Source organism: Hyperolius riggenbachi, chromosome 8 (assembly GCF_040937935.1).
Source record: "Hyperolius riggenbachi isolate aHypRig1 chromosome 8, aHypRig1.pri, whole genome shotgun sequence".
NCBI classification, from domain to species: Eukaryota; Metazoa; Chordata; class Amphibia; order Anura; family Hyperoliidae; genus Hyperolius; species Hyperolius riggenbachi.
The window spans coordinates 53,608,628-53,680,716 of NC_090653.1; the positions used below are offsets into that span (position 1 = coordinate 53,608,628).

Consider the following 72,089-nt stretch of genomic DNA (forward strand, 5'->3'; position numbering starts at 1 on the left):
AGTGGCGGGTCCACTGAACAGAACAGGTATACAGTGGCGGGTTCACTGAACAGGTATACAGTGGCGGGTCCACTGAACAGAACAGGTATACAGTGGCGGGTTCACTGAACAGGTATACAGTGGCGGGTCCACTGAACAGAACAGGTATACAGTGGCGGGTTCACTGAACAGGTATACAGTGGCGGGTCCACTGAACAGAACAGGTATGCAGTGGCGGGTTCACTGAACAGGTATACAGTGGCGGGTCCACTGAACAGAACAGGTATACAGTGGCGGGTCCACTGAACAGAACAGGTATACAGTGGCGGGTCCACTGAACAGAACAGGTATACAGTGGCGGGTCCACTAAACAGAACAGGTATACAGTGGCGGGTTCACAGAACAGGTATACAGTGGTGGGTCCACTGAACAGAACAGGTATACAGTGGCGGGTTCACAGAACAGGTATGCAGTGGCAGGATCACTGAACAGGTATGCAGTGGTAGGATCACTGAACAGGTATGGAGTGGCAGGATCACAGTACAGGTATGCAGTGGGCTGAGGGCTCACTGAACAGAACAGGTATGCAGTGGCAGGATCACTGAACAGGTATGGAGTGGCAGGATCACAGTACAGGTATGCAGTGGGCTGAGGGCTCACTGAACAGAACAGGTATGCAGCCAGGAAGAAGTTAAGCCTAACTAATCTTTCCCTATATGAGAGACTGCAGCAGCTCGCCCTACTCTCACTAATGCAGGCACACGAGTGGCCGTAATGGCCGCCGCTGCCTGCCTTATATAAGGGGGGGTGGGGCTCCAGGGGCTAGTGTAGCCTAATTGGCTACACTGGGCCTGCTGACTGTGATGTAGAGGGTCAAAGTTGACCCTCAGTGCATTATGGGGCGAACCGAACTTCTTCCGCAAAAGGTTCGCGTGCGGTACCCGCACGCGAACCACCTACGTTCGCGCGAACCACGTTCGCCGGCGAACCGTTCGGCCCAACTCTATACACCTAGTACCGGATTTATGCCAAAAACACAAAAGAAGTAACAATACAGAGTAGCCCCAAGTTTGGACTTGGCTGCAAGGGACAGAGACTAATTGGGTATTGACCTGCTCTGCATGCTCAGTTCCTTGGCAGATTTATTATAGTCATTTGTAGAAGTTATGAGAAGTAATCCTATTTCACTAGGTGCAAGTACAAGTGGATAAACTGGAAATAGGTGGTGATGTTTAATAGGATGTTACCATTACTAATTTATTTTGATTCACAGGAAAGAAGAATGTATAGTTGATAATGAAACTGTATTAACCTTTTTACTCCCACAGCAGTGCTTGAGAGCGACTGTAAGAGAGCAGAAGAAAACTCAGAAGAGTGTAATTTATTTATTTAATTCTTTTGTATTATTGAATTCAGTTATTACTTTCACATCAATGTATTGGGTTCTAATGAAATTATATTGAACTAAATCAGGTTGGTCAGTGTCTGGTAGACTCCTGCTGGTTAGCTGAAAGTAGAAACCTGTTATAACTGCTCTGTCTGAGTTATCTCATTTTACATAACTTTGATCAGGATTGCCTCAGCAGGACCCTCTTCTGACAAAATGAACAGGTTTACTTGCAGAGCATGTAACACAGATTTTGGCGTTTATAGGTTCTGTGTTATATTCACATCTTTTTATCTTTGTGCAGTATATAAGCTCACATGCCCTCGGGCTGAGGACATTCCTCGTTTCTCTGACTTGTTTACATATGTCCTTGACTAACCCAGGGGAGGTGGCATGGATGAAAGTATTCGAGGGTTCGCACTGGCCATTTACAACATGGATTGGGTTAATCATTGCTATGTCACAGTCGAAGTTAGAGCTTTTGTTTGGGGTGATATGTTTCTCCTGGAATCTCTCCCAGCTGTTCATGCCATGGCAGGAATGGAGTACACCTAGGAGAATCCCGAAGATCAGCAGCCATCTTGTTACTTGGAACGTCATGTCAGAATATGGTCTGCAAAGACATTGTCAACATAATTTACAGTGTGCCCCAATGCAGATTTTACAAAACAGGAATGCCCTTTCCCCACGTCTGCAACCCACTTTGGTATAAGTAACACCCCTTCCCCTTCTCTGTGCCCCACTCTGGTGTTAAGAATGCCCCTTTCCAGGCGCGTCGCTAGCGTCACATATCGGTGGCACGTGCCACAGATATGGCTTTGGGGTGCCCCTAATGACTGCTCTGGGGTGCCCAACGGGAGTGCCACGAATGTTTTTACTTTGTGCAGCCGCCGTTTACACAATACGGTGGCCGCCATGTTGTGGGCGGTGCTCGCCGCTCAGAAGCACTAGTGTTTTCCGGATCATGAACGATTCGGATCTTTGATCTGAATCTATTTTGTGAGTCGAATCATCCGAATCATCAAAATGAGTGATTCGGATCGTAAAAGGGGCGGGACCAGGAGCGACACGCCCCCTCTCAGCGGGCAGCGGGGTCCTGAAAGCAGAGCAGAGATGGATCGCTCTGTGGGAGGGGAGCCAGGAACAGGTAGATGAGAGAGAGGGGACATGGGTGCCACTGCCAGATATGTGTAGAGCACACATACTGGCTAAAATGTGCTGCTCATCATAGGCTGTCTGTTCCGTAGTTGTGCACAGTGATCACATTGGACACTTTTGGCTCAGCTCAGCACAGCTCAGTAACTTTGCAGGCACTGTGATTGCAGCGCAATATGATCCTCCTGCACTGCTCTATACAGCTGCACTTCACTTCTGGGAATGCTTTGGGGAATGGCAGTTGGGAGTATACAGATGAACATATAGGTGAAATATATGTAAAGCATATGATTGCAGCATGTGGGTATTGTGTGCAAACAAACATTTCTGCTCTCTGCTCGTCCCTCCTCCCTTCTCTGTCCACTCCCTGCCCTCTGTCCATCTTCTCCCCTTCTCTGTGTGTCCACCCCCCTCCCCTTCTCCTGTCCTGCTAGTCATTTCACCCCCGAATGCTTCCCTTGTAAAATGATCCGAGATTCGGATCAAAGATACGGATCTTTTCACTGATCCGATTCAAATCATCCGGATCATTGAAAAGATCCGAACTTCGCATCTCTAAGAAGCACTGCTGGTCCCCTTGTCCATCCGCCCCCTGCCCAATCAGGAGCACCAGGCAGGGGGCGCGAGTTTGAATGAATAGGCAGGGGGCTGGAGAGAGCGTGAGTAGCTCCGCCCCCTGCACGTGTAGTGGAGACATCTCGGAGGAGCCAGTTTTAAATTGCCCGCCCGGTGCCCGCTGACCCTCGCTGCTCCTCCGGATGCCACCGAGAGGGACTGAGAAGAAGCCTCTGCTGCAGAGAGTTAGGGGGAGAACTGTCAGAGCCAGCCTGGAGGTCGGACTCCGGACACAGGCAGGATGCAGCCGCGGCAGCTAGTTAACCCCGTGCGTGGCAGACTGCAGACTCCAGACCAGGGAGGAGGTAGTAATGTACTGTTTGCTCTGCCAGGCTTGTTCTCTGTGTAATGTGTGTGGAGTGTGTGTGTGTGTGTGTGTGTGTGTGTGTGTGTGTGTGTGTGTGTGTGTGTGTGTGTGTGTGGAGTGTGTGTGTGTGTGTGCGTGTGTGTGTGTGTGTGTGTGTGTGTGTGTCTAGTTTGTCTGTCTGTCTGTCAGTGCCCCAGCGTGTGTGTGTGTGTGTGTGTGTGTCTGTCTGTCAGTGCCCCAGCGTGTGTGTCTGTGTCTGTGTGTCTGTGTGTGTGTGTGTCTGTGTGTGTGTCTGTGTTAGAGTGACCATATTTTTGTGGGTCCAACCTGGGACGGGGGAGGGGGGGCGGGGGGGGGGGGGCGGCGCGCGCAGCGCGCCGCGGCGAAAAGTGGGAAGGAGTGAGGAGCACGCAGCGGCGAAGACTGGGGGAGGGGGGCGCCGAAAAAATGGGCGTGGTCATGACATTGTATGGGCGGAGCTAACGTAATGATGTAACAGCGAGGCATAAGAAAGCAGTGTTTACGCCATGATGTGGACAAACGAGACTTTGTATCATGGGTGTGCAGAAACTGTGTGATGCTAATAGTATACCGTAACCACAAAGCAGCAAACATAGCCATCTATGACCATTAAATAATAAATGCAGTAACAGTTACCCCGGACACCAGAAAATAAACGCAATAGGCAACATGTCAGTATAAAATAAATGCAATGCGGGCAAACATGTCAGTACAAAATAAACGCAATGCGGGCAACATGTCAGTACAAAATAAACGCACTGCGGGCAAACATTTCACCAGAAAAGAAACGCACTGCGGCCAAACATTTCACCAGAAAAGAAACGCACTGCGGCCAAACATTTCACCAGAAAAGAAACGCACTGCGGGCAAACATTTCACCAGAAAAGAAACGCACTGCGGCCAAACATTTCACCAGAAAAGAAACGCAATGCGGGCAAACATTTCGCCAGAAAAGAAACGCACTGCGGGCAAACATTTCACCAGAAAAGAAACAATGCGGGCAAACATTTCACCTGGAAAAGAAACAATGCGGGCAAACATTTCACCTGGAAAAGAAACAATGCGGGCAAACATTTCACCAGAAAAGAAACAATGCGGGCAAACATTTCACCTGGAAAAGAAACAATGCGGGCAAACATTTCACCTGGAAAAGAAACAATGCGGGCAAACATTTCACCTGGAAAAGAAACAATGCGGGCAAACATTTCACCTGGAAAAGAAACAATGCGGGCAAACATTTCACCTGGAAAAGAAAGCATTTACTCACCTGGCAGAAGTGTCCGGCCTCTGGCGCGCTGCTCCGTCCCGGGACCGTCTTCCTCCTCCTGCTCTTCTCTCCCGCGCTGACAGGGCTACGGCAAGATGGCGCCCGAAGCCCTGTACTAGTGACACAAATAGGTCTCCAGTACAGGGCTTCGGCAGCCATCTTGCCGTAGCCCTGCTCGCCTGCCGGTGTCGGAAACAGACACCGGAAGACGAGGCTGGAGCGGGGCTGCGGGCAATGAACTGGCACGGCGTCTATAGACGCCGCTGCCAGTTCATTGAGGAGAGAGTGGCCAGAGTCCCGAGGCCGGGACGTCCCGCTGCTGAAAGCGGGACGTTTCCCGGGACCTCATTAAGCCTGGGACAGCGGACCCCGAATCCGGGACGTGTCCCGGGCAATCCGGGACGTCTGGTCACTCTAGCTCTGACTGAAGTCAGACTGGATTAGCTGCATGCTTGTTTCAGGTGTGTCATTCAGCCACTTCTGCAGCCATAGAGAGCAACAAGGCTGCCAGGCAACTGGTATTGTTTAAAAGAAAAATCCATACCCCTCTCAGTTTAGGTTCCCTTTAAACAGCGGGGGGCGGGGCAGACTGCGACAGGAATCCAGTTGTTAGCCAATTCAATGCAGGCAGAAGACAGGGAGGGAGGGGAGCAGTAGCAGCAGGGCAGAGCAGGGCGGCGGTGGGCCGAGGACGGAACACTGATGTCACATACTCCCGCAGCTGGGACGTCCTGCATCTAAAAGTGGGACTTTTCCTGGGACCCAAGCCAGCCTGGGACAGGGGACCCCGAATCTGGGACCCGTCCCAGGTAATCTGGGACGTATGGTCACTCTAGTCTGTGTGTGTGTCTGTGTGTGTGTGTGTGTGTGTCTGTGTGTCTGTGTCTGTATGTCTGTGTCTGTGTGTCTGTATGTGTGTGTGTGTGTGTGTGTGTGTGTGTGTGTGTGTGTGTGTGTGTGTGTGTGTGTGTGTGTGTGTGTGTGTGTATGTCTGTGTGTGTGTGTGTGTGTGTGTGTGTGTGTGTGTGTGTGTGTGTATGTCTGTGTGTGTGTGTGTGTGTGTGTGTGTCTGTATGTCTGTGTCTGTATGTGTCTGTGTGTGTCTGTATGTCTGTGTCTGTGTGTGTGTGTGTGTGTGTCTGTATGTCTGTGTGTGTGTGTGTGTGTTTCTGTATGTCTGTGTCTGTGTGTCTGTGTGTGTGTGTGTCTGTGTGTGTGTCTGTGTGTGTCTCTGTGTGTGTCTCTGTGTCTCTGTGTCTCTGTGTGTCTGTGTGTGTGTGCCTGTGTGTGTCTCTGTGTGTCTGTGTGTGTCTGTGTCTGTTTCTGTCTGTGTCTGTGTGTGAGTGTGCGTGCGTGAGTGCGTGTGTGCCCGCGCTTCATCCTCTATTCCTTATTGTGTGTGTCTGTGCCCCATTGTGTGTGTCTGTGCCTTAGCCCCATCCTCCATGTCCCATTACAGTCTAGGCTGTTACTATGCACCTGTACTGATAGCTGCAGTGTGTGCTGATCTCTGCTACCTCCAGTATGTACAGTATAAGCTGTTACTCTGTGCCTGTACTGATGGTAAACTAACTGCAGTGTGTGGTGATCTCTGCTACCTCCAGTATGTACAGTATAAGCCGTTACTCTGTACCTGTACTGATAGTAAACTAGCTGCAGTGTGTGGTGATCTCTGTTACCTCCAGTATGTACAGTATAAGCTGTTACTCTGTGCCTGTACTGATAGTAAACTAGCTGCAGTGAGTGCTGATCTCTGTTACCTCCAGTGTGTACAGCATAAGCTGTTACTCTGTACCTGTACTGATAGTAAACTAGCTGCAGTGTGTGCTGATCTCTGTTACCTCCAGTATGTACAGTATAAGCTGTTACTCTGTGCCTGTACTGATACTAAACTAGCTGCAGTATGTGCTGATCTGTTACCTCCAGTATGTACAGTATAAGCCGTTACTCTGTGCCTGTACTGATAGTAAACTAGCTGCAGTGTGTGCTGATCTCTGTTACCTCCAGTGTGTACAGTATAAGCCGTTACTCTGTACCTGTACTGATAGTAAACTAGCTGCAGTGTGTGCGGATCTCTGCTACCTCCAGTATGTATAGTATAAGCTGTTACTCTGTGCCTGTACTGATACTAAACTAGCTGCAGTGTGTGCTGATCTGGTACCTCCAGTATGTACAGTATAAGCCGTTACTCTGTGCCTGTATTGATAGTAAACTAGCTGCAGTGTGTGCTGATCTCTGCTGCCTCCAGTATGTACAGTATAAGCTGTTACTCTGTGCTGCCTCCAGTATGTACAGTATAAGCTGTTACTGTGTCCCTGTATTGATAGTAAACTAGCTGGAGTATGTGCTGATCTTTGCTACCTCCAGTATGTACAGTATAAGCTGTTACTGTGTCCCTGTATTGATAGTAAGCTAGCTGCAGTATGTGCTGATCTTTGCTACCTCCAGTATGTACTGTTTAAGCTGTTACTCTGTTCCTGTACTGGTAGTAAACTAGCTGCAGTGTGTGCTGATCTCTGCTGTCTCCAGTATGTATAGTATAAGCTGTTACTGTGTCCCTGTATTGATAGTAAACTAGCTGCAGAGTCTGCTGATCTCTGCCAGCTCCAGTATGTACAGTATAAGCTGTTACTCTGTGCCTGTACTGATAGTAAACTAGTTGCAGTGTGCTTATCCCTGCTACTTTCAGTATGTACAGTATTAGCTGTAAAGCCTGGTACACACATACACTTTTGATTAGCCAATTTTAGCTCTGTTCATCAAATTAATTGTCTGTTGGCCCACTTACTGCATGGGGGTGGTAAAATTGGTCAGTGATTGACCATTCAAAATTGTATGTGCGTATACATCTTTGATCTATGCCTATACTTATTGTCAATTATTTAAATAAAGGACATGAAGCTCCATCCAATATTTTGATGGGCGGGCCCGTTATCTGTAGCTTACACCGCTGCTAAGTTCTTGTAAATTTGGCCCCACCCATGGCCATGCCCACTCATTGTATGGCCACGCCCAACCCCCTCACCTTGTGCCCCCGATCTCCAGGGACCCTAGGAACGCCCCTGCCCCTTTCCCATCTCTGCACCCCACTGTGGTGTTAAGCATGTCCCTTCTCCATCTCTGTGCCCCACTCTGGTGTTAGGAATGCATATTTCCCACCTCTGTTCCCCACTCTGGAATTAGAAATGCCCCTTCCCCATCTCTGCGCCCCACTCCAGCATTAGAAACATCTCTTCCCCGTCTCTGTGCCGAACTCCGGCTTTAGGAATGCCCCTTCCCCATCTCTGAGCCCCATTCCGACTTTAGGAATGCCCCTTCTCCGTCTCTGAGCCCCACTCCAGCGTTAGGAACATCCCTTCCCCGTCTCTGTGCCCAACTCCGGCTTTAGGAATATCCCTTCCCCGTCTCTGTGCCCAACTCCGGCTATAGGAATGCCCCTCCCTGTCTCTGAGCCCCATTCCAACTTTAGGAACGCCCCTTCTCCATCTCTGAGCCCCACTCTGGCGTTAGGAATGCCCTTTCCCCTCCTCTCTGTTCTTCCTCCTGAAGCTCTCAGAAGCAGAGAGCTAGGAACGGGAGGAGGAACTGAGTGGTGTAGCACGGTGAGAAGCAGATCTTTTTGACTCAGGGAGAAGATTTGGTTCAGGTAGTATTTTTTTTTCTTTTTACATTTAAGTTCCTTTTAGGGTTCTCTTTAAAATAAATCTGTAACAAAAATAACCCCTGGCACATACTTACCTCAGGAGGGGGAGGCCTCAGGATACCAATAAAGTCTCCCCATTCTCTTTAGCCTGGGGATCCAGCACTCGCTCACCTGAAAATTCCCCCGACAAGCACTGTGCAGCCATGGCAATATTTACCTACCGCGATCCAGCGCAGGTGCAGTAGCGGCTTTCCGTTAGGGCTCAGGCAGAAATAACCAAGCGCGATCGGAACCGCTCTACTGCACAGGCAACTCGCATCTGCGCAGTAAAGCCGACCCAATTGTGCTCGGCTATTTCCACCTGAGCCCGAACGGAAAGCCGCTATTGTGCCTGCGCTGGAGCGCGGTAGGTAAATATTTTCCTCACCCCTGTTCAGGGGTTCCCATTACTGAATCGCCAGGATGGAGGACGGGGATAGCCTTGTTAGGATCTAGAAACTTCCCCTTCCTACGGTGAGTATCCCCCAGAGAGGTGTTTTTATCTTACAGATTTGCTTTAATATTTCATACTTAAAACACAGTTAGGGCCCTTTTCCACTAGCGGCGATTGCAATGCTGAATCGCTAGTGATTTTAAAATTGCTACAGTTTGTATTTTAACATAGGAATCGTGGTAGGTAATTTCCACTACCGCGATTAGTTTTTTACTGAAACGCGATCGCGCCACAGAGCAATTTTTGCCGCAAATTTTGCTATGCAGTCCAGTGCATAGCAACATCGAGATCGCAAACATCAGGGAAATTTGTTACTTTGCTGAATCGCAATCGCTAGCGTTCAGCGCGAACGCTAGCGATTGCTAGTGGAAAAGGGCCCTCAAGCACATTTGTGTTGGCATTTTGTCATGTGAGCCCCAATAAAAATCCTCCACAACAATTTTGCATATTAAGTCTACATTATCACCATTATCATTAACAGTTTTCCCCCCAAAAGTGGGAATAATGGATCAGTCAGTGGCAGAGGTGTACATAGAAAAATGTTGAAAGAACGGGCACAAAGCCAGCAATAAAAATCCTGCTGGCTACATAGCTACAATTTCTGGGGAGGGAGATGGCGCGGAGTCAAGTACAGCACAGAGAGAGAACCAGTCTCACTGCAAAACTCGGGGTAAGTGACTCCCCCTTGTCTCCTGCATCGTATGCCTATGATCAGCGCTGAAGGCGAAGCTGGGGTGATTTTAACCATTTCACACCTGAGGATTTTCTACATCCGGATCAGTCATTTTGATTTTTTCTCTATGTATTCAGTCAGCAATAACTTTATGACAATATATATATATATATATATATATATATATATATATATATATATACACACACAGTGGGATGCAAATTTTGGGCAACCTTGTTAATCGTCATCATTTTCTTGTATAAATTGTTGGTTGTTAGGATAAAATATGTCAGTTAAATATATCATACTAGCCGACCCGCGGCGTAGCATACGCCGCATAAGAGGGTAGAGGGCAGGAAGGGGTTATTGGGCACAGCGGTGGGGAGGGGGGTTGGACCCCCCTCAACTGGGTCCCCCATGTGTGTTCTACCTCCAGCTTAAGCTCAGCAGGAACCCCCCCTCACCTGGGTCCCCCATGTGCACTCCCCCTCCTGCTTAGGCCTTGTTTCCATCTGTCCGCTTCTATCCGCTTTTTTTCAGCACATCAATGTTACAGATTGATACATGTTGCTGAAAAGCGGACAGAAGCAGACAGAAGCGCATAGATGGAAACGAGGCCTTAAGCACAGTGGAAGCCGCCACTATTAGTAAGAGGCAGCGGGCGGGGTTGACTCACCTCCAGAGCAGGGACAAGGTCCTCCAGCACCCAAGGCTGAGACACCAAAGTGCGCCCCTCCATCCCTGCCACCCCAGCCGTCACACACTGATTGCTATTAGACTAAGAGGCGCCACAGGGCCCACAACCTCCCCAACACCTTAATATCTAGTTATCTGTCTTGCAGTCACCGCCATGCATCCCCTTTTCTTATTTCTTTCTGCTTCATACACAATTAGGAATGACAGCTGAATGAATTGTGCGCCCCCTCCTACACTGCACCCTGAGGCTGGAGCCTCTCCAGCCTATGCCTCGGCCCGGCCCTGCTCACCTCTACTGTATTCCATCGTGCGTTCCACTTTCGCCACTTCCTGCAATGCCGCACACTGTATTGGTGTAATTTGCCTTTTTAAAACAGAAGGAAATCTGCAATAATGCAGCTATAAGTGAATATTTGTGGTTACCCACAATGCACTGCTACTAAATATGAAAATTACCCCTTTTCCCCCTTGGTAAGCCAAATAAGCATCCAGAGCCGCTGGTGTATAGCAAGCATATAGCTTTAAATTTTACACAGTCATATCAAACCCACATGTGACAGCCTGTTTCAGACTTTTCATCCTCATCAGTACATGGCAGGAATTGATACAGCTGTATGAGATAGGGCTTGGACCAGTACAACAGAATAACCAAGCAGCTCAGGGTGACCCAAACCACTCGTAATGTATAGGGGGATAAAAGGGACCAAAAAGACCGCCTACTAAAAAAAGCAAAACTTGGTGTAATTTGCCTTCCTAAAACAGAAAGAAATATGTAATTATTCAGCTATAAGTGAACATTTGTGGTTACCCACAACGCACTGCTACTAAATATGCAAATAATTCCTTTTTCCCCTAAGTAAGCCAAGCAAGCATCCAGAACCACTGGTGTAGCCTATAGCTTTAAATTATACACAGCCATATCAAACCCACATGTGACAGCTCAGGGTGACCCAAACCACTCGGAATGTATAGGTGGATAAAAGGGACCAAAAAGACCTCCTACTAAAAAAATCAAAGCTTGGTGTAATTTGCCTTCTTAAAGGACTTCCGAGGCCAAAATCTGCCCCCAAAACGTAAAAAAAGTGAACTACCTGCATGACTTTGTAAGGCAAGGAGGACGCCGTCCGCGCCCTCCATGCCGTTCCGCCTGGTCCCCTCTGCTCAATAGCCCCCTGAAAGGCTGTGACCCCACGGTCCGGGTCGGTATCTGCAGCCTGCATAAAGATGGGCGCCGGAGCTGGCCACAGCTGCGCAGTCCGCATAGCCGCTACTGCGGCTGCGCAGCTCTAGGGCCAACCCCCGGTCCACGTAACAGGCACCGGTGGCCATCATTATGCAGGCTGCAGATACCGACCCAGACCGTAGGGTCGCAGTCTTTCGGGGGGCTATTGAGCAGAGGGGACCAGGCAGAACGGCATGGAGGGCGCGGACGGCGTCCTCTGTGCCTTACAAAGTCATGCAGGTAACTAACTTTTTTTTACGTTTTGGGGGCAGATTTTGGCCTCGGAAGTCCTTTAAAACAGAAGAAAATCTGCAATAATTCAGCTATAAGTGAACATTTGTGATTACCCACAACGCACCACTACTAAATATGCAAATTATTCCTTTTTACCCTTAGTAAGCCAAGCAAGCTTATAGCTTTAAGTGTTACACAGTCATATCAAACCTACATGTGACAGCCTATTCCAGCCCTTTGGTTCTCATCAGTACATAACAGGAATTGATATGGCAGTATGATATTGGCCTTGGACCAGTACAACAGAGTAACCAAGCAGCTCAGGGTGACCCAAACTACTAAGAATGTATAGGGGGATAAAATAGACCAAACATCCCTCCTACTAAAAAAAAAGCAAAGCTTAGTGTAATTTTCCTTCTTAAAACAGAAGCAAATCTGCAATAATTCCGCTATAAGTGAACATTTGTGGTTACCCACAATGCACTGCTCTGCTACTGAATATGCAAATTATCCCTCTTTGCCCTTGTTTGATATGACACTACTTCTTCTTCTTGCTTGGACCGGCCCTGGGGGCAGGGCGCTACTTCTTCTTCTTGTTTGAAGGTTGAGGCACTTACTCTATTATATATATAGAAGATAGGAGACACACACATGAAATTTGAGAAGTGAAATTAATTTTATTGGATTTATAGAAAGTGTGCAATAATGGTTTAAACAAGATTAGGCAGGTGCATACATTTGGACACCACAAAAAAAATGAAATCAATATTTAGTAGATCCTCCTTTTGCAGAAATTACAGCCTCTAAACGCATCCTGTAGGTTCCAATGAGAGTCTGGATTCTGGTCGATGGTATTTTGGACCATCCCTCTTTACAAAACATCTCTAATTCATTCAGGTTTGATGGCTTCCTAACGTGAACTACTCTCTTTAACTCACACCACAGATTTTCAATTCTATTCAGGTCTGGGGACTGAGATGGCCATTCCAGAACATTGTACTTGTTCCTCTGCATGAATGCCTAAGTGGATTTTGAGCAGTGTTCAGGGTCGTTGTCTTGTTGAAAGGGCCAGTTCCGGCGCAGCTTCAGCTTTTTCACTGATTCCTGGACATAGGTCTCCAGAATCTGCTGATACTGAGTGGAATCCATGCGTCCCTCAACTTTGACAATATTCCCAGTCCCTGCACTGGCTACACAGCCCCACAGCTTGATGGAACCACCACCATATTTTACTGTAGGTAGCAGGTGTTTTTCTTGGAATGCTGTGTTGTTTTTCCTCATGCATAACGCCCCTTGTTATGCCAAAATAACTCAATTTTAGTTTCATCAGTGCACAGCACATAATTCCAAAATGAAGCTGGCTTGTCCAAATGTGCTTTAGCATACCTCGAGCGGCTCTGCTTGTGCTGTGGGCGGAGAAAAGGCTTCCTCCGCATACAGCACCTCCTTGTGTAAAGTGTGCCGAATGGTTGACTGATGCACAGTGACTCCATCTGCAGCAATTTGATGTTGTAGGTCCTTGGTGCTGGTCTGTGGGTTGACTCTGACTGTTCTCAGCATTCGTCGCTTCTGTTTATCCGAGATTTTTCTTGGTCTGCCACTTCGAGCCTTAACTTGAACTGAGCCAGTGGTCTTCCATTTCCTCAATATGTTCCAAACTGTGGAAACAGACAGCTGAAATCTCTGAGAAAGATTTCTGTATCCTTCCCCTAAACCATGATGGTGAACAATCTTTGTCTTCAGGCCATTTGAGAGTTGTTTTGAGACCCCCATGTTGCTACTTTTCAGAGAAATTTAAAAGAGGAGGGAAACTTACAATTGACCCCCTTAAATACTCTTTCTCATAATTAGATTTACCAGTGTATATAGATCAGTGGTCACTGAGCTCACCAAGCCAATTTGCGTTCAAATATTAGTTCTAAAGGTTTTGGAATCGATAAAATGACAACAGTGCCCAAATATATGCACTTGCCCAATTTTTTTTAAACAATTATTGTGCACTTTCTGTAAATCCAATAAACTTACAGGGTTGCTCGTAAACTATGCTAGCGCGAATCTACGCGTCGTAGTTCGCAACTACGCATCGTAGTTCATAGGCGAAGTTTAAAAACTTTGCATACGTATTTCCGCGTAGTCATAGTCCCGCTATGCGAAGTCAACTACGCGTGCGGTAACTGCGTCTACACGGGTCATTGCGCATGCGCAGAAATATTATTGCCCTTCTACACGTATACAATTCCGCATTGGAAGGTGATATGTACGCATATATTAGTTCAACCAGGCGCATAGTTAGCGGATTATTGCGGACATTTTTCTGCATAAGGGGATAAGCGTCCGCATCAACTACGCTTCGCACTGTGCCAAGCTTCTGTATTTTAACACGTAGTCTACGAAATGCAAACATAGCGAAGTTACTGGTTTCTTAGCCGTAGTTTGCAAAGCGTATTCACAGAAGACTACGCGTAGTTCCAGCGTAGCGAAGTTGCCTGACTATGACCATCCCTGAAACTTAATTTCACTTCTCAAATATCACTGTGTATGTCTCCTATATGATATATTTAACTGACATTTTATATCGTAACAACAAACTATTTATACAGGAAAATCATGACGCTTTACAAGGTTGCCCAAACGTTCGCATCCCACTACATATATATACTGTATACATGAAATTAAATCACAATTTTTAAATTTTTAGAGTATATACAGGATCTTCTCAAAAAATTAGCATATTGTGATAAAGTTCATTATTTTTTGTAATGTACTGATAAACATTAGACTTTCATATATTTTAGATTCAAATACACACAACTGAAGTAGTTCAAGCCTTTTATTGTTTTAATATTGATGATTTTGGCATACAGCTCATGAAAACCCAAAATTCCTATCTCAAAAAATTAGCATATTTCATCCGACAAATAAAAGAAAAGTGTTTTTAAAACAAAGAAAGTCAACCTTCAAATAATTATGTTTAGTTATGCACTCAATACTTGGTGGGTAATCCTTTTGCAGAAATGACTGCTTCAATGCGGCGTGGCATGGAGGCAATCAGCCTGTGGCACTGCTCAGGTGTTACCGAGACCTGGCTAAACGACAACATCCCGGACAACTCCCTCAACCTACCTGGCTTCAATCTTTTCCGAGCAGACCGTGACCCCTCTCTCACGGGGAAAAGTAAGGGTGGCGGAATCTGCTTTTACATTAACGGTGCTTGGTGCTCAAACATAACCATCTTGCACAAAAGTTGCTCTCCTGATGCTGAGCTTCTACTTATCAACTGCAGGCCTCAGTACTCGCCAAGGGAGTTCACCTCCTATGTCCTAGCAGGTGCCTACATCCCCCCAGATGCAGACACCAAGAACGCCCTGCGCACTATCAGCGACACCATAACATTGTGGGAGACCTCCCTCCCGGACTCCCTCTTCATCATCTTAGGGGACTTTAATAGGGCGAACCTCCGCCAGGAGCTGCCTCGATACAAGCAACACGTCACCTGCCCGACCAGGAACCAAAATACTCTAGACCATTGCTACACGGTCCTCAAAGATGCGTACAAGGCTACCCGCCGAGCTGCCCTAGGCAACTCCGACCACTGCCTAATACACCTGGTCCCAACCTACAGAAGGCTCCTTCAAACCTCAAAGCCGACTGTCAGGACGGTTAAAAAGTGGACTGAGGAAGCCAAGGGTCACCTACAAGCCTGCTTCGACAGCACTGACTGGTCGGTCCTGGAAGCCCCCTGCCTAGACGAATGGACGGAGAATGTCACCTCCTATATCCGCTTCTGTGAGGAGACCTGCATCCCAACGTCGAACGTCAAAGTCTTCCCAAACAATAAACCCTGGTTTAATGGCAGGTTACGCCACCTACGGAAAATCAAAGAGGAAGCTCACAAATCCGGCACCCCAGAGGAGTTCAGGGAAGCCAGGAACTCCCTGAATCGAGAGCTGAAAGTAGCAAAGCGGGACTACGCAAACAAACTAAGACAGGACCTGCAGTCCAACAATACACGAGACGTCTGGAAAGGCCTTAGGGCAGCCACTAATTTCAAGCCCCCTTACCAACACACACTTCCTAGCATCGCACTAGCAGACGAGCTCAACAAATTCTATTGCAGGTTCGAGCACCAACCCACCCACTCCGGGGACCCAGTGCTCCTATCCTCACCCAGGGAGCCTCTCGCCACATCTCCCCAAGCTGCTACTGTCCCCCAGACACCGGTAATCGTCCGGGAGGCTGACGTTCTACTGCACCTCCAGAAGCTCAACCCCAGGAAGGCTCCAGGCCCAGACGGCATATCCCCGACCTGCCTGAAAACCTGTGCAAGCCAGCTAGCCCCGATCCTCACTTCAATCTTCAGCAAATCCCTGACAATGAGCAAGGTCCCTTCCTGCTTCAAGAAAGCTAACATCATACCGGTCCCCAAGAAGCCAGGTGCCTCAGATCTAAACAACTACAGACCGGTTGCCCTAACGCCAATTATCATGAAAACCTTCGAAAGACTGGTTCTCTCCTATCTAAAGGGGCACACCACCACCAAAACGGACCCCCTGCAATTCGCATATAGGGCTAACCGGTCCGTCGAGGATGCTATTAACATCAGTCTAGCTCACATCATGGAACATCTGGATAAACCCAACTCCTACGCCAGGATCCTGCTTCTGGACTTCAGCTCCGCTTTCAACACCATCTGTCCGACCATCCTGTACGACGACCTGGTAGGACTTGGTGTTGACCCGAATCTGTGCACCTGGATCAAAGATTTCCTTACTGACAGGTCGCAGGTAGTCAGGATTGGCAGCTGCTATTCCAGTCCTAGAATCACCAACACTGGTTCCCCGCAAGGGTGTGTGCTGTCCCCGATCCTCTTCTCATTGTACACGAACAGCTGCACCTCATCCGCGGACTCTGTCAAGGTCATCAAGTTCGCGGATGACACCACCATACTAGGCCTCATAGGCGGAAATGGTGAACAGGAATATCGCAAGGAGATTGAGCGGATCCTCGGGTGGTGCAAGGAAAATAAACTCGTTTCGGTTTCGGCAAAAACTGTAGAACTAATCGTGGACTTCAGAAGAAACACTCCGTCCCCCAGTCCTGTCTCCATTGACGGTACCGAGGTCTCCAGGGTACACAGCGCTCGGTTCCTTGGTACCACCATCACAGACAACCTGAAGTGGGAAATGAACACCTCCGTAACTCAAAAGAAAGCCCAGCAGAGGCTGTTCTTTCTCAGGCAGCTGAGGAAGTTCGGAATGTCGCAGGAGCTAATGATCAGCTTCTACTCTGCCACCATTGAGTCTGTCCTTTGCTCCTCCATCATTGTCTGGTACTCTGGGGCAAACGCAAGGGACAAGCACAAACTACAGAGGGTAATCAGCGCTGCTGAAAAGATTATAGGGTCACCCCTGCCACCCCTGGACATCCTTCATTCATCTAGAATGATGTCCAGGGCAAACAGGATCACTCAAGACCCCTCTCACCCGGGCAGTTGCTTCTTCGACCCCCTCCCATTAGGCCGCCGTTATAGGACCATTCTCACCAAAACCACCAGACATAAAAACTCCTTCTTTCCCCAAGCGGTTGTCCTACTTAATTCATGCACTCTCCCAACTGTCATCCCCAAATCACTCCATGGACCGGGTTGAAGTTGAGGTTGTTATTTTGCATTACCGATCCACACTAACTGCTGTACTGTCTGTCAAAATTGCCGTTGTGTCTATGTAGCATTATCTGTGCCATGTCGATGTTTGTATGCCAATTGCCGTGTGTCCACAAAAAATTCCGAGTGCGGTTCCCGCCGCACTTGGCGAAATAAAGGTGATTCTGATTCTGATTCTGATGGAGGCCAAGGATGCTTCGATAGCAGCCTTAAGCTCATCCAGAGTATTGGGTCTTGCGTCTCTCAACTTTCTCTTCACAATATCCCACAGATTCTCTATGGGGTTCAAGTTAGGAGAGTTGGCAGGCCAATTGAGCACAGTAATACCATGGTCAGTAAACCATTTACCAGTGGTTTTAGCACTGTGAGCAGGTACCAGATCGTGCTGAAAAATGAAATCTTCATCTCCATAAAGCTTTTCAGCAGATGGAAGCATGAAGTGCTCCAAAATCTCCTGATAGCTAGCTGCATTGACCCTGCCCTTGATAAAACACAGTGGACCAACACCAGCAGCTGACATGGCACCCCAGACCATCACTGACTGTGGGTACTTGACACTGGACTTCAGGCATTTTGGCATTTCCCTCTCCCCAGTCTTCCCCCAGACTCTGGCACCTTGATTTCCGAATGACATGTAAAAGTTGCTTTCATCCGAAAAAAGTACTTTGGACCACTGAGCAACAGTTCAGTGCTGCTTCTCTGTAGCCCAGGTCAGGCGCTTCTGCAGCTATTTCTGGTTCAAAAGTGGGTTCATGCTTCCATCTGCTGAAAAGCTTTATGGAGATGAAGATTTCATTTTTCAGCACGACCTGGCACCTGCTCACAGTGCCAAAACCACTGGTAAATGGTTTACTGACCATGGTATTACTGTGCTCAATTGGCCTGCCAGCTCTCCTGACCTGAACCCCATACAGAATCTGTGGGATATTGTGAAGAGAAAGTTGAGAGACACAAGACCCAACACTCTGGATGAGCTTAAGGCCGCTATCGAAGCATCCTGGGCCTCCATAACACCTGATTAGTGCCACAGGCTGATTGCCTCCATGCCACGCCGCATTGAAGCAGTCATTTCTGCAAAAGGGTTCCCGACCAAGTATTGAGTGCATAACTGAACATAATTATTTGAAGTTTTTTATTTTTTTTGTTTTAAAGGGAAGGTTCAGGGAGGGTGGAGGAAAAATAAAAATCAATTTCCACTTACCTGGGGCTTCCTCCAGCCCATGGCAGGCAGGAGGTGCCCTCGCCGCCGCTCAGCAGGCTCCCGGTGGTCTCCGGTGGCCGACCCTGCATGCGCAGTACAGCCCGGCGGACGTCCGATGACGTCAGAGCGCCGGCGTGGGACGCAGAAGTACCAGGACTTGGAGCGCAGAAGAGCCCGACCTGGCAGCCGGCCTGGCCAGGTCGGGTCGGCCACCAGAGACCACCGGGAGCCTGCGGAGCGGCGGCGAGGGCACCTCCTGCCTGCCACGGGCTGGAGGAAGCCCCAGGTAAGTGGAAATTGATTTTTATTTTTCCTCCACCCTCCCTGAACCTTTCCTTTAAAAACACTTTTCTTTTACAGGATCTTCTAAAAAAATTAGCATATTGTTATAAAGTTCATTATTTTTTGTAATGTACTGATAAACATTAGACTTTCATATATTTTAGATTAAAATACACACAACTGAAGTAGTTCAAGCCTTTTATTGTTTTAATATTGATGATATTGGCATACAGCTCATGAAAACCTAAATTTCCTATCTCAAAAAATTAGCATATTTCATCCGACCAATAAAAGAAAAGTGTTTTTAAAACAAAAAAAGTCAACCTTCAAATAATTATGCTCAATTATGCACTCAATACTTGGTCGGGAATCCTTTTGCAGAAATGACTGCTCCAATGCGGCGTGGCATGGAGGCAATCAGCCTGTGGCACTGCTCAGGTGTTATGGAGGCCCAGGATGCTTCGATAGCGGCCTTAAGCTCATCCAGAGTGTTGGGTCTTGCGTCTCTCAACTTTCTCTTCACAATATCCCACAGATATATACTATGTAAAGTGCTTCAGAAGATGTTGGCGCTATAAAAATACTAATAATAGCAGAGCACCCATTACCCAAGCCCGTAAAGGCGTGGCGCCTGCTGTAGCCGAACCCTGACACCCAACCTAACCCGCGCATATTCTACTAGGTGATTGCTGGGGCGGGGGGGGGGGAGAGAGAGAATTGAGTTGAAGGTAAACACAGCTCAGGAAGATGGAACTAAAGCAGTGACCCAATAGAAGCAGCTAGAGGTTGCCACGTTGGGAGGGATTGTTTGCAATTCTGATGGCCCTGGGTGACAGTCTAGAGTAGTAAAGGAGGTCTAGAGATAGGAGGGAGGTCCCAATAATCCTCTCTATGGCTTTGGTGCCTCTCTGTAGCTTGCGCTTGTCACTCGCAGGAGTCACCCATGTACCAAAAGATGATGGAGTAGCGATGAATCAGCTTGATGGTGGTGAAGTAGAAGCAAGTCAGAAGGGTGCCAGTTATTTCAAACTTTTTTTCTATTGGTGCAGGAAGAAGAGCTGTTGTTGGGCCTTTTTGTATGTTTTGGAGGCATTCTCCTCCCATCTTGGGGACCTTGGAGTTGGTGCTGCCCAGGAGGCAAGCGCTGGGGACTCTGGCAACCTCGGAGCCCTTAATGAGAGCTGGGGTAGTTAGGTTTTTCTTCCTGAAGTCAATGGTTGGTCAACAATATTTGCTGAATTGAGGACAAGCTTATTGTCCTTACACCAGTTGCAGGTCTTCTCGATCTTCTGACGGTGGGCTCTTGTTCACGAGGCCTATGATGGTGGTGTCATCTGCGAAGTTGATCACCGTGACGGTAGTTCTTAGTAGCACAGAAGTTTGTGTATAGGGAGAATAGGATTGTGGACAGGACACACCCTTAGAGAGTGCCTGTGTTGGTGGTTTGCAATCGCGAGGTGGAGGTGTCGAGCTTCACCACTTAAGTGGTGAGAGATGCACAAGAGGGAGAGATGCACATTGAGTTGTACCAGCTTATCATGGAGGATGTTGAGTCTGATGGTGTAGGTGGAGCTGAAGCCGAAGAGGAGAATCCTGGCATAGATGTCACATATTCTCAAAGGTTGGAAAAAGTGCTACTATACCAGTACTCCCGCTCACACTGTTGGGAGGAGACATGGTGTTTGCACCTGGCACTTACCTCTTACTCAAGGCCGGGACAAGGTTCTCCAGAACCAGAGATTCCAAAGTGCAACCCCCCTCCCAGTATCTCATAATACAGTTGAGCATTTTGAGAGTTGAGAAAGAGAAATAGAGGGGATAGAGTATTAAAAGAGGTAGAGAGGCAGGTGCACAGAAGGTACTAAAAAGAGGGGGCCCCATCTAAAATTTCACCAAGGTGCCTAGTGATTTCTAGTTATGCTCTTAATTGCCTCATCTCAGTTTCTAGAGCATGAAATGCTTGTTTGATGACTGGTGCAAGTAGAATATGGACCAATCCTAAGGAGGGAACCTCGTTGAGATGAATTGGCCTAGTACAAAATCACTGCAATCTATTTGGGAAACTAAATTCTTCCATTTTGACAAACCAGTTTCTTTATTTTTGTTAGAGTTCCGTTTTTTTGTGAACATCATTCCACCAGCAGATAGCTCTGAGGACTTTACATTGTCCTGAACTTCCACCATACACCAGCAGGGGGCCTGTTAATACTATTATAAGGACTTGCAGTTCCCTGTTTGGCCTCCGGATGGCTTTAAGTGAATTCTCACCACCAGCTGCATCCTGCGTTCACTAATATGGACTATTTAAGATCTGCCTCTTCCTCCTAATGATTGCCAGAACTTTGAGCTTCCAGGTCTGAGTTGCTGGACATCCTTGTATCCAGATCCTTGTATTAAACCCTGTCTTTTGTCTACTTGTTGCTGAACCTGTTTTTTGTGGCTGAGACCTTGATTTTGCCTTATCCCTGCCCTGGTACTGTTCTTTATCTGATTACCTGTTACTGACCTTGCTCTCCTGTTTGACTCTGATATTCTGCCTGATCACTTGTTGCCACGTATGATTGTATATATTTGTATGTTGTTACTTTCTGTATATATTATCATGCACTTCGTTAGATAGATAGTCAGGTGTTGTATATATTTGTCGCTGCTTCCCGGGTTATTTGTATATATTGTGTGCTTTGCGTAGGTTTGCATGATATTTGCATTCACGTCTGTATGTATACCTGTTTTTGCAATAAACCTTTATTTTTTACCCTTATTCCTTGGTTCCTTGGTTCCAGTGTTTATATACTGCAAACTGTGGTCAAACCCCTGTTCCTTTGTTCAGACTTGTGACAAATATAGTAGGGATTAGTGTAGTAGGGATTAGTGTAGCAGGGTTTAGTGTAGCAGGAATTAACAGGGATTAGTTTAGCCAGTATAAAGGGGCCCATACACTCAGCCGATTTTCTGGCCGACCGATCGATCCCGATCGATCGATTGATTGATCGTTTGCAAATCGGTTGGCCAATCGACCGATCGATGGCCGATTTCAATCGATTTCGATGGATTTCCATCGAGCTGGCAGGATGGAAAATTTAGGTCGATCTGATGAGATTGCTTATCAGTTTGCATTGGCCTTAATGGAAATCTGATGGCAAAAAATGCCATCAGATAGAATTCCAACAGATTTCAAACTGAAATCTATTGGAATTCTATCCTGGTAAAAAATGTTCTAAAAACGCATCAGATAGATCATCAGATGCATTTCTTATCTATCTGATGCCAATCTGATGAGTGTATGGGCACCTTTAATGTAGCTGGGATTAGTGTAGCAGAGATTAGTGTAGCAGGGATTAGTGTAGCAGTGTTTAGATAGCTACAGTAATTGTAGTAGTTGGGGGAGGAGGAGGTTAGTTAAAAATTGTGTCTTTTGCCTTTTCAAAAGAAATATGTTCTATTTTAAAACATGCGGGCAACACTTCTATTGCTTTTCTTTTTTTAAATCATTGCATGGATTGTTTTGCTTATGTTAATGGTTAACAGATGCCCACTAGAAGCTCCCTTTGCTGAATCTGTCATTTAGTTTGGTAAGTGAAACTTAACCTGCTCTTCATTACTGTCTGCCTACAAGCACTCCCCCTGCTGCTGGACATTTAGATGATGCACATTTTTGGCTTGATTCACAAAGCGGTGCTAACTGTTAGCACGCCTGTGAAAACCCCCTTAGCACGTCTAAACGAGCTTTTCACGCGTAAAACTTTATGCGCGTAAAACTTTACGTGCGCAATGCACAGAAAGCAGGGCGCTCCGCGCGAAGTGCCCATTAAAGCCTTTGGGACTTAGCGCACGTATAGGACTTTGCGTGCGGTACTTAGCGCGCGATCTGATTGAGAAAACCGGTGCTAACCTACTTAGCACCCTGGTTAGCGTGCCTAAAGACTTTAGACGTGCTAAGTAGGTTAGCACCGCATAGTGAATCAAGCCCTATGTGTTTTTGTATCTCACTTTGTGACCAGCTCTTTTTAATTTGCAGATAAGCGCAGACCATAGAGTCTAGCACTGTCTGCTGTGTGTTCCTTTCTCCCTAACTTCCCTCTCTGTATAGAGCTGGCCAAGTCTTCTTAGTACCACATTTTTTATCACCAATTGATTCATGTATGTAAATAATTTAATTACAACTCCTATCAATCCCCCTAGATTTTTATACATATAGACTTGCAGCAATTTTATTTTTAATGACATTTCCTATCATTCCCCTAGGATTTTTATATACATTGATTTGCAGCAATTCTATTATTTATTCACTACTTATTCATTGTTATAATGGTTTCTAGATGCATACATTTGCAGCATTTTTATGTATGCACGCCTCCTGAATACTAATAACTGTATCAGTTGTCAATACTCCCAATTAATTATAATATATATGAACCACCATTCTAGGTGTGCATAAGTGGATATTAAAGTATGTAAATATGCAATTCACATGATAATAACGTTATTTTGAAAAAAAGGTATATATATTTATATTGTAAGATTCTGGTATGCTAAGGAGCCTTTTTTTTACTGATGTAGGCACTGTTATTGGCCTGAGGAAGCGGGCTTTGACCCGCGAAACGCGTTGCCTGTGCTACTAATAAAAACCTTTGTTAAATACAAAGATTTTTTCGTCACTGAGGTAAGCTACCTCAAATTTATTTCCCATTTTTAAACTGCTTTTAGATGCTTTTATTACACCAGGGCGCCTCTTATACCCTTATTGTACACTATTAGCATTACTGATATAGTGGAACCTAGTTTTGGCGCTCGGCGCTAATCGATGTGCGCCCAAACGGCCTGCTTCAAGATATTTACCTAGGTAGAGGTAATTCAGACCGCTGCTTGCTGGCACCCTTTTTCACCCTTGGTGCACAGACGCAGCCGTACTGTGCGGGCTGCAAGGTTATAAGAACACACCTTACAAGCTCTTGTCAAATATGTTCAGAGAGTTCATGCGTGGGAATGGTGGTGTCAAGGAAGAGATGGGAAGCCTCTGGACCAGGGGCACCACCAGCATACAGGCAAGCCACGCCCCCGCTTGGGGCCTTACATGAAGGGGGGCCTCACTCTGCTGCTGGCGGCAGAGCTGCAGGAGGGTGGGCACAGTGGCGGGGGGAGTGGGCAGAACAAAGGTTAACTCACCTGCCTCAATCCTGCCTGCATGCAGTCTCTATCTTCATCCCGTCCCAGCATTCGGCGTCTGACGCTATGCTAACAGCGCCCCCTGTGATGACGTAACCGCATGTCATCACAGGGGGAGCTCTTACCGATGTGACAGATGCCGGCACAGGAAGACGATATAGGCTGCGTGCAGGATCGAGGAAGGTGAGTTGAAACTTTGCTGTGTCTGCTCCCCCGACCCAATCTATGCTGGAGACTTCTACCTATCTAACCAATACTGAGGGGTACCTACCTATCTAACTAATACTGCCGACACCTACCTATCTAACCTATACTTGGGGCATCTACCTATCTCACTTATACTGCGTGCACCTACCTATCTAACCTATACTGTGGGAACTTACTCATCTAGCCTATACTGTCGGCACCTACCTATCTAACCTATACTGGGGGAACCTACCCATCTAGCCTATACTGCCGGCACCTACCTATCTAACCTATATTTTTGCAGTGGCACAACACAGAAAACATGAAGAGGCACCTAAAAGAGTAAAAACAACTTTTACTTAAAAATGAATAAAATGGGAGATAGTGGTAGACTTACCTCCCAAGAGAAGACATTGATATGTCATTTTCACTTCAAACAAACTTTTATTGACTACTCCACTCTGATTAAAGTTTGTTTGAACTGAAACTGTCATAGTAGGTCTAGTCCTGGGAAGAGAGGTGAGTGCCCCCCCCCCCGAAAAATGGGCGTAGTCACGCAACAGAATGCAGACGTGGTCATGGGTGGAGTTAAATATACATGACCTTAGCAGTGCTGTAAACGGTCTGCCAGGGAAGTTTGAGCTCTGCCATAGTGTTTCCCCCAAAACACATATAATCTGACAGCATATCACCAAAAATACACGTAAACTGGCAGAGGTTCTTCCAAAATACAGATAATATGGCAGTGGTTCCCCCAAAATAGATGTAATATGGCAGCATCGGTTCCCCCAACATACACATAATCTGGCAGCGGTTCCCCCAAAATACAATTAATCTGGCAGCAGCGATTCCCCAAAAATACAGATAATCTGGCAGCAGTTCTCCAAAAAAAGGTGCCCCCAGTATAGGTAGCCAGGTCTATAGGTGTCCCCAGTATAAGCAGCCTGGTCTATAGGTTTCTCCAATTTAGATAGCCAGGTCTATAGGTGTCCCTAGAATAAGTAGCCAGGTCTATAGGTTTCCCCAGTTTAGATAGCCAGATCTATAGGTGTCCCCAGAATAGGAAGCCAGGTCTATCAGTGTCCCTAGAATAAGTAGCCAGGTCTATAGGTGTCCCCAGTTCGGTTACCAGGTCTATAGGTGTCACCAGAAGGAGGAGTGGCAGTGCAGTGAAGCGGGAGAGGTGGGCACAGCGACGGGGAATGGGGGACGTCTCCCCCTTCCCTCGCCTGGGGCTCCACCTTACTTACTCCCCCCTCCAGAATTAAGCTTTGTGAGCGGTTGGCAGGGAACGACTTACCTCTTCCTTGTTCTGGTCCTTGTTCCGGTGCGAGAGGGACCTCTGCATGCCACTAGTCTGGTTTGGTCTGGTCTAGACCAGAGCAGCGGCACACAGAATTTCTTCCGGGGCTTAGAAAGGCAAAGGTAAGTTCCCGCCCACTGCCAGCCGCACACAAAACTTAGTTCTGTAGGGGGAAACGAGGAAGAGGGAGCCCCAGGTGAGGGAAGGGGGGAGACGTCCCCCCTTCGCTGCTGTGCCAACTGCTCCCTCTTCACTGTGCTGCCACCCCTCTTCACACTTATGGGTGTGAAGATCATGATTGCTTGTTTTATGACCCTTGTGAAATGGGCCCAAAGGCCGTGATTAACACCAAGGGGAGGCAAGGAAGGTGTGTGAACATTAGGGGGGAAATGAAAGTTTTTCTGGGGGGCCCCATGAATTGTACTTACACCACTCTGTTTTTCCCTTTCCTATCTACAGAGAGCGACTTCTTAACCTAAATGGGGTCAGGTCATAGGCTCCCCATTTTTAAAAAGAAAGAAGCACATGAAGCAGTAGCGTAATTACAATTCAGCAAAACTTTGATGGGTTCTCTCCAATGTTCACACCTTGTTGGGGCCCTTCACGACCTTGGGTCACATTTTACAAGGGTCATAAAACAGTGTGGCCATCATGATCGTCACACCCATGAATAGTGTAGCAACACAAATCTGAAGTATAGTCCTGTGAATAGGACAGAGGGAACAGGAAGGATACAAGTTCCCCCGCGATCGCATGGGCTTCTCCTCTCTAGTTACGCCCTTGACATGAAGTCTTCCTTACAGGCACTTGTGCATTGGTAACCGTAAGACCACCTGAGTGGCCGGGCCGGCGCCTTTGCACTGATGCCTGACTCCGGGGACCTGGAAGAGGCTGCTGGGGGGGATTTAGCTAACAAAGGAGGGGGACAGATGAGAACGGGGGGAGCGGTGGCCATCAGGACATGCCTGTGTACATGCCTGTGTCCCCGTTTTCTGCTACTCTTTTCAGTTCTGGTATCCTTTAAAGTTGGGACACACTGTGAAGGATACAGGAAAACTTATACTGAATAATTTAATGTGTACAGGGAAGATGGAAATACTTTGAATGGACGCCTTGATATACTATGGGAGTTTTTTTGTACAATGTAGAAGACAGAGCAGGTACTACGGTGTTATGCTACTTCCCTCAAGGAATGAATGGATATTCAGCAATGTGAGGACATTCCGGGTAGTGCACTTCAAGACTATGGCCTCAATTGATCAAACAGTTTGCGGTAAAAAATTGCTTTTCATAAATTTACGTGTGAAATCTACCAAATGCTTAGTAGTATTCAGCAATTTTTTTTAGTTGTCGGCAGTTGTTCATTAAAAGATCACTAGTGTTCGGTAATGATGCGGTAAGCATGTGATAAGCATGCGGTAAATATCATCACTAGTGATCTTTTTGGGATAAAAGCCATTTTTAAAGTGCATTGTGGGTAAGGAAGGTGCATTGTGGGCTACGGAGGCTGGGCTAAAAAGCTTTTGGCGCTACTAGGAGTGTGTTCATACGTGCTCCATAACAAGTAATAGTTACATTTTAAAGAGAACCTGAACTGAAAATGAAAAGTCTAAATAAACATAAACACATCATACTTACCTCCTGTGCAGTCTACTCATCAATCTCTTTCTCCTGCATCCTGTTTGTCTTCTGTGATCAGTGGAATTTTTTGTCTACCATTTTTGAAAAAAATGGCCATTACCCCATAACGCTTCCTGGTCAGCACACTGTTAAACTGTAACATTGCCCACTTGAGCCATAGGGAAACATGGACATTACCTTGCACATTCAGTTGTAACAGCAACTGGTGTATTTCAGTTCTGACAAAACCTAGTCCTTTTTTTGATATTGTCATTGGGATTACAGGGGTGGTGTACCTGGTGGATGCTGGTCACCGGCTGGACAGATATCCACCAGTTATTTACCCAAGGTTTGAAGTCCTTTCAAGTTTAGTGCACTCCACAGCTGCTCACCATTTTCTGTGTGCTCTGGGACCAAAAATCAACATTAACAACTATGGGAACGTGTAGACAGTAAATGTCTGCATTTGCACCCTCACAGCCTCACTGGTCTGGGTATGTCTGCACACAACTTTCTTATATCTTTTTATTGATGGAATTTAACCAGTGGAAGAAGTTTGTATATGAATGCTGCAGTGCCAGGAACTCTCTACACGTTCCCATACAATGGGAGGTGTGGGGAAGGGCATGGGAAAGCTTGGGTACAGCATGAGGGGGAACACAATTTGGGGGTGAGAGGGGCAGTGGTACACTGGTAAACTGTGATACAATATGGGGAAGGTAGGGAGTGGCAGCTGGGGCAGCCTAGGAAGCTGTGTGACAATATAGAGGAGATGGTAGTTTTGAACAAGGTACTGAGAGGCAAGAAAGCTGTGGTACAGTATAGAGGGCTTTCAAACATGCAATGCAACATAGCATGGGGGACACTGGACAGCTGCAAATCATTACTGACGGCACTGGAAACTTGGTACACTCACTATATTTAATTTCATTTGCCCCTTCCCCAATAACTTTAGCAAAGCATGTGGTAAAACACTGAAAATTCCCCTTACCCTTTTGTAAACAGGCACTATTGCTATGTTATAATACAGTAGAGTCCCGGGTGTCTAGAACTCTACTAACCAGCAGTTTCAACCAACCAGCATGAATTGCAGGCAGTACTCACAGTGGTGAAGGCAATGTCTTGATGGAGTGTTAGGTACACGCAGACAGTGTGGGATTTAGCAACATTATTACTTAAACTGCAGTACAGTAAAGCAACCACAAGATGTCGCTGTCTGTAAAGTGGGGTGATGATCTCTATGGTATTGTGATTTCCTGTACTCATTCTTTCTTCCTTTCTTTTCTAAGTTAGATGCATTACCTGATGGTTGTGTATGATTTATCTCTGTATTTCTTCTTTAGTAAAGAGTTCTAACTTGTTATACTGGATGCCTATCTTCTTGTACAGACCACTCTGCTCCATCAGATAGACACCCAGTATAACAAGTAAGAACTCTTTACTGATGAAAAGGTGCAGAGATAAATCATTCACAACCATCCGGTAATGCAGCTTACTCAGAACAGAGAAAACACAGATGAATACAGGAAATCACAATACCATAGAGATCATAATGGTACACTACAAACAGTGACATCTTGTGGTTACTTTACTATACTGCAGCTTAAAGGGAACCTAAACTGAGAAGGATATGGATGTTTCCTTTTAAAATAATACCAGTTGCCTGACTCTCCTGCTGATCCGGTGTCTCTATTACTTTTAGCCACAGTTCCTCAATAAGCATTCAGATCAGGTGCTCTGACTGAAGTCAGACTGGATTAGCTGCATGCTTGTTTCAGGTGTGAGATCCAGATACTTATGCAGCAAATAGATCAGCAGGACTGACAAGCAACTGGTATTGTTTACAAGAAAAAACTCATATATCCCTCTCAGTTTAGGTTCCCTTTAAAGAGGAACTCCAGTGAAAATAATGCAACAAAAAAGTGCTTCATTTTTACAATAATTATGTATAAATGATTTAGTCTGTGTTTGCCTATTGAAAAAAATATTTCCTCTCGCTGATTTACATTCTGACATTTATCACTGGTGGTGACATTTTTACTGCTGGCAGGTGATGTCAATGGAAGGAGATGCTGCTTGCTTTTTTGGCAGTTGGAAACAGCTGTAAACAGCTATTTTGCACAATGCAATGAGGTTCACAGACAGGAAACTGTCAGGACCATGGTCCTGACATCACATTGTGGGAGGGGTTTCACCACAATATGAGCCATACAGAGCCTCCTGATGATCCGTTTGAGAAAAGGAAAAGATTTCTCATGGGAAAGGGGGTATCAGCTACTGATTGGGATGAAGTTCAATTCTTAGTTACAGTTTCTCTTAACCACTTGACGACCAGGGGATTTTCCCCTTACCTGTGCTGCGTGGGCTCTTCAGCCCACAGCACAGATCGTCTTTTCAGCAGGGCGATCAGACTTCCCCCCTTTTTTCCTCACTAGGGGGATGTCCTGCTGGGGGGGGTCTGAACGCCGCCGGCTACTTGGGTTTTGAGGGGGGGCTCCTCAAAGCCCCCCTCTGCAGCGCTATTCTGCCCTCTCCGCCCTTCCCTCCCTCCCCTTCGTGCTGTGGGTGGCGTAGGATGGAGATCTATCCTGCGCTGCCTCTAATAGGCTTTAGCCTATCAGATGCCGGCAATTCCCGGCCAATAAGAGGCCGGGGATCGCCATTCTCCTTTACGGCGCTGCTGCGCAGCAGCGCCGTATTGATGTAAACAGCAGGGATTTCTTCCCCGCGTGTTTACAATTAGCCTGCGAGCCGCGATCGGAGGCTCGCAGGCTGTTCACGGAGACACCCTCCGTGAAGTGACATGGAACGTTCCCATGGAACCACCACTTCGACCTGCCGACGCCTATCGGTGTTAGGCGGTTGTTAAGTGGTTAAAGTAATACTGTTGTTAAATGTAGAGATGTAGCGAACTGTTCGCTGGCGAACGGTTCCAGGCGAACTTTGGTGGTTCGCATTCGCCTGCACCAGGCGAACTTTTGCGGAAGTTCGATTCACCCCATAATGCTCTATTGAGCAAAACTTTGACCCTCTACATCACAGTCAGCAGGCACATTATTGCCAAACACACTGTTCTCACTGCTGGAGGCCCTCCCTCCTCCAAGCAAGGTCCTTATGCCATTTGACTCACTTGTCTGCCTACACTAATTAGTTAAGGGACAGCCGATTCCCTTCTACCGGAGGGAGGAGGATCTCATCTGCCAGGGAATTCCAGTATTTCAAAAGCCAGCTTACATACCGTGGCCGGGGATTGAACCCAGGTCTCAGTGTATGGTAGGTAACTAACATATCCATTATACCACCAACACTTCTAGCTGAAGCTAGCTGAAGCTAGCTGAAACTAGCCTAGCATGTACAATTTATGCTCAATCCAAAAGAAAAATTAGACAACACAAATAACATTCATATAGTCTTTTTCTCCTAGCAGACTCAAAGCGCCAGAGCTGCAGCCACTAGGGCACACTCTACAGGCAGTAGCAGTGTTAGGAAGACTTGCCTAAGGTCTCCTACTGAATAGGTGCTGGCTTACTGAGCAGACAGATCCAAGATTTGAACCCTGGTCTCCTGTGTCAGAGGCAGAGCCCTTAACCATTACACCATCCAGCCACTGCTTAAGGATATGTAGCCAGGCACCAACACTACATGCTGAAGCCAGCCTAGCATGTACCATTTATGCTCAATCCATTTATGCGCAAAAATACAATTCCGCGGAAAGCGGACAATTGTTGAACTCGAAAGGCAAGGCCATGCTACATATCCTTAAGCAGTGGCTGGATGGTGCTACATATCCTTAAGCAGTGGCTGGAAGGTGTAATAGTTAAGGGCTCTGCCTCTGACACAGGAGACCAGGGTTTAAATGTCTGCTCAGTAAGCCAGCACCTATTTAGTAGGAGACCTTAAGCAAGTCTTCCTAACACTGCTACTGCCTATAGAGTGTGTCCTAGTGGCTGCAGCTCTGGCGCTTTGAGTCCGCCAGGAGAAAAGCACGATATAAATGTTATTTGTGTTGTCTAATTTTTCTTTTGGATTGAGCATAAAATGTACATGCTAGGCTAGTTTTAGCTAGCTTCAGCTAGAAGTGTTGGTGGTATAATGGATATGTTAGTTACCTACCATACACTGAGACCTGGGTTCAATCCCCAGCCACGGTATGTAAGCTGGCAGTAGGAGGGAGGAGGGAATAGGTAGAAGGTGGAGGGAGCTCCAGGTATTAGAACCCTTGAAACATGTTTTCTATCATTTTTTTAGCCAGTAGAAATGTTTGTAAATGTTGAAGTTCGCATCCCCATTGAAGTCTATTGAAGAACTTTTTTGCGAACCGATCTTTCCGCGGAGGTTCGCGAACCAAAAATCAGAGGTTCGCGACATCTCGAGTTAAATGTAACACTTATTAGGCTGTTTGTGGGCTCTGCTGTGCTAAAGGGCCTGTTTCCACTAAAGACTGGGTTCCACGGCTCCCCCAAGGTTAATATACATTTAATTACTGTATTCTAGCATTTAGTACAGAGTTCATGGTATGTATATAGAGTGGGTATAATACTGTATTAGCTTGGCTTATTTTTAACATTGAGTCTTAAGCAACCAGAAAGCACACTGATTTCAGCTGATCCCTGTCGGTGCTGGATAAGTGAGACTACTGTGTTGCATTTTTGAGGCCTAACTTTGTTTATGCCTAGAGGAGGATCATCCACAAGGCAACCCAGGCTGGCGCCTGGGGCTTACTGGTTGTCAAGGGCCACTGTCTTTAATTCCTTTCCAACCTCAACTTACTAAAAAGACTAAAAGGGTGTGCCAAAGCTACTGCTTCACCTTGGGACCCATTTTATCTTAATCCCTCCCTATTTATGCCTGGTGACTCATCTTGTCCTAGACCAGCCCTGGATCATTTTAGTGGTGTGAAAGGGACGACACTCATGGTACTAAAAAAAAAAAAAAAGGAATATAGAATAGCACACTGAAATAACGTGTCTACTGACCTGTCTTACAATAGTGTGTATCCTGTGACTCAGTGACAGACAGCGGTGATCTGTAACAGAACACAAACAAGATTTTTAGATGAAGTACTGCCTCTCCAGCAGTGTACACATGATTGAAGGGTGTGACTTTTTACAGGTAGTTTGCCTTCAATTTCCCTATCTACGCAGTCTGCTGCATATACTGAAGTGTATGGTTAATGGTTTGGTGGAGTGCAATGCGGAAGCCATTTTGCCGTTTGCCTATTGCGTCGCACCAAGTGTAAAAGGACCCAAAAAAGTTAAAGCGGTTTAAAATCCTGACATAAAATCCAATAAAAATATGTTTTCCTACTTTTTATATGCCGTACGGTTATCATATTTGCATTTGTACATAAGTATTATTATTCATGTATAAGTTATAGGTTCCCAAAAGTAGTTTTTTGCTTTGTGAGCTGACTTTGCATTTTATTAATAACTGGTTTTATTCATTCATTCATTCATTCATTCATTCATTCATTCATTCATTCATTTAGTCAGGCAGACATGCTTTGACTCTATCTGGGCTGGTGCACACCGAGCAGCTTTTTGGGCGTTTTCAGATCCGCTTGCGGCTGCGGATCTGCTTGGTCTATGTATCTCAATGGGGTGGTGCACACCAGAGCGGGAGGCATTTTGCAGAAACGAAAAATGCCTGGGTGAGGCATTTTTTGGATTGTGGATGCGTTTCTGCCTCAATGTTAAGTATAGGAAAAACGCAAACCGCTCTGAAAAATGGCAGTTCAGAGCGGTTTTGCAGGCGTTTTTGTTACAGTAGCTGTTCAGTAGCAGCTTTACTATAACAATACAGGAAATCTACTACACCAAAACCGCTAGACAAAACCGCAAAACGCTAGCTGAAACGCTACAGAAAAATAAGAAAAAGCGTTTCAAAATCTGCTAGCATTTTGCGGATCTGCTAGCGGGTTTTGGTGTGCACCGGCCCTCTCTGTGTTCACCAGCTTCTGCACAGTCAGAAAATGTGTCACATTCCACACTTGATACATTTAGGCTGGTTTCACAGTGGGACGTTAAAGTCCCACGTTACAGCAGCCAGTAACGCAGCCTAACTCACAGCACTGTAAAATCAATGTGCTGTTCATAGTGCACACGTTGCATTAGGGTATAACGCTGCACGTTAAATGAAAGTACAGCATGCTATACTTTATACCCCTATAGAGCTGCATTAGATTGTTTGCACATGCTCAGTGACTAGCCACATGGCTAATTAATATTCACTGCACTGTGGTGACTCGTGGTGGGACTCGTAGTGTTGTCGGGATCATGAACGAATCGTTAATTTGATCCGGATCTTTTTTGTGAGTCGAATCATCTGGATCATCACAATGAAACATTTGGTTCACAGTGGATGTCTGTCTGGAAGAAACAGGAACATACAGAATGTACAGTGCAGGGAAAGTCCTGTCCTGCTAGTCATTTCACCCAGTCTGCTTCCCTAGTAAAATGATTCAAATGATTTGGTTCAAAGATCCGGATCTTTTCAATGATCTGATTCGAATGATCCGAATCCTTAAAAAGATCCGGACTTCCCATCACTATCCTGGAACGGCTGCTTTGAGAGCCGCATAACGCGGCTCAATCTGATGTCCAACTTCAACACCACCACGCGTTGCGTTATGCGACCATAACGTCCCCTAAAACGCAATGTCTTGGTGTGAAAGAGGCCTTAAGTAAACACAAGATTACATTGTTTAACATTCGGATGCTGCAGCTCTACTGACAGGGGAGCTTCTAAAGCCTGTGATTAACCCTTTGAATGATGTTCTAGTAAAAAAAAAAATGCTTGTTGTATATAATATGCTGTGAATATTCTATTAGAGCAAAGAAGAAATTCTGGGTTATATTCCGCTTTAAATAACAGATTTACCTGGCTTCTCGCTGTAGCTCAGTCAGTCAGCAGGGATGTGATGGATTCATAATCTCCACCAGCGCCTTTATATATTGTTGTAGCATCACCAGCAATACCTAGAATAGCAAAAAGGCTCCAAAACTGGTTATTGATTAACTCAGGTTAATATTGGCTACCCAATGTCAGGTCAGGATGCTCTGATCCTTGTTCTGATCCCCCTATTCCAATCAGGCGGTGCAGGTAAAAATTGCTGACCTTTGAAATTCACTAATGGTAAATGTTAAAGTCTAAACCAAAATTAACAATCAGGTTTATTTTGAAGAGGAACTGTAGGGAAAATAACATAATGATTAAAATATAATTTATAGATTATTTAGTCAGTGATTGCCCGTTGTAAAATCTTTCCTCTCCCTGATTTACATTCTGATATTTATCACTGGTGGTGACATCTTTACACCCTGTTCCAAATTATTATGCATTATTATTTCTTATTTGCCTAAATAAGCGCTGCGTAATATGTTGGCGCTTTATAAATACAATAAATAAATAAATACCAGTCAGCATAATTCTCGTGTTATCAACAATTAAGGGCTTGATTCACAAAGCGGTGCTAACCTACTTAGCACGTCTAAAGTCTATAGACGTGCTAACCAGGGTGCTAAGTAGGTTAGCACCGGATTTCTCAATCAGATTGCGCGCTAACGTTTTGCGCGCACAAAGTCCTATGCGCGCTAAGTCCCATTGGCTGTAATGGGCACTTCGTGCGGAGCACCCTGCGCTCTGTGCAGTGTGCGCGTAAAGTTTTGCGCGCATAAAGTGTTACGCGCGAAAAGCTTGTTTAGACGTGCTAAGGGGGTTTTCACAGGCGTGCTAACAGTTAGCACCGCTTTGTGAATCAAGCCCTAAGAGTACATTTCAAATTTTATTGAACAAACCTCCTAATGATAACAGTATCTTTAAAAAAAAAAAAAAAACTCTTACAATTTACTGTTCTAAATCGTTATGCACAGTAAGTTTCTAAACACTTTATAGGTTGTAAAGAATTGAAAAAGGTCATTTGTTGAATGTGCAGCATTAGGAGGTCATATTGCTTAAAAATGTCTACTTAAAGTGGACCCAAATTAAAAATACAAGATTTCAGAAATAAAATCTATTTTCTAAATTATAATAATAAATAGCAGCCTTTTTTCAGCTGCATGATGACAAATATAAAATATTTTACATTTATTGGAGGAACCCCTCCCTTCCTTTCATATTGCCGGGACAGAATCCGGCAGACTGGTGGAGTAGGAGGTGTCTGGCAAAGGAGGAATTGCTAATGGGTGCCACCTGTGTAACCCTAGATATGAAAAGAGAAGGGTGAAAAGCATGCACTGAGATGCTCATAGGCTTGAAGGAGTGTTTATTTATCTTTGAATGTGTCCGAGTGGTGCAACTAAATATTTTGAATAAAAAAAAAAAATGTTTGGTTTGGGTCCACTTTAATAATGTGGAACACGTTTTTTAGTAGTTTTTCCTTTAATTGGGCTCACCTGGCAAACTAATTATCAGAGGTGTCCGAGATTGATTTCAGTGAACAAAAGAGCCCTAACACACAATACCAATGAGTTTAATTGAAAGCCAAAATATTTAATCTTTATGACTTTATAAATACAATTTGCATATCAATTTGGAATGCAGCGTAGTCCCGCCAGGTGATCTGTGCGGACTGTTCTTTACTGAGACAGAGTTCTTTGCACAGAAGGAGATATTACTTTCTTGGCAGTTGGAAATAAACAATATTTCCCACAATGCTATGAGGTTCACAGACAGCAAACTGTCAGGACCCTGGCCATGACTTTATTATTAATTTATAAAGCACCAACATATTCCATCCCACTAGTGATGCTCGGATGTCTCCATCCACGAATTCGGCAGCCACGGCCGTTGTTAAAAAAAAATCCACAAATTATGAAATGCGTCCATGCCACGACGCCGATTTTCGGTCGTGAATGAGGCAATCACGGCCGGATCCACGGCCGGATCAGGATTTTCTTTTAACGTTAATAGCAAAGCCCCCATACATGCTACAATCCCCCAAATTGCATGGATTATCAAGGTGATAAGGGGCTACAACTTAAACAAAAAAAATTCCAAAAATAATTTTTTGTTTTTGAGAAAATGGATTTTAAAGTGAAATCAACACTTTAAATGGGGCTATTAATTGGTAATAAGTGGTTTTAAACTGGGAAATACACGTTAAGCAATCACAGAGGTGAAGGTGAGTCCCAATGGCACTTGGCGGTGATGGTACCACTGGGGGAGGATGAGTGGCTGACGCCAAAAAGACCCAGAGAGGTTTTTGTAATTTTTTGGGGGGTTTTTTGAAGCGATTAGCAATGACATAACAGCAGAGTTGTCAGTAGACCTGGGCAGTGTGAACGCAGACTTTAGTAGCGACTGAGTCAGGAGTACAAAACGGCCGGTCAGTTCGGCAGCACAGAAGGACCATGGCAACTCACTGGTAGTAGTACCACAGTGTAATAGTGCTGCCCCAAAAATTACATGCGCCCGGTGACCCAGGCAGTGTGAACGCAGAGTAGTACTAGTAGCGACTGAGTCAGGAGGACAAAACGGCCGGTCAGTTCAGCAGCACATAAGGACTATGGCAACTCACTGGTAGTAGTACCAAAGTGTAATAATGCTGCCCTAAAAATTAGATGTGCCTGGTGACCCGGGCAGAGTGAACGCAGAGTGTAGTAGTGACTGAGTTAGGAGGACAAAGCGGACGGTCACTTCGGCAGCACAGAAGGACCATGGCAAGTCACTGGTAGTAACACAGTGTAATAGTGCTGCCCAAAAAATTAAATGCGACAGGCAGGTTAGGGACCTCCAACTCCTCCACCTCCTCCACTACCTGTGAGTCCTCTTGTGCTGCCATCTGCTCCTTTTCCAGCTGCTTAAGGGCTTTCTCCCCATGCTCAATTAAAATGCACATTGCCTGGTCCAGCAGGCAAACCATGGGCACCCACTGACACACGGAGGCCCGCTCCTCGCTGACCATCTTGGTTGCCTCCAGGAAGGGACTCAGTCAGCACCAGGCATACTTGCCGCATCTGTGTTCACTGACTTGCACTGATGATGGGGACTTGCTGGTTGCTGGGGACAGTTTGGTCTAACATGTAGGCCCTAACAGCCAGCCTGTGCTGACACAGCCGCTCCAACATGGCCAGAGTTGAATTCCAGTGAGTTGGCACATCTATTATCAGGCGGTGTGGCTTGCTATATTGCTGCTGTAAGGTGGACAGGAGTGCAGAGGAAGTGGCTGAGCGGCGGAAAAACTGTACCACCTCCCGGGCATCTTGCAGCAGGTCGTTCATCCCCTGGTAGGTGCGCAGGAAGCGCTGCAACACAAGATTCAGCACATGGGCCAAGCAGGGGATGTGCTGGAGGTTTTGCTGCTGCACTGCAGCCACCAGGTTGGTCCCATTATCGGCTGTCACATACCCCACTTCCAGGCCTCTGGGGGCAGCCAACTCAGCTCCTGCTTCCTGAGGGTGGCCAGGACGTTGGAGGCCGTAAGCTTCTCCTTCCCCAGGGTTACCAATTTTAGCAGCGCTTGGCAGTGGCGAGGCTTGGCGCTGCTGCTGCCGAGGCGGGCTTGCTAGCCGGGTGTGGAGGGAGTGGGATGAGAGGAGCCTGCTGCATCCGCCCTGATCCCATGTGGTGGCACCACTAACTGGGCTGCTGTGCTCTTGTCTTCCCTCCCTTCCAACAATGTCACCCAGTGGGCCGTAAAGGAGAGGTAGCGTCCTGTCCCAAATCGGCTACTCCACCAGTCCATGGTCACGTGGACCCGCTTGCCCACAGAGTAGTCGAGCGAACAGGCCACGTTTGCCACCACAAACTTATGGAGTGCTGGGATGGCGTCCCTGGAAAAATAGTGGCGACTGGGGATTTGCCACTCGGGGATGCCAAATTGGAGCAGTGTCCGCATATCGCTCCCCTCCTGCACCAGGGAGTAGGGAAGGAGCTGTGATGCAGTGGCTCGGGTCAGCAAGTCATTTAGTTTGCGGATGCGCCTGTGGCTTGGAGGCAGAGGCTTGGTCAGACCCTGAAAGGTGTCGCTCAGCAGGGTCTGACGACGATGTGATGCAGGGGAGACAGAGGACAGAGACGGCAGGCTGCCAGCCTCAATGTCTGTGTCCTAAGTAGCCGAGGTGTAATAGCACTAGCGCGTTAGTACTGCTGCTGCGGCAGGGGATTCATGACCCTGAGAGAGGGATGATGCTGCTGTGGTGGAGGGCCTTGGGCTCTCAGCACCCCCTGCTTGCAGTGCTTGCCCCCTCTTGAACTCCTCATACTGAGGGCAGTGGCAGCTCTTCAGGTGGCCCTGGAGGGATGAGGTACCCATCTTGAACATATTTTTCCCACGGCTCAATTTTTTGCTGCATAAGTTGCAGACCGCATATTTTTTGTTCTGGCTTGACACCTCAAAAAAAGATAGGGTATAGGTGGTGCCCTCAGTATAGGTAGGGAGCTATAGGTGCTGCAGTATAGGTAGCAAGGTTCATGTGGTGCCCCAGTAAAGGTAGTGAGCTATAGGTGCTGCAGTATAGATAGCCAGGTACATATTGTGCCCTCAGTATAGGTAGCAAGCTATAGGTGCTGCAAAATAGGTAGCCAGGTACAGGTGGTGCCCTCAGTAATAGGTAGCCAGGTACAGGTGGTGCCCTCAGTAATAGGTAGCAATCTATAGGTGCTGTAGTATAGATAGCCAAGTACATGTGGTGCCCTGGTATAGGTAGTGAGCAATAGGTACTGCAGTTTAGGTATCCAGGTACATGTGGTGCCCCAGTATAGGTAGGCAGGAATAGGTGTAGCCAGTATAGTTAGAAATAGGTGATTAGGAACAAATGTAGCAAGAAACAGGTGGTCAGGAACAGGTAGTCAGGAAAAAGGGTAGCAAGGAACTGGTAGTAAGGAATAGAGGTAGCAAGGAACAGGTAGTCAGGAATAGGGATAGCTAGGAACAGGTAGTCAAGAACAGGTAAAAAGGAAGAGGGGTAACAAGGAACAGGTAGTCAGGAGTAGGGGTAGCCAAGAATAGGTAGCCAGAAATAGCTACCTCCGCTTTTCGGTACGAAATGGCTCGAACCTCCGATTTTCGGTATGCGAACCTCGAACGAATCAAAATTCACCTGTTGAATTTCAAGGGGAATATTTAAATTGCTGCTATTCTTGCACTGTTAATGGTGCAAGCCTCAAACCTGTAAGGAACTTATCTGATTCTGCTGGTAATTTCGCCGAGAAACGGGCTGAGGCCTCCACTTCCAGATCTCTGCGCTGGTTCCCCGCTCTACACAAAGGTAAACAGTAGTCAGCTGACTCGATCAGCTGACAGCGCAGTGTCAGCCGATTACTATAGTTGACACTTAGGCAGGATTGATGCCTGATTGGATGTTCGGAGTGTGGCCGGCCACTGATTGGTTAAATGTTGAATTTAAACACAGTGAGTGCTTCCAGTCATCGCCCGTGATAGCATAGCTGTGGCTAGTTGCTGGGTGCGCACTCTTACTTATTGTATTACTGTTCTGGATATTGACCCCTGACATGTTACGGACCATTCTTGCTGCTGCCTGGACCGACCCTTGTTTCTTACCTGGATACTCTTGCCTGCAGCCGGGACCGACCCTTGCTTTTTACCTGGATACTCTTGGCTGCTTCCTGGACCGACCCTTGCTTTGATACCTGGATACTCTTGCCTGCTGCCTGGACCGACCCTTGCTTGTCAACTGAATACTCTTGCCTGCCGCCTAGACTGACTCTTGCTGGCTACCTGGATCTTCTGACACATTGGCCATTGGACTTCGGATTCTCGTTATTGTAAGCCTCATTCTCATCATCTAAGGTATTACTACAGGTATACTTGTGACCCTTGAACTTGATACTTGCCTCAATGGGGCTCTGAGGGGTTATTGTCCATTCTACTTTAGTCTGTATGCTTTGCACATTAAGACCTGGGATTAACCGTAGTCAGGAGAAAAATCAAGTGTCTTAATGACGCAAGGGCTTGTCTATAGGTGAAGACCATGGGCCGGACTCAGAGTCACGGCATTAGATTGGGGCATAGGGACTGATTGTGGACATAACTTGTCAAGCCTTACAAAACCTGATACAGTTGGCCATTAGATCAATGGGGTTCAAATTTAGAAAAGGGGGCAGAGCCACAAACAGCCAATCCGATTTGTTTCATTTCACTGGGAAAATACAAATTATTGATGCCAAGGATCCCAAAGCTCACAAACTTGGTCATTGAGTGTTTGTGTGTTAAGTTTAGAAAAAGTGGGCAGAGCCAACAGCAGCCAAATACATACTCGGGCAACGGCGGGTCATCAGCTAGTAGACAATATTTTAAGATTTCAGCTTCACCCCACACCTTTTTTTCCCTGGTGCCTTATTTAATGAATGCTATACATACATAGGTACTTCCTGTAACGATCGGTGAAGCACAGAGAGGTCTGATTACCGGTGATCTGCAGTATCACAGGAAATACAGACGTATACCAGATTATATGTGATCTGCAGTATCACCGATAATCCAATATACTAGCTAACCTCTGATCACCTGAGTAGAGTGTTGTGATTGGTGCAACAGTAATACAGAGGACAAGCCTCAGTGCAGCAAGGAGGACTGCACAGATTCCTTCCACAGATCTGAGCTCTCCAAGACGGGAGGAGTCAGACTGACAGTAGGAAGGACAGACTGGAAGTAACCTTCAGGAGGAAGGATTACTAACCGAGCGAGGAACCGCCTCTAACAATAAGGTCGGTTCTCGAGGTCGGACAAGCCAAGTCGTACACACACGGACAGATAAGGTACAAGATCAGGAGGCAAAGGCGGAGTCAAAGTACAGGCAGGGTTCAGCAACGGGGTATCAGATATATCGGGGTACAAAATCAGGAGGCAGAAGCAGGGTCAAGGAACGAGCCGGAGTTCGGCAACAGAGTATCAGATATAACGAGGTACAAGGTCAGAGTTCAGAAGGATAGTCGAGGCAGGCAAAGGTCATAACAGATAATCACAATCAAACTAGTACTTTAAGCTATCAACAGAATCTAGCTTAGTGTAGGATTACAGCTCCAGCTGGTCCCGGCACACTAACGGATCTGACTACGGATCTGGGTGCTCCCACATGTGTGATCGCAACGCCAGACAAGAGATGAGTGAACAGCCAGCAGTATATATACCACAGCTGTCCCCCAGCACCTCCCTAATTGCTGGACCAATGGGGAGTAGAGCTAGAGTCAGCTGACCTGCCTGGTCAGCTGACTCCCTCCTGGGTGTAATAAATCTTGTCTGAGTGCGCGCGCGCGTGTCACTCTGAACCTTGAGGGACTACGTGTCCCAGCCACCACAGCCCCGCTCTGCGGTGTCTCCGCAGCGGGGACATGCGTGCTAACCGCCGCGTCCAACGCGGCGGTTTCGCCACGCTCCGCAACCTGTTGCACGGAGGCAGCCGCCTCATGATGCGAGGAGACGGCTGCCTCTCCGTGCGAGTGACTGCTGTGTGCGGAAGGAGCCGCCTGCCGCTGGCTCATGGCGGCGGGTCCTCCGCGTTTTCTCACAGTACCCCCCCCCCCCCCCCGAAGAGTGGACTCCGGACAGCTCCTTCCAGGTTTTTCTGGATGTACAGCATGAAATTCTCTCACTAACTCGTCCGCATGCATGCGGTTCCCAGGTACCCATTGCCTCTCCTCAATGCCGTACCCCTTCCAATGTACGAGATACTGCACCGAGTTCTGTACAGTACGTGAATCTATGATCTTTTCCACCTCATACTCGGGTTGGGCATCGACTAAGACAGGAGGAGGAGGAGTGGGACCCACCTGGACTGCGGGTTTGAGAAGTGATACGTGGAAAGACCTTACTCCGCGCATGCTGGTGGGAAGATCAACGGTATATGTGACATTGTTGATCCTCCTAGTAACTGGAAATGGACCCACGAACCTGGGACCAAGTTTGTCAGAGGGTTGTTTCAGGGTCAGGTGACGGGTTGACACCCAAACCAAATCTCCTGGTTGGAATTTCCACTCTAACGAGCGTCTCTTGTCAGCCTGACCTTTCTGACTCTGGAAAGCTTTTACAAGGTTGTTCTTGATGGTCCACCACATGTCCTTAAATGACCTTAGCCACGTCTCCAAGGCTGGGAACGGAGTGGCCGCAACTGGCAATGGGGAGAATTTAGGCAGTTTACCTGTCACAATCTGAAATTGACAGAAACCTGAGGACGAACTCTTTAAGTTATTGTGGGCAAATTCTGCATAAGGTAAATATTTAACCCAATCACTCTGTGCCTCGGCAACGTAGCATCTCAAAAATTGTTCTAACGACTGGTTGACCCTCTCCGTCTGGCCATTTGTCTGTGGGTGGTACCCCGAGGAAAATGACAATTTCATGCCCATTTGGTGACAGAATGCCTTCCAAAATTTCGAAACAAACTGAACTCCCCGATCGGATACTATGTCTTCTGGAATGCCATGCAGTCTGAAGACATGGATGATAAATAAATCGGCCAGTTCCTGAGCCGAGGGGAGTCCTTTTAGAGGCACGAAATGGGCCATCTTACTAAAACGGTCGACCACCACCCAAATAACTGACATGCCTTCAGATCTCGGAAGCTCTCCCACGAAATCCACGGACAAGTGGGTCCATGGTTCACTCGGGGTGGGCAAAGGCTGCAAAGTACCTACAGATGCCAGCCGGGAGGGCTTGCTTTTCGCGCACACCGCACATTCCCTGACAAACTCTTTGCAGTCAGCGGCTAGCGAAGGCCACCATGCACATCTGGCCACAAGATCCTGCGTTCTAGACGCTCCCGGATGTCCCGCGTTCTTATAGGAATGAACCATCTCCAAGATCTGGAGACGGAATGGTAACGGAACAAATAATACCCCGTCTGGTTTCCCGTCTGGGATATCCTGCTGAAAAGGACTCAAAGTCTCTTTCCAGTCCTCCCAGGTCTCGGTGGCGGCTAACACCACACTTCGTGGGACAATGGTCTCAGGAACAGAGGGCTGTGCTGTCTCCGGCTCAAAACACCTAGAAAGTGCGTCTGCCTTGGTATTCTTACTACCTGGCGTATACGTGATCAAAAATGTAAATCTCGAGAAAAATAGTGACCATCGAGCCTGCCTTGGGCTTAACCTTTTAGCCCCCTCGATGTATTCCAGGTTTTTGTGATCGGTATAAACCGTGATAGTGTGCTCAGCTCCCTCTAGCCAATGACGCCACTCTTCGAAGGCCAATTTGATGGCTAGGAGCTCCCTGTTGCCTATGTCGTAGTTTCTCTCTGCCGGAGAGAACCTTTGGAAAAAATAGGCACACGGGTGTAGTCTACCCTGGAGACCAGAACGCTGGGACAGCACAGCCCCCACCCCGATCTCCGAGGCGTCTACCTCAACAATAAACGGAAAAGAAGTGTCCACGTGCCTGAGTATGGGTGCTGAGCAGAACAGTCCTTTTAACTTAGAAAAAGCCTGTAAGGCCTCGGGAGACCAATGAGTGGTGTCTGCCCCTTTTTTAGTAAGGCTAGTGAGAGGGGCGACTACTGTGGAGTACCCCTTAATAAACCTTCTATAATAGTTCGCAAACCCCAAGAACTGTTGCAATGATTTTAACCCCACCGGCTGCGGCCACTCCAGGACCGCGGAGACCTTGGCAGGGTCCATAGACAAACCTAAGGTGGAGATTATATACCCCAGAAAGGCAACCGACGTGACCTCAAAAATACATTTCTCGAGTTTGGCGTATAACAGATTCTGCCTCAGTTTGTCTAATACCATCCTGACATGGGTTCTGTGTTCCGGGAGGTTGTTAGAAAAAATGAGAATGTCGTCTAGATAGACTAAAACGAACGTTCCCAATACCTCCCGAAAAACCTCATTGATGAGTTCCTGGAAGACGGCCGGGGCATTACACAAACCGAAGGGCATCACCCTATACTCGTAGTGCCCATCAGGGGTATTGAAGGCCGTCTTCCATTCATCGCCCTTCCTTATACGCACCAGGTTGTATGCCCCTCGTAAATCCAGCTTTGAAAATATCCTAGCCTCAGTGACCTGTGTGAACAAATCGTCTATGAGTGGTAACGGGTAGCGATTTTTCACTGTGATTTTATTGAGGCCACGATAATCGATGCAAGGCCGTAAACCCCCGTCTTTCTTTTTAACAAAAAAGAAGCCTGCCCCAGCGGGGGACCGGGACGGCCTGATGAAGCCCTTTGCCAAGTTCTCACGGATGTACTCCTGCATGGCTAGTTTCTCGGGGCCAGACAAGTTATACAGGTGGCCTCGAGGAGGCATACAACCGGAACGAAGGTCAATGGGACAGTCAAATGGGCGATGCGGGGGTAATTTATCCGCGGCCTTGGGACAAAACACATCGGCATAATCTGAGTATTGTTCCGGTATACCTTCCACCTGTACCTTAGTTAGACCTAATGTCAGTCTCCCCAAACACTGCTGGAAACAATGAGGTGACCATGCTGTCAACTGTCCTGTGGCCCAGTCTATCTGCGGGGAATGAACCTGCAACCAAGGCATGCCTAGGATAATAGTGGAGGTGGACATGTGTAAAACAAAAAATTGTAACTGCTCCCCGTGCAATACCCCTATGGTGAGCTTCACAAGCGGAGTCTGGGACAGGGGACGATTCCGCTGCAAAGGGGAATCGTCAACTGCCATGACCTGAATGGGGGGTCTCACGGGAGTGAGTGGTAGACCCAACTCCTGAGCAAACTCAAAGTTCATAAAGTTAGCCGCTGAGCCGGAGTCAATAAAAGCTTCAGTGGCAACAGACTTTTCATCCCATGTGACCGTACAAGGGAGAAGTAATTTTTTCTCTTTAAGGGGTGAGGTTTGTGTGCCTAGGGTGTCACCCCCCACTACTCCTAGGCAGACCCGTTTCCCGCCCTGTTAGGGCAGTTTCGCACCCTATGCCCTGCCTCTGCACAGTATAGGCACAGTTGTTCCGTCATCCTCCGCCTTCGCTCCACCTGGGTCAATTTTGATCGACCAATTTGCATCGGCTCTGGTGGAGGCAAGGCCGGGAAGGGTGAGACAGGCGGAGACGCTGTTACAGAGGATGCAGCAACCGGTGCCGCGTACGAAGTCACCCTGACACGGTGACTGCCCCTGGCCTGCCTCTGATGGCGTAGCCTACTCGAATGGCCGATGATATGGCCTCATCAACTGTCTTGGGCTCGGGTATGGTTAACATTAAGTCGGAGACCTCCTCCGACAACCCAGACAAAAAATAATCCATTAAGGCGAAGTTATCAAATCTAGAGGTGACTGACCACCTACGGAACTCCGCCGCATAATCCTCGACCGAACCTCTGCCTTGCCACAAAAGTTTGAGCTTCCGCTCTGAGGATGCAGCAAGGTCAAGGTCGTCGTAGATTATGGCCATGGCCTTAAAGAATTCCTCTACCGAGGTCAGAGCGGTATCGGTAGAAGGCAGATTATATGCCCAGGACTGGGAGTCCCCAGTCAACAATGTTTTAATAAAGATGACCCGTTGGGTCTCAGTCCCCGAGGATCGGGGTCTCAACTCGAAATACGACAATACTCTACTCCTGAAATTCCGGAAGTCAGATTTGTGGCCGGAAAATTTGTCAGGTACAGGCATACGTATGTCGTCACTAGGAGGGGATCGCACTGCATCAACTGACGTCTGGAGGGTTCGCACTGAGCCTGATAAGGCATCAATTAAGGCTTTGTGCTGGCCCAGTGCTTGATGGATACTGTCCACCGAAGTGGCAAGCGCAGTCAGAGGATCAGCGCGTTCCATCTGTCTTTTGGTCTGGCGTTCTGTAACGATCGGTGAAACACAGAGAGGTCTGATTACCGGTGATCTGCAGTATCACAGGAAATACAGATGTATACCAGATTATATGTGATCTGCAGTATCACCGATAATCCAATATACTAGCTAACCTCTGATCACCTGAGTAGAGTGTTGTGATTGGTGCAACAGTAATACAGAGGACAAGCCTCAGTGCAGCAAGGAGGACTGCACAGATTCCTTCCGCAGATCTGAGCTCTCCAAGACGGGAGGAGTCAGACTGACAGTAGGAAGGACAGACTGGAAGTAACCTTCAGGAGGAAGGATTACTAACAGAGCGAGGAACCGCCTCTAACAATAAGGTCGGTTCTCGAGGTCGGACAAGCCAGGTCGTACACACACGGACAGATAAGGTACAAGATCAGGAGGCAAAGGCGGAGTCAAAGTACAGGCAGGGTTCAGCAACGGGGTATCAGATATATCGGGGTACAAAATCAGGAGGCAGAAGCAGGGTCAAGGAACGAGCCGGGGTTCGGCAACAGAGTATCAGATATAACGAGGTACAAGGTCAGAGTTCAGAAGGATAGTCGAGGCAGGCAAAGGTCATAACAGATAATCACAATCAAACTAGTACTTTAAGCTATCAACAGAATCAGGCTTAGTGTAGGATTACAGCTCCAGCTGGTCCCGTCACACTAACGGATCTGACTACGGATCTGGGTGCTCCCACATGTGTGAATGCAACGCCAGACAAGAGATGAGTGAACAGCCAGCAGTATATATACCACAGATGTCCCTCAGCACCTCCCTAATTGCTGGACCAATGGGGAGTAGAGCTAGAGTCAGCTGACCTGCCTGGTCAGCTGACTCCCTCCTGGGTGTAATAAATCTTGTCTGAGTGCGCGCGTGCGCGTCACTCTGAACCTTGAGGGACTACGTGTCCCAGCCACCACAGCCCCGCTCTGCGGTGTCTCCGCAGCGGGGACATGCGTGCTAACCGCCGCGTCCAACGCGGCGGTTTCGCCACGCTCCGCAACCTGTTGCACGGAGGCAGCCGCCTCATGATGCGAGGAGACGGCTGCCTCTCCATGCGAGTGACTGTTGTGTGCGGAAGGAGCCGCCTGCCGCTGGCTCATGGCGGCGGCTCCTCCGCGTTTTCTCACACTTCCATGGGTACAATGATGTGAGCACACATTACACATGGGAGGGGGGGAGGACGCATATTTCACCAGGGGAATTGCTAATTAGGGGGAGGGTAGTTGAGTTGAGGGCCAGCACAGCTTGGGAAGAAAGACTTCCTGTTCCCGGAAGTCCTAGTGGGGATAGACCTGGAGCAAGTGGATTGAGGTAGCGGTTGCCAGGGTGGTAGGGATTGTTTGCAATCCTGATGGCCCTGGATCACAGTCTAGAGTAGTATAGGGGTCTAGAGATGGGAGGGGGTCGCGATAATCCTCTCTGCAGATTTGAAGACTCTCTTAGCTTGTGCTTGTCAGCTTGTGACTTGTTAGTGTTGGAGTAGCAGCGGGTCAGAAGGCTGTGAGTCATTCCAAACTTTTTTTTAAAGTTGGCACAGGAAGAACAGCTATTGTTGGCCCTTTTTGTGTGTTTTGGAGGCGTTTTCCTCTCATCGTAGGTCCTTGGAGAGGGTGCTGCACAGGAAGTGAGCGCTGGGGATTCTGGTCTAGTTATCTGGCTTGCAATCACTGCCATGTATCCCCTTTTCTTATTTCTCTCTGCTTCAAACACAATAGGGGAATAATATCTGAGTGAGTTGTGCGCCCCCTCCTATACTGTGCCCAGAGGCTGGAGCCTCTCTCGCTTCTGCCTCGACCCAGCCCTAAGTGCTACTATACCGGTACTCTCTGTTGGGAGGAAACATGGTGTTTGCACCACTTACCCTTACTCAAAGTTGTGACAGGGTTCTACAGAACCAGAGATTTCAAAGTGCAGCCCCCCTCCCAGTGCCTCATAATACAGTTGAATATTTTGTGAGTTGAGAAAGAGCCATAAAGGGGATAGAGCAGTGCAGGGAAAACTACGGCCCATGGGCCGGATTAGGCCTGCTCGTGCTGTTACTCTGGCCTGCTGACAGGCAGCTGATCCCCCTCCTTCCCCCCTCCCTCCCTGCAGAGTCACAAGCGGGCGGTAACAGGGAGACTTAAAACTCACCTGATCACCATCCAGCATCGTGTCTCCATGGCAACAGGGCATCACATGACGTGATGTTGGGAGGAGCAAGCATATTACACGCTGGCACATCCCGACATCATGTTATGTGACACCCTGTTGCCATGAAGACACGACGCTGGACGGCAATCGGGTGAGTTTTAAGTCTCCCCTAACTACCATCCTCTCACAGCTCTGCAGGGAGGGAGAGGGGAAGGAGGATGAGAATTTTAGGAATGGTGCCCGCAGTCAGCAGCATGTGGCCCGGGCCGCCTTAAAGTTTGCCCAGTCATGCAATAGAGTATTAAAAGGGGTAGAGAGGCAGGTGCACAAAAGGCACTAAAAGGAGGGGGCCCCATCTAAAATTTCACAGGGAGGCCTAGTGATTTCTAGTTATGCCCTTGATAGCCTCAGCTTAAGTTTTAGAGCATGAAATGTCTTCTTGTGTGATGACTGGTGCAAGTAGAATATGGACCAATTCTAAGGTTGGGAACCTCATTGTGGTGAATTGGCCTATTACAAAATCACTCCAATCTATCTTGAAAACTAAAATCCTCCATTTTGACAGTTTATTTTATTATCATTATAGTTCTAGTTTTTTTCTGAACACGTGTTTTGACTGCAGAAGATTAATGAATGTTTACGCACAAAAATAGAAGGGCTCCAAATCTGTTCATTTATTAACTTGAGTCAATATAGGGCTGTGTATCAAGTCAGGGTGCCCTGGTTCTCTTTATAGACATGGGAAGTTTTCTACTGTACTTCAAACATTTTTATTAAAGTTTTCACAAGAAGATATTACTGCCCATCAAGCTAAAAGCAGCAGCAATGACACAATATTAGGCTCACAGGTCTTGAAGTACACGTACGAAACAGTGGCTCATCAAAAGTGATAATCGTAATCTGCCAATTACAGCCATACATAATCAGGGATGCTCGGATGGGCCCTCATCCACGAATTCGGCAATCCGCGTGGTTGCAAAAAAAAATCCGCGTTCGGCCCCACCGCATGCGGATTTTCGTCCGCGTCCACGCAACCATGCGGATTTTCTGCCGTGAATGGCGTAATCACGCGTGGATTCCCGCCCGGAGGTGGATTTTCTTTTAACGTTAATAACAAAGCCCCCATACATGCTACAATCCCCCAAATTGCATGGATTATCGAGGTGATAAGGGGCAACATAACTTCAACATAAAAAATTCCCCAAATTTTTTTTTTTTCTTTAATGGCTTATTGGCTTTTAAAGACAAATCACCACTGTAAATGGGGCTATTAATTGGTAATACGTGGTTTTAAAAAGGGATATACGCGTTAAGCAATCAAAGAGGTGAAGGCGAGTTCCAATGGCACTTGGCGGCGAAGGTACCGCTGGAGGAGGATGAGTGGCTGACGCCAAAAAGGCCCCAGAGAGGTTTTTGTAATTTGTTTTTTTTTTTTTTTTTTTTGCAGCAATTAGCAATGACATCGCAGCAGAGTTGTCAGTGGACACGGGCAGTGTGAACGCAGAGTGCAGTGGTGGTAGCGACTGAGTCAGGAGAAGGACTATGCGGGCGGTCAGTTCAGCAGCACAGAAGGACCACGGCAACATACTGGTAGTAGTAGTAGCAGCACAGCGTCATAGTGCTGGCCAAAAAATTAAATGCACCCGGTGACCCGGGCAGTGTGAACGCAGACAGAGTACATTGGTGGAAGCGAGTGAGTCAGGAGGAGGAGGACAATGCGGGCGGTCAATTCAGCAGCACAGAAGGACCATGGCAACATACTGGTGGTAGTAGTAGCAGCACAGCGTCATAGTGCTGGCCAAAAAATTAAATGCACCCGGTGACCCGGGCAGTGTGAACGCAGACAGAGTACATTGGTGGAAGCGACTGAGTCAGGAGGAGGAGGACAATGCGGGCGGTCAGTTCAGCAGCACAGAAGGACCATGGCAACATACTGGTGGTGGTAGTAGTAGTAGCACAGTGTCATAGTGCTGGCCAAAAAATTAAATGCACCCGGTGACCCGGGCAGTGATAACGCAGACAAAGTACATTGGTGGTACCGTGGTAGCGACTGAGTCAGGAGGAGGAGGAGGACAAAGCGGGCGTTCAGTTCAGCAGCAGCAGCACAGAAGGACCATGGCAACATACTGGTGGTAGTAGTAGCAGCACAGCGTCATAGTGCTGGCCAAAAAATTAAATGCACCCGGTGACCCGGGCAGTGATAACGCAGACAGAGTGCATTGGTGGTACCGTGGTAGCGACTGAGTCAGGAGGAGGACAAAGCGGGCGTTCAGTTCAGCAGCAGCAGCAGCACAGAAGGAAGGACCATGGCAACATACTGGTGGTAGTAGTAGCAGCACAGCGTCATAGTGCTGGCCAAAAAATTAAATGCACCCGGTGACCCTTGCAGTGTGAACGCAGAGTGCAGCAGCGGGAAGCGACTGAGTCAGGAGGAGGAGGACAATGCGGGCGGTCAGTTCAGCAGCAGCAGCACAGAAGGACTATGCCAACATACTGGTGGTAGTAGTAGCAGCACAGCGTCATAGTGCTGGCCAAAAAATTAAATGCACCCGGTGACCCGGGCAGTGATAACGCAGACAGAGTGCATTGGTGGTACTGTGGTAGCGACTGAGTCAGGAGGAGGAGGAGGACAAAGCGGGCGTTCAGTTCAGCAGCAGCAGCACAGAAGGACCATGGCAACATACTGGTGGTAGTAGTAGCAGCACAGCGTCATAGTGCTGGCCAAAAAATTAAATGCACCCGGTGACCCGGGCAGTGATAACGCAGACAGAGTGCATTGGTGGTACCGTGGTAGCGACTGAGTCAGGAGGAGGAGGAGGACAAAGCGGGCGTTCAGTTCAGCAGCAGCAGCAGCACAGAAGGACCATGGCAACATACTGGTGGTAGTAGTAGCAGCACAGCGTCATAGTGCTGGCCAAAAAATTAAATGCACCCGGTGACCCGGGCAGTGATAACGCAGACAGAGTGCATTGGTGGTACCGTGGTAGCGACTGAGTCAGGAGGAGGAGGAGGACAAAGCGGGCGTTCAGTTCAGCAGCAGCAGCACAGAAGGACCATGGCAACATACTGGTGGTAGTAGTAGCAGCACAGCGTCATAGTGCTGGCCAAAAAATTAAATGCACCCGGTGACCCGGGCAGTGATAACGCAGACAGAGTACATTGGTGGAAGCGACTGAGTCAGGAGGAGGAGGACAATGCGGGCGGTCAGTTCAGAAGCAGCAGCACAGAAGGACCATGGCAACATACTAGTGGTAGTTTGATCCGACTGACGGTGATGTATTGCTGATACTTCCACTGTACCATTTTGTCTATTGAATGCGGAGCTTGCAAATAAATATGGCAGTTTAAACACCAGCTGGTGCCCATGTGAGGATATTGTTTTTGATACTAGTGGTAGTAGTAGCAGCACAGCGTCATAGTGCTGGCCAAAAAATTAAATGCACCCGGTGACCCGGGCAGTGATAACGCAGACAGAGTACATTGGTGGAAGTGACTGAGTCAGGAGGAGGAGGACAATGCGGGCGGTCAGTTCAGCAGCACAGAAGGACCATGGCAACATACTGGTGGTAGTAGTAGTAGCACAGTGTCATAGTGCTGGCCAAAAAATTAAATGCACCCAGTGACCCGGGCAGTGTGAACGCAGAGTGTAGTAGCGACTGAGTCAGGAGGACAAAGCGGGCGGTCAGTTCAGCAGCTCAGAAGGAGGACCATGGCAACTTACTGGTAGTAGTACCAAAACACCAAAAAATCAACCAAGGTAGGCACTAGGCAGGTAGTAACTGTCTTTATAAAGGCAGGCATAGTTAACAACAGCACATGCAGCAGCCACTTCATGTCCCCCTGTGTCCGACAATAGGGGCCAGGAACTCACCTTCCACTCAAGCCTGGTTGATTTTCAGGAAGGTGAGTTTGTCCACAGAGGCGTGGGAGAGCCGAGAGCGCTTCTCTGTGACCACGCCACCGGCCGCACTAAAGCATCTCTCTGAGAGGACACTGGAAGGAGGGCAGGATAGGAGTTCCAGGGCGTACTGGGAAAGCTCGCTCCAGATGTCCAGTCTCTTGACCCAGTACTCCAAGGGGTCCACGGGGCTGTCGGTGTCATTGAGCCCGCTGGATGACCCCATATAGTCAGACACCATGGTGGTCAGTCGTTGCTTGTGCTGGTTGGTGGTGGATGCTGTGGCGGGCACCTCTGTTCTGGGCTGCTGCACTGCATACAGGCTCTTGCTTAGGCTCTTCAGGTTCTTGGGGCGCCAGTTGCTGCTGCTGGTGCTGGTGGTTGTTGTTGTGCTGCTAGTGGCAATGGCAGGCACCTCTTGCTGGCTTGGCAGAGCAGTTACAGTGGGGGTGGAAGGCTGGGGGAATGCTTCCAGTAGTCTGCGCACAAGGGCCTCCTTCAACTCCCTTGTGCGTTGCTCGGTGGTGGATGGCGTCATTAAGTCTCCCAGCTTCCCCTTCAGACGGGGATCAAGCATCAAGGTAATCCAGATGTCCTCCCTTGAACGCATCTGGATCACCCGGGGGTCCCTGCGAAGGCAGCGCAACATGTCCACAGCCATGGGAAACAAGTGGGCCCTGCCAGCAAGATCTTCCTCGTCCTCGCCATTGTCCCATAACGCATGCCTGTCCTCTTCCTGTGCCATGTCGTTGTCCTCCTCAAACCGCCATCCACGTACAACGCCTGCTGCACTCTGCTCCTCCTCCTCCTCCTCATTCAGGTTAGGGACCTCCAACTCTTCCACTACCTGCTGTGAGCCCTCCTCTGAGCTGGACTGTGCTGCCATCTGCTCCTGTTCTTCCAACTGCCTCAGGGCTTCATCCCCATGCTCAATTAAATTGTCCATTGCCTGCTCCAGTAGACAAACCAAGGGCACCCACTGGCACACAGAGGCCCGCTCCTCACTGACCATCTTGGTTGCCTCCAGGAAGGGACTCAGCACCAGGCATACTTGCTGCATCAGTGTCCACTGAGTGGCAGTAATCATGGGGACTTGCTGGTTACTGGGGACACTTGGGTCTAGCATGTAGGCCCTAAGAGACAGCCTGTGATGACACAGCCGCACCAACATGGCCAGAGTCGAATTCCAGCGAACTGGCATGTCGATGATCAGCCGGTGTTGTGGCCTTCCATACTGCTGCTGTAAGGTGGACAAGAGTGCAGAGGCAGTGGCTGACAGGCGGAAAAAGCGTACCACCGCCCGGGCATCCTGCAGCAGCTCGCTCATCCCCTGGTAGGTGCGCAAGAAGCGCTGCACCACAAGATTGAGCACGTGGGCCAAGCAGGGGATGTGCTGGAGGTTTCCCTGCTGCACTGCTGCCACCAGGTTGGCCCCGTTATCGGCTGCCACATACCCCACTTCTCCTTCCCCAGGGTCACCAATTTTAAAAGGGCTTGGCAGTGCCGAGGCTTGGCGCTGATGCTGCCGAGGCGGGCTTGCTTTCCGGGTGCAGAGGGAGTGTCGTGACAGGACCCTTCTGCATCCCCCCTGATCCCGCGTGGTGGCACCACTTGCATGGGTTGATGTGCTCTTGTCCTCCCTACCTTCCATCAGTGTCACCCAGTGGGCCGTAAAGGACAGGTAGCGACCTGTCCAAAATCTGCTACTCCACGAGTCCATGGTCACGTGGACCCGCTTGCCCACAGAGTAGTCCAGGGAACGGGCCACGTTTTCCACCGCAAACTTGTGGAGTGCTGGGATCGCGCTCCTGCTGAAATAGTGGCGCCTGGGGACTTGCCACTCGGGGATGCCAAATTGGAGCAGCGTCCGCATGGCGCTCCCCTCCTGCACCAGGGAGTAGGGAAGCAGCTGTGATGCCATGGCCCGGGCCAGCAAGCCATTTAGTTTGCGGATCCGCCTGTGGCTTGGAGGCAGAGGCTTGGTCAGACCCTGAAAGGTGTCGCTCAGCAGGGTCTGACGACGCTGGGATGCAGGGGAGACAGAGGAGAGAGACGAACACTGGCTGCCAGCCTCAATGTCTGTGTCCTGAGTAGCCGAGGTGGAAGAGCGCTTGCGTGCTACTACTGCTGCTGCTGTGGGGGATTCACGACCCTGAGGGAGGGATGATGCTGCTGCGCTGGTGGGCCTTCTGCTCTCAGGAACCCCTGCCAGCAGTGCCTGCTTCCTCTTAAAGTCCACATACTCGCGGCAGTGGCGGCTTCTCAGGTGGCCCTGGAGGGATGAGGTACCCATCTTGCTCAGACTTTTCCCACGGCTCAATCTTTTGCTGCATAACCTGCACACCGCATACCTTTTGTCATCAGTACATTCATCAAAGCAATCCCACACTGGTGACTTTAATTTACTGCGGCCCCCACTAGCAGAGGGTGCAGCGGAACAATGTGTGGTAGTAGTTGCCGGGGGTTGCATGGTGGTGGTGCCGGCTGAAGCAGTGTCCTGTCTACTTCCTCCACGCCCACTGCTGCCGATGCCCCTGCCCCTGCCTGACATATGGCGATATCCTTGCCTAGGCCGAGGTGACTCGTCATCCTGCTCTGCCTCTGACCATTCTTCCACGGACTCAGCAGGCTGCACATAGTTAGGGTCCACAATGTCGTCATCATCAGCAGCATCATCATAATCCAGCTCTTCCTCTGACTCCCCCGCCTCCTCTTCTGTCCCTACATCCCCAGACACAGACCTCTCTTCTTCATCACCAGAACTCAACAACGCTTGTGATTGTGGCCCGATCTCAATCTCTGCCACATCAGTCCCCAGTAAGTCCTGAGCTTCTTGCATCAGCAGGTTCCCAGATGCCGGACTGAGGGACAGAACGCTGTCATCCTGGGAGGGCTGCTGACCAGTGGGTGCTGGGGTGGATGTCACAACAAGCGTGGGACGTTGGCTGCTGCTGCTGCTGCTGCTTGGAGTGGTGCTCACAGTAGAGGTCTGGGAGGAAGTCATGATGTCCATGAGTACGTCAGGTTCCATTTGCTCAACCACCACACGGGGACCAGAAACTTTAAAATATTTGGACAATGGCGTCCGCTGACTCGGCCCAGGCTTTGCTGCCCCCCTTTCTGCTGCATCACGACCACGTACAGCTGGGCGTCCTCTCCCTGGACGTGGAGCAGTCCCAGAAGTGGCTGAGGCAATTGAACTCCCTTTCCTCTCACCCCGCGAAACCCTGCCAGATATGTTGCTAGTAATGAATCACTGGATGCAGTGGGCACAGTACAAGGTCACTGAAGGATGCAGTGGGCACAGCAGTGGGCACTGGATATACAACTAGGTCACTGAAGGATGCAGTGGGCACAGTACAAGGTCACTGAAGGATGCAGTGGGCACAGCAGTGGGCACTGGATATACAACTAGGTCACTGAAGGATGCAGTGGGCACAGTACAAGGTCACTGAAGGATGCAGTGGGCACAGTACAAGGTCACTGAAGGATGCAGTGGGCACAGCAGTGGGCACTGGATATACAACTAGGTCACTGAAGGATGCAGTGGGCACAGTACAAGGTCACTGAAGGATGCAGTGGTCACAGACTAGTACAAGGTCACTGAAGGATGCAGTGGGCACAGCAGTGGGCACTGGATATACAACTAGGTCACTGAAGGATGCAGTGGGCACAGTACAAGGTCACTGAAGGATGCAGTGGGCACAGCAGTGGGCACTGGATATACAACTAGGTCACTGAAGGATGCAGTGGGCACAGTACAAGGTCACTGAAGGATGCAGTGGGCACAGCAGTGGGCACTGGATATACAACTAGGTCACTGAAGGATGCAGTGGGCACAGTACAAGGTCACTGAAGGATGCAGTGGGCACAGTACAAGGTCACTGAAGGATGCAGTGGGCACAGCAGTGGGCACTGGATATACAACTAGGTCACTGAAGGATGCAGTGGGCATAGTACAAGGTCACTGAAGGATGCAGTGGGCACAGCAGTGGGCACTGGATATACAACTAGGTCACTGAAGAATGCAGTGGGCACAGTACAAGGTCACTGAAGGATGCAGTGGGCACAGCAGTGGGCACTGGATATACAACTAGGTCACTGAAGGATGCAGTGGGCACAGTACAAGGTCACTGAAGGATGCAGTGGGCACAGCAGTGGGCACTGGATATACAACTAGGTCACTGAAAGATGCAGTGGGCACACAAGGATGTCACACTGTGTAATGAGATGCTTATATGCCAGCAAGCGAGCAGTGGGCACTGGGCACGGCACAAGGTCACTGACAGAATGAATGAACAGCGCTGGCAGAGAGTGGCGGCGCCGGCGGTGTGACTGGCTGCCTGCAAATAGTACAAGTGTATAACTGTCACTGGAATATACAAGTGAACACTGCAGCTGCACTAACCTGCCTGCCTGCACTACACACAGATAATCCCCACTCCCACTACACTGACTACACTGCAGCACTGAACCTGCCTGCACTACACACAGTTAAATAATCACTAGACTCCCACACTCCCACTACACTACACTGACTACAACTAACTACAGCAATCACTCACTGACTAGCTAACTGTGTACAGTATAAGAGCAGTGTTAGCAAAAAAAAAACGCTTTGTTTTTAACACAATAAATGCACTTGCTCAAACAACAATGGCCTGGAGATAATCCTCTCAGCACCACAGTCTAGTAGCAAGGACAGAGCTTTTCCATCATGGCCGCCGCTTTATATTCAGGAGGGGAGGGCATAGCTCCCCTCCTGTGATTGGTTGCTAGGGCCTGGCTGGGGCACTCTGATTGGCCTGCAATGTGTCACTTCCGCATAGTTTGACGCATTTCCGCAAACCACGACTTCAGCACCGGGTTGCACGAGCGTGAATGCGGATTTCTGTCCGCATTCACGCGAAGCCGAAGCAGATTTTCGTGGTTGAAAATCTATTCACGGCTTAGCGTGTCCGAGGCGGAATGCGTCAAAATGGTCGTGAATCCACGCGTAAGCGTGATCACGACCTGGCAGTGAGCACCACTGTACATAATTACGGTTTGGAATTGATTTCATGTAATCCATCAGTAATTTTGTGTAATTAGATGGTTAATAGAAAAACCCCCATTTTAAAAATGTGAAGGAAAATGGTTTTTAAAATTTAGAAAAATGAAAGTTCTAAGTTTTTTGCATTTTCAAAATTGATTATCTCAAAAAAAAGTTATTTTTGAAAAAATCTTGACTTGTTCCCAGTATTCCCCTTATCATATGTACCGTATATACTCGCAAGCAAGCCGACCCGCATGTAAGCCGGGTGCTAGTAAAAAAGGGTGCACAGGGATAATGGACAAAAAGGGCGCCGCCATAGACTGCAATGCAAAATATCGGCTATTCGGCGCCCGACAGGAAAAAAGGGCGCCCGAGAAATAGCGGTTACAGGGATCGTGTTAACAAAAGTTTTCGTTTACAGAATAAGGTTTATAACAAATATCGTTTACAAGTTCGTTTTGAGTTTGTGTTATACTTATTTTTTCGTTTTTAAATTTCGCTTATATCAGTTTTTACTTATTTTTCGTTTAAAAATTTCGCTTACAAAAGTATAACTACTAAATTTTTGTTTACACTTCTTTGATCATTTAAAAATTTGTTTTCATATGTATAATGCGTAAATACCGTTTTCAACCTTATTTTATTAGAAATACATCGCTTTTGGTATTAACTTTGTTTTTACACTTATAATGCGTTGATTATAGTTACTAAAATATCGCTTGTAATATAACTGTTATTTTAAGGTTGTTTTTACACTTATAATGCGTTGATTATAGTTACTAAAATATCGCTTTTAATGTTACTGTTATTTTAAGATTTCTAATGCTTGTAAGGCTATCTATTGTATTGTATATATTTAGATATACTTTTCTCTATTTATAATATTAATGTATACGTGATTTTAAGGCTATTTTAAAGCTATTTATTCTATTATAAATATATAAATTATTTTATTCATGTTATTTGTAGAGAAGTATTTTAAGGATTAAATATATTATTGTTTATATGTGTTTAGGGGATGGTTAGGTTTAGGCATTACCAGGGGGGCTAGGGGTTAGGGATAGGTACAGGGAGGGTTAGGTATAGTTACAGTATAATATATGCAATCAGGGGGTGGTTAGGGTTAGGCACCACCAGGGGGGGTCTTAGGGTTAGACACCACCAGGGGGGTCTTAGGGTTAGGCACCAACCGGGGGGGTCTTAGGGTTAGGCACCACCAGGGGGTCTTAGGGTTAGGCATCACCAGGGGGGTCTTAGGGTTAGGCACCACCAGGGGGGTCTCAGGGTTAGGCACCACCAGGGGGGTCTTAGGGATAGGCACCAACCGGGGGGGTCTTAGGGTTAGGCACCACCAGGGGGGTCTTAGGGTTAGGCACCACCAGGGGGGTCTTAGGGTTAGGCACCACCAGGGGGGTCTTAGGGTTAGGCACCACCAGGGGGGTCTAGGGGTTAGGGATAGGTACAGGGAGGGCTCTGTGTGAGAGTAAGGTTAGGTATAGTTACAGCACAATATATGTAATATATACAATTTATTAAATTATATATATTTAAACAAAGAGGGGTCTAGGGGTTAGGGATAGGGATAGGGAGAGATCTGTGTGAGCCTACAGTTTGGTATAATTACAGTAAAATATCTGTAAAACCTACCATTGCATTGCTATGCTTAAAGGGACACTTAAGTCAAACAAAAAAAATGAGTTTTACTCACCTGGGGTTTCCAATAGCCCCCTGAAGCTCTCCGCTGCCCTCGCCGTCTCCCTCCGATCCTCCTGGCCCCGCCGGCAGCCACTTCCTGTTTCGGTGACAGGAGCTGACAGGCTGGGGATGCGAGTGATTCTTCGCGTTCCCAGACACATTAGCACCCTCTATGCTGCTATATGGTATATGATACATGCTATGGCAGCATAGATAGCGCTATTGTGGCCAGGAACGTGAAGAATCACTCGCGTCCCCAGCCTGTCAGCTCCTGTCACCGAAACAGGAAGTGGCTGCCGGCGGGGCCAGGAGGATCGGAGGGAGACGGTGAGGGCACTGGACAGCTGCAGGGGGCTATTGGAAGCCCCAGGTGAGTAAAACTCATTTTTTTTTTTTGACTTAAGTGTCCCTTTAATACAAGTGTAAATATCGTTTTTCTTATAGACGGTATTTGACGTTTCTTTTCAGAATTCGTTTGTTGTTATAGACGGTATTTTGCCATTTAATTTCCGTCTATTTAACCTATTTAGCACAAAATTTTCGTTTACAACCCCTTAAAAGAAAAATATGGTTTTGCATTAAAACTTAAAATTTCGGCTATACCCCGCGCCCTTTTTTCCAGGCGCCCTTTTTTGATACACGCTGTAAGCCGACCCCCCAACTTTTACCTAACAACACATGAAAAAATGAATGACCCTCATGCAAGCCGAAGCCCTGGGGGGAGCAGAGCAAGAGCAATGAATGGCCACCCAGAATCAGTGAGGGGTATGCAGTGTAGACTAACCTGCTGAAGAGAGCAGCTCAGAGTGCAGCGGTGATGCGGCAGTGATCGGGGAGCGGACAGCTGAGAGATCGGGTGCTGAGGGCGGAGAGTATAGCTGCAGCCGCTGGATGTCCGCGGCGAGAGCAGAGCAGAGTGGATGGATGGCCACACAGAATAGAAACACAGCAGGAGCGCTCTCCCGGGTTCATAATCTCGCGCTTCCTGCTGTGTCTGCACCTTGTACACCCATTGGCTGATAATAGCTGGTAATAGCCAATGGGTGTACAAGGTGCTGACACGGCAGGAAGCGCGAGATTATGAACACGGAAGAGCGCTCCTGCTGTGTTTCTATTCTGTGTGGCCATCCATCCACTCTGTTCTTGCAGCGGACTTCCAGCGGCTGCAGCAATACTCTACGCTCCCAGCACCCGATCTCTCAGCTGCCCGCTCCCCTTCATGACTCGCAAGCAGGGCCGGATTTCTGGCAAGGCCACATAGGCCATGGCCTAGGGCACCAGAAGTTTAGGGGCGGCTCAGTGAGGGGCAGGAAAGCTGTTCTATGCAGTCATCCCTATCTACAAGAACAGCTTTAACCTTTGAACTCTCTGTCCTGTACTTGTGCCGTCCCTGCAAGACCTGTAAGCTCTATCCTGCAGGTATACATCAGTCTAACTCTCATGGTGACGCAATAGGTCCATCATTAATGAGATGGCGAACATAACATAAAATTTCAAAACATAACTTCTAATCTATACACGTATTACTAAAATAGCTATTGTCTGTGACACCAATGATGGAAAGTAAAGCGAATTCTCATTGGGGCACACAGAGATAACAACCATACAGATAGTATAGTTGGCCTTGGGCGGTAAAAAGTACAAATCCGGCCCTGCTCGCAAGCAAGCCGAGACTCCCACTTTTGGGCCACTTTTTGGGGGTCAAAAATTTGGCTTGCTTGCGAGTATATACGGTAGCAATTTTGGTGATGATAGCATGTATGGGGGCTTTGCTATTAATCTCTAAAGTCGGCATGAAATGACTCAAAACATTACACGAAAATTAAAGGGATACTGTAGGGGGTCGGGGAAAATTAGTTGAACTTACCTGGGGCTTCTAATGGCCCCCCGCAGACGTCCTGTGCCCGCGCAGCCACTCACCGATGCTCCGGCCCCGCCTCCAGTTCACTTCTGGAATTTCAGACTTCAAAGTCTGAAAACCACTGCGCCTGTGTTGCCGTGTCCTCGCTCCCGCTGATGTTACCAGGAGCGTACTGCGCAGGCCCAGTATAGTCTGTGCCTGCACAGTATGCTCCTGGTGACATCAGCGAGAGCGAGGACACGGCAACGCAGGAGCAGTGGTTTTCCGACTTTAAAGTCTGAAATTCCAAAAGTGAACTGGAGGCGGGGCCGGAGCATCGGTGAGTGGCTGTGCGGGCATAGGATGTCTGCGGGGGACCAGTAGAAGCCACAGGTAAGTTCAACTCATTTTCCCCCGACCCCCCTACAGTATCCCTTTAAGCGGAAGTATGAATGGTAGAATGAAATCAGTTTAATGTCCAAATCATAATAATGTATGGCTATAATTGCGAATGTCTATGCAAAATTTTGCGTAATTGTAATTAGCAGATTACAATCATCACTACACGTATCAGTCACTCGCATCATTTTATTGGAAATATGGCCAAGACATGCAGGTTCAGATGCAGTTATGTTTTGTTTTAGCGCAAGCAAAACAAGATTCGATTCTAATTGGTGTACATCTTAACTAGTTAACAACTGAGGGATTTTTCCCCTGTAGGACCAAAGCAATTTTCACTTTCTATCATTCATTTGCCAATAACTTTATCACTACTAATTTTAACAAAATGATGTATTTCTTTTTACGATGCATAATTACGATGATGCATCAACAGACAGAACAAACCATAAATTCACTAAAATATTGGACTTGCTCCCAGGATTATTACATCACTAGTCACAGCTTTGGCAGGCTTCAAACTCTCAGAGCAGGTGAGGAAATTCAGAGGAAAGAATGAGACCGGAGACAGAACCAGATAAAAGAAAGGAAACGAAAGGAGAAAAGGAAAGCAAAAAACATAAAAGAGACAGTAGAAAAGACAAGAAAAAATGTTGCCAAGCTCTAGAAGCAGGGCCCCCAAACCCCAGATCACTCTCTAATTGTCTCCAATCATCCTACACCGTGGGCTCAATATTGTTCCTGAACCATGTACCCCGAGACCCTCGTTATGACTTCCTCAAAGGAAACAAATTGAGTTTTTCAGAATCTAGCCATTGTTTGCTTCCCACCTACAAAAATATAGGTTACTATTTTCTGCTGCTGTTTACTGAAGTCTTCAATTTTAAAATGTAAAAGAGAAGCCCAGGGATCTCTAGAGACCACCTTACCTGTAAGTTGTCTAATAAGCCTGTATGTTTGAGCCCAGAATCTCATCAACATGGTGCAGGACCAGAATATGTGCAGCATATCACCCCTATAACATAGACCTGAGCCTGATCCGGGCAAGTAGGCCAGCCTCACAGAAACACAGTGTCACTGGAGTAACACTTTGTAAGCAGAGACCTTGTACATTAAAGATTTTATACTTACCCGGGGCTTCCTCCCACCCCAAAAACATGTCGGAGTCATACGCCATTTTCCCGCGGTCTGCCGTTCAGCCGTGATCAGTCCCGGTAACTGGCTCAGTTGTGCCAATCTACTGCGCATGCCTGGACCTCCAGCACATGCCCAGGAGACCCAGACTGGACCCGACTGAGCCTGTTACCTGGGCTGATCCCGGCTGAACGGCAGACCGCAGGAGGACGGCGTGGGACTCAGATCTGGAGAAAGCCCCAGGTAAGTATCAAATCTGTAATGTACGAAGTCTCTAGTACACTTTAAACTACAAGTGCATCCAGAAAGTACTCACAGCATATCACTTTTTCCACATTTTGTTATTTTACAGCCTTATTCCAAAATTGATTAAATTCATTTTTCTTCCTCAGAATTCTACACACAACACCCCATATTGACAACATAAAAAAAAAAAAGTTTGCTCAGGGTTTTAGCCAATATATTTAAAAAAAAAGAGAAATCACATGTACATACGTATTCATTTCCTTTGCTCAATACTTTGTTGATGCCCCTTTGATCCAAGGACCACTTTAGCATCAGGCAATTTTTCCAAGACGCGTGTGAGTGCCTGGGGAGGGGAGGCAGTGTCATTACGTAAAGAAGTCCTGGCAGCACCAGCCCTACCCAACCACCATCCTCATCACCCTCAGCACTTTGGAAAAGATATGTCTGCTGCATAACCCACCAGCACAAGGTACATTTTGTGTGACAGGTAGTGAAAGAGAGGTGGTTACTGCCTAGGCTTCCTTATCTACTGGCACAGTCACCTCCAGCCTTCCCGCTTCCCCACAGCCCCTTTGCCCTTCCCTCCTCCCCACACTCACTTCACCCTTCCCTCCTCCCCACACTCACTTCACCCTTCCCTCTTCCCCACACTCACTTCACTCCTCTCCACACTCACTTCACCCTTCCCTCCTCCTCACACTCACTTCACTCTTCCCTCCTCCCCACACTCACTTCACTCTTCCCTCCTCCCCACATTCACTTCACCCCTCCCTCCTCCTCACACTCACTTCACTCTTCCCTCCTCCCCACACTCACTTCACTCTTCCCTCCTCCCCACATTCACTTCACCCCTCCCTCCTCCCCACACTCACTTCACCCTTCCCTCCTCCCCACACTCACTTCATCCTTCCCTCCTCCCCACACTCATTTCATCCTTCCCTCCTCCCCACACTCACTTCACCCTTCCCTCCTCCCCACACTCACTTCATCCTTCCCTCCTCCCCACACTCACTTCACCCTTCCCTCCTCTCCACACTCATTTAATCCTTCCCTCCTCCCCACACTCACTTCACCCTTCCCTCCTCCCCACACTCACTTCACCCTTCCCTCCTCTCCACACTCAGTTCACCCTTCCCTCCTCCCCACACTCACTTCATCCTTCCCTCCTCCTCACACTCACTTCATGCTTCTCTCCTCCCCACACTCACTTCACCCTTCCCTCCTTCCCACACTCACTTCACCCTTCCCTCCTTTCCAAACTCACTTCATCCTTCCCTCCTCCCCACACTCACTTCACCCTTCCCTCCTCCCCACACTCACTTCACCCTTTCCTCCTCCCCACACTCACTTCATGCTTCCCTACTTCCCACACTCACTTCATCCTTCCCGCCTCCCCACACTCACTTCAGCCTTCCCTCCTCCCCACACTCACTTCATCCTTCCCACCTCCCCACACTCACTTCACCCTTCCCTTCTCCCCACACTCACTTCATCCTTCCCACCTCCCCACACTCACTTCACCTTTCCCTCCTCCCCACACTCACTTCATGCTTCTCTCCTCCCCACACTCGTTTCACCCTTCCTTCCTACCCACACTCACTTCACTCTTCTCTCCTCCCCTCACTCACTTCACCCTTCCCTCCTCCCCACACTCACTTCACCCTTTCCTCCTCTCCACACTCTCTTCACCCTTCCCTCCTCCCCACACTCACTTCACTCTTCTCTCCTCCCCTCACTCACTTCACCCTTCCCTCCTCCCCACACTCACTTCACTCCTCTCCACACTCACTTCACTCTTCCCTCCTCCTCACATTCACTTCACCCCTCCCTCCTCCTCACACTCACTTCACTCTTCCCTCCTCCCCACACTCACTTCACTCTTCCCTCCTCCCCACATTCACTTCACCCCTCCCTCCTCCCCACACTCACTTCATCCTTCCCTCCTCCCCACACTCATTTCATCCTTCCCTCCTCCCCACACTCACTTCACCCTTCCCTCCTCCCCACACTCACTTCATCCTTCCCTCCTCCCCACACTCACTTCACCCTTCCCTCCTCTCCACACTCATTTAATCCTTCCCTCCTCCCCACACTCACTTCACCCTTCCCTCCTCCCCACACTCACTTCACCCTTCCCTCCTCTCCACACTCAGTTCACCCTTCCCTCCTCCCCACACTCACTTCATCCTTCCCTCCTCCTCACACTCACTTCATGCTTCTCTCCTCCCCACACTCACTTCACCCTTCCCTCCTCCCCACACTCACTTCACCCTTCCCTCCTTTCCAAACTCACTTCATCCTTCCCTCCTCCCCACACTCACTTCACCCTTCCCTCCTCCCCACACTCACTTCACCCTTTCCTCCTCCCCACACTCACTTCATGCTTCCCTACTTCCCACACTCACTTCATCCTTCCCGCCTCCCCACACTCACTTCAGCCTTCCCTCCTCCCCACACTCACTTCATCCTTCCCACCTCCCCACACTCACTTCACCCTTCCCTTCTCCCCACACTCACTTCATCCTTCCCACCTCCCCACACTCACTTCACCTTTCCCTCCTCCCCACACTCACTTCATGCTTCTCTCCTCCCCACACTCGTTTCACCCTTCCTTCCTCCCCACACTCACTTCACTCTTCTCTCCTCCCCTCACTCACTTCACCCTTCCCTCCTCCCCACACTCACTTCACCCTTCCCTCCTCTCCACACTCCAAATCCAAATCCAAATCCAAAAAAGCTTTATTGGCAGGACCAAATACATTTAGCATTGCCAAAGCAAAACAAAACAAAACATTAACATGGGGGGGGGGGGGGAATTGTGGGAATAAGGGAAAGATAAAGGGGGTTGGGGTATATAGTCCATAGGTGTGTGGAGGATGTAAGGGACAGCATGGGGGACTGGGATATACAGTCCATAGGGGGGTATTGGGGGGGAATACAGTCCATGTGGTATCATGTTCCTCTCAGTTGGTGGCAGGCTGTGACATATCGGGCAGCTATTTGCACGGTTGTTTCCTCCTCCCCCAGTAGGATGTAGAGTTTCCTCTCCTCATCTGTGGAGGTAAAATCCTGGATGTGGGCGGAGAGTCTCTGGAAGTGGGCGGTCCTCACAGGTGCATATTTTCTGCAGTGTAGCAGGAAGTGGGCCTCATCCTCCAAGACCTCCTGGTCGCATTGTCTGCACAGTCTCTCCTCCCGGGGCTTCCATGTCTGTCTGTGCCGCCCTGTCTCTATCTCCAGGCTGTGGGCACTCAGACGGTACAAACTCAAGACCTGTCTGTCTTTGTGGTGATGTAGCCTCCCCAGATATGGAGCCATTGTGTACTCCCTCTGTAGTGATTGATAGACAGCGAGTTTCTTGGAATTCTTTATGTCACTTCTCCATTCCTCTATGTATCGTTCCTTGCAGCTTTCTATAGTCTGTTTTTTTTGGGCTTTTGTCAGCCTGTGTTGGTGGCCTTGGCTGGGCTGGCTGCTGATTAGTGTTGGGCGAACAGTGTTCGCCACTGTTCAGGTTCTGCAGAACATCACCCTGTTCGAGTGATGTTCGAGTTCGGCCGAACACCATCAGGTGTTCGGCCAAACCGTTCGGCCACATGGCCAAACTAAGAGCGCATGGCCGAACGTTCCCCGAACGTTCGGCTAGCGCTGTGATTGGCCGAACGGGTCACGTGGTTCGGACCCGAACGCGCTCTGATTGGCCGAACGGTCACGTGGTTCGGGTAAATAAATACCCGAACCACGTCATATCTCCGCCATTTGTCTGTGGGTTTAGCTTTGGGTAGGCAGGCAGGGTAGTTCGCTCTCCAGCCACGCTAGCCAGGGTCCCCCCCAGTCATTGTGTGTCGCTGCTGGGAACAGTAGTACACCGCTCGCTCAGCCACACTATATATAGCATTGTTTACTGCCACTGTGTATCTCGCTCAGTCACACTATATATAGCATTGTGTTTACTGCCACTCTGTGTACACGGCTCAGCCAGACTATATAGCATTGTGTGTACTGCCACTGTGTACCTCGCTCAGCCACGCTATATATAGCATTGTGTTTACTGCCACTCTGTGTACACCGCTCAGCCAGACTATATAGCATTGTGTGTACTGCCATTCTGTGTACACGGCTCAGCCAGACTATATAGCATTGTGTGTACTGCCACTCTGTGTACACCGCTCAACCAGACTATATAGCATTGTGTGTACTGCCACTCTGTGTACATGGCTCAGCCAGACTATATAGCAGTGTGTGTACTGCCACTCTGTGTACACCGCTCAGCCAGACTATATAGCATTGTTTACTGCCACTCTGTGTACACGGCTCAGCCAGACTATATAGCATTGTTTACTGCCACTCTGTGTACACCGCTCAGCCAGACTATATAGCATTGTGTGTACTGCCACTCTGTGTACACCGCTCAACCAGACTATATAGCATTGTGTGTACTGCCACTCTGTGTACACCGCTCAGCCAGACTATATAGCATTGTGTGTACTGCCACTCTGTGTACACCGCTCAGCCAGACTATATAGCATTGTGTTTACTGCCACTCTGTGTACACCGCTCAGCCACACTATATAGCATTGCGTACTCTGCCAGTCAGTGTGTATATTGCTGGGATCAATAATACTCCACTCACCGCCAACCACTATATGAGCTCACCATGAGTTCCTCAGAGACCTCCGCTGTGAGCAGCACTCCCAACAACAGCAACAGCCAACGCCCCACGCAAGCTATAACATCCACCCCAGCAGCCAGTGGTCAGCAGCAGCCCTCCCCGGAGGAGAATGTTGTGTCCATCGGTCCGTCGCCAGAGCGATTAATGAGGGCTGCCATTGAGGAGATGATGGGGCCTGATGTGGAGGAGGAGGTCTGGCTCAGGCCAGCATCCCAAGTTAATGTTGAGGACGATGAGGGGTCTGTGTCTGGGGATGTTGGGGTGGCAGAGGTGGTGGGTGGGTCAGACTCAGTAGAAGAGTTGTATGATGAGGATGATGATCGGGACCATCTGTATGTGCCTCAGAGTCCGACCCCGGAAAACATGTTGTATCGTGTGTTTAGGTACTAAAATCTGCGTTCCCACTTCCCAGTACTGCCCGCAGTGCCCGGGTCCACGGATCCATATAATTTTTTGGGCAGCACTATCAAACTGTGGTACTATGAGTGAGTTGCCATGGTCCTTCTGTGCAGCCTGTCACACTCACCGTCTGTCTGCAGATGGATTGTTCAACACCGCTACGCCATCTGACATGTAGTCCTGGACCTTGACCATCTTCTCCAGGCGATTGGTGTTGGAGGACGTGGAACTGCCCGATTGCTGTTCTGTGAGCTGCTGCATGGGTGTCAGAAAATGTTCCCACTCCAAGGACACTGCCAATACCATTCCCTTTTCGGCACTAGCAGCAGCTTGTGTTCTTTGCTGCCCTCCTGGTCCTCCTGGGTTTGCTGAAGTCAGTCTGTCGGCGTACAACTGGCTAGAGAAGGAGGAGGATGTCAATCTCCTCTCTAAAGTCTCCATCCTCAAGGGCCTGCTGGAATTGTTCCATTTTTGACCTGTCTGTAGTGTTGGGCGAACACCTGGATGTTCGGGTTCGGGAAAGTTCGCCGAACATGGCCGCAATGTTCGGCATGTTCGGGCCGAACCCCGAACTCCCCGAACATCCCGCTTGTAGGGGCCCTATGGGGTCGCAGGCATAAGGGGGGAGCATGCCCCGATCGCGGGGGGGGTCGGAAATTCCCCCCACCCCCTCCGCTAGCGCTCCCCCCTCTGCCCGCTTCCCCATACAAAAGTTGCAAGAAGTACCTGTGTCCGGGTGGTAGTGGGTGGCTGTCTGGCTGGCAGTGGGCGGCACTATGCAGTGACTAAATGAGGAGGAGGAGTCCGGAGAGTGACGCGTTGAGGGAGGCCGGGCAGCGGGCGGTTCAGCAGTACTACTGCTGAAAGTTGCAAGAAGTACCTGTGTCCGGGTGGTAGTGGGTGGCTGTCTGGCTGGCAGTGGGCGGCACTATGCAGTGACTAAATGAGGAGGAGGAGTCCGGAGAGTGACGCGTTGAGGGAGGCCGGGCAGCGGGCGGTTCAGCAGTACTACTGCTGAACCGCCCGCTGCCCGGCCTCCCTCAACGCGTCACTCTCCGGACTCCTCCTCCTCATTTAGTCACTGCATAGTGCCGCCCACTGCCAGCCAGACAGCCACCCACTACCACCCGGACACAGGTACTTCTTGCAACTTTTGTATGGGGAAGCGGGCAGAGGGGGGAGCGCTAGCGGAGGGGGTGGGGGGAATTTCCGACCCCCCCCGCGATCGGGGCATGCTCCCCCCTTATGCCTGCGACTCCATAGGGGGGCCGTATTCGGCCGAACAGGGCCCTGTTCGGCCGAACAGGGGCCCTGTTCGGCTAGTAATTTGGCAGTTCGGGCGAACGCGAACAGTTTGGCCGAACACCACCAGGTGTTCGGCCGAACTCGAACATCACCCGAACAGGGTGATGTTCTGCAGAACCCGAACAGTGGCGAACACTGTTCGCCCAACACTACCTGTCTGACACTTTCTTCAATCAGTTTTTTAACATTGTGTTTGTATAAACTGGGTATAAACCCAGTAATTGGTGTTGTCCAGATTCCAGAATAATGAATAATAATGAATAGTGAATAATGCGCGGGCCGCGTTCAATGCAGGCTAGCATGAATTGAGCCATGTGTGCCAGAGAGTCCTGCCATACTCCTCTGTCTTCATGTTCTTGTGAGCGTTGTGATTGTTGTGATGCACCATATTCGTCACCAGCATCACTTTCTTCCTCTTCTGCTGTCCATTCCCGCTAAATTGTGGAAGTCCAACGTGCACCGCTCTGTCCCTCGGCAGTGAGGGCATCCAATTCCTGCTCCAACTCCAGCTGTTCCTCGTCCTGTTCTTTGTCATAGCTGGGACCAGCGTTTCCTGAGGCAGGTTGCCTGATGTTGGTATCATCACGCTGATCGTTTTCATCTTCAGAATCTCCCACTTGCATCATGCCAGCGGTTTCCATCTTCAACATTGATTTCTTCAGTAAACACAGCAGTGGTATTGTAATGCTGACTGTAGAGTTGTCACTGCTCAGTCACACAACGTGGATTGCTCAAAATTTTGGAGGACTTGGCAGAGATCCAACATGGTGGCCCAATCAGATCCACAGAAGCTTGGTAGCTAGCTGCTGGAATGCGCCACGGCACTGCGCAAAAGCGTGCTAGCATGTGCAGCGTAGAATTCCAGCGCGTAGGGAGGGACATCACCCAGCGAGCGATGGTGCGCTAGATTAAAGCGCTCCTGCATCTCTTGGTGAGTCCTTCAGAAGCGGTACTGGACTTTTAACAATGTTTTTTTTTTCCTTCAACAGAAGATCTGCCACGTTGGAGTGAGGAGGACGGCGCCGACCCCGACACCAAGCTGAACCCCGGCGAACTCCAAGCAGAGGATCTTCAGGAACCCTCAAGGCTTTGAGCAAGCTGAGGAGGATCAGCAGTCCCGACGAGACCTCTCCTCATATGCGACTGAGTGCAGTGGAGCTCCCCAGAACAACCTCTCAGTTGTCACTTTGTCACTGGTCACTTTGTCACTTTGTCATTTTGTCACTTGTCACTTTGTCACTTGTCACTTGTCACTTTGTCACTTGTCACTTTGTCATTTTGTCACTTTGTCACTTGTCACTTTGTCACTTGTCACTTTGTCATTTTGTCACTTTGTCATTTTGTCACTTTGTCACTTTGTCACTGGTCACTTTGTCACTTGGTCACTTGGTCACTTGTCACTTGGTCACTTGGTCACTTGTCCAGATGATCTCGGTACACCTCCTGCGATTCAAATTCCTGCACACATTGCTCTGGGATTTGGGTGTGATGAATGATGCATCTAACTGGCCACCGGAGGCAATTAAGGCCTTCAAAACATTGAAAGCAGCTTTCTGTTCCGCCCCCATTTTGCGTCATGTTGAGTTGTTGACGTCATGTTCATCCTCGGCCTCGCCTTGCATTTCAGTGCGAGGTGCATTTTCCACAGAAAAAGGTTGTGAATCCGGGCACAACATTTGTGGCTGTTCCATTGACCTTTCACAGGTAGAAGATTGTGGGGGTGGGAATAGCTCCTCCGAATAGCCCATTGTGTCCTGAAAACTACTCATTGCATTGCTTTGCGCACACATTTTTTTGTCCTCATGCAAGGCCTGAGTTGCACCTGAAAGCGTGGCCTTCTCCTCCTGCGCCTCCTCCTGTTCCATCACGTCTGCTGCTGCTGGGTTAGCGTTGATGCCCGGTCCCTGTTTATTGAACCTCTTATCTTTATTACATTTATGACTGCATGGCGGTAAAAAGCATGCTATCCGCACGCTTCTTGTCCTCATGCAAGGCCTGGGTTGTTGTGTCTCAAAAAGCATGGCCTTCTCCTCCTGCGCCTGCTCCTGTTCCATCACGTGTGCTGCTGCTGCTGGGTTAGCGTTACCGGTCCCTTTTCCTGGAACCTCTTCTCTGTATTACATTTATGACTGCATGGCGACAAAAAGCATGTTACCTGTGCAAAGAAACATGACATTTTCCACATTTAAAACACAGTTTTTCCTTTGAAACTTTACAATCAATTTTCTCAAAAACTATAAGCTCTTTTTCAAATATTTTTTTTCCTCTTGTACCCACTCCCAAGGTGCACATACCCTGCTAATTTGGGGTATGTAGCATGTAAGGAAGCTTTACAAAGCACGAAAGTTCGGGTCCCCATTGACTTCCATTATGTTTGGAGTTCGGCGCGAACACCCGAACATCGCGGCGATGTTCGGCGAACGTTCGCGAACCCGAACATCTAGGTGTTCGCCCAACACTACTGCTGATGCTTTGCTTGATATGGCCTCGCCCCCCTGGCTCAGTGAGGCTTTATGGTGGTAAGTGCTGGGGTTGCTGCTCTGTATATGCGCCCAGTATGAGAGTGCCCTCTGCTGGATAGTAAGCCATAGTGGGAACCTGCCTAGCTCTGCCCGGCAAGCTGAGTTTGAAGTGCTTCGATGGACTTGGAGGAGATACTTGCAGAACTCTAGATGGAAGATTTCTGTTGGGCTGGAGTCCCATTTTGATTGGTCAGGGTAGGTGACCGGGCCCCATACCTCACTGCTATAGAGCAGGATTGGGGTGATGATGCTGTCGAATATCTTTACCCACACTCTCACTGGTGGTTTTAGGTGGTAAAGCTGTCTTCTGATGGCATAAAATGTTCTGCAGGCTTTGTCTTTCAGGGCCTGTACTGCTGGTTTAAAGCTTCCTGATTGGTTGATCTCCAGCCCCAGGTAGGTGTAGCTGTTAGTGGACACCAGTGGGGAGCCATTTAATATAAATGAGGAGGTGGGGGGTTTATTTCCATTCTTCCTCTGGAACACCATCACTTTTGTCTTCTTTGGGTTGATGGGCAGTGCCCATGTGGTACAGAAAGTCTCCAATACTGACAGGCTGTCCTGTAGACCTTTCTCTGTTGGGGAGAGCAGCACAAGGTCATCTGCATACAGCAGGAACTTCACCTCACGGTCATGCAGGAGGAGGCCTGGAGCTGGGGAGGATTCCAGGGCTACAGCCAGTTGGTTAATGTATATGTTAAAGAGTGTTGGGCTCAGACTGCAGCCCTGCCTGACTCCTCGACCCTGCTTGAAGAACGCACTTCTCTTCCCATCTACTTTCACACTGCATTGGTTCCCAGTATATGAACTCTTGATGACATCATAGGTTTTTCCTCCTATTCCACTCTCTAGGAGTTTTAGGAAAAGGCCTGGGTGCCACACTGAGTCAAACGCCTTCTTAAAATCAACAAAGCAAGCGTGTATTTTGCCCCGTGAGCTGTGAACATGGGTCTTGATGAGGCTGTGCAGTGTGTA

At 48.4% G+C, this 72,089-nt stretch overlaps 1 long non-coding RNA gene across 1 annotated transcript; it reads right to left on the bottom strand.

The window, feature by feature from the left end:
- Positions 1-1,423: 1,423 nt before the first annotated feature.
- Positions 1,424-34,199, bottom strand: LOC137528158 (uncharacterized). Its single transcript, XR_011023298.1, has 3 exons — positions 33,992-34,199; positions 32,089-32,138; positions 1,424-1,979 (listed from the first exon to the last, which is right to left on the bottom strand). It is a non-coding gene; the product is annotated as an uncharacterized lncRNA (long non-coding RNA).
- Positions 34,200-72,089: the final 37,890 nt, after the last annotated feature.